Here is a 72,089-nt window from a genome sequence, read left to right on the forward strand (position 1 = left end):
CCAGAATGCCAGCGCAGAGCTCGAATAAATGGTTACTGTTGAAGTCACTAGCTTTCGGGGTGCTTTTTAATACCGAATTGATAATTGATGTATCTGTTGATGAGCTTTTGGATTATTTATAATTTTTATTTATTATAGACTATGTTTTGCTGAAAAACATGTGCCTAGGTCTTCACATACTTATCAGAGAATTTCCTTAGTCTGATGGCCTAGGCACGAGATTGCTGACTCAGAGAGAATATTCCCCCCAAGTTATAACACTCAGAGCTAAATTGCTCCCTGGGAAGTAGGATTAATTTATGCTTTAATCATCCCGTAAAGGGTGTCCATCCTAATTGGGCCAGAGGGACTATTTGACAGGGTAGTCAGGGAAGACTTTTCTGGAGAGGTGACATTTGAGCCAGAGACCCGGGAGTGACCAAATGAGCCATGTCCGAGGAAAGCGTGGTCCAAGCAAGAAAAACGCAAATGCGAAGAGGCTCAGACGGGCGGGTGGAGGTGTCGGTTAGTGCCGCAGCAGCTGGGAAAAGGGGGCCCGCAAGCTGGGCTGCAGATCGGGGGGCCAGGTCAGCCTCGCAGGCGAGTCTGACGGGGCCCTGTGGGAAGAGTCTGAGCAGGGGAGTGGCGTCATGTCATTAACATGTGCCAGATGTTGTTCTCTGCGTGTTTGATGTATTCATTCACTTAACCCCCTCATGCAAGAATTATATAGACGCTGTTGCTGTCATCCCGATTTTACGAACGACATAACCGAAGCACCAAAGGATTCGATGAGTTGTTCAAGTTCACATTGGTGAGAGCTGGAAGCGGAACTGGGATTCGAGCCCAGGCAATCAGCCTCCAGATCCTAGAATGATAAGATATGTGCTTTTAAATGACGCCTTTCATAAGAACGGTATACAGAGGGCAGGGGTGGGGTCCGCACCTTGGGAGTCTCGGGAGCCTTGAGGAGAGAGGTGTTGGACTTGCTGGTGGCCACGAAAGGTGGTGAGAAGTGATAGTTTCTCTACAATCCTCTAATTATTTTTTTAAAAACCACAGATAATCTCATTGGTAAAAATAATAATAATAATAATAATGTCTCTCTGGTGTTTTATTTGCATGTCTTTAATTAATAATGAGGCGTAATATTTTTCTTAATTATGTTGCCTATTTGTATTTTTCTGTTAATTGCTTGTCCATATTCTTTTCTTCGCTACATATTCTTCATACATTTTTAAATTGGGGAGTTGACCTCTTATTGATTTCTGAGAGCTCTCTGTATATTAGGTATATTAACTCAAACATAATTTATTTATGCAAATGTAATTTGCTGACGGAAATGTAGAGTCCTACATCTTTCCCAGTTTGTCGTCTTTAGTATTTCGACTTTCTTGGTTTCTTCTCTGCACAATCACAATTCATCTTATTTTTGTCCAGCAAAAGTGCACTATTGTATTTCACGGTTTCCAAATTTTCTGTGATGGTCAGAACAGTTCTGTCCATCATAAGATTATCAAAGTATTCATCCATATTTTCTCGATGCTTTGATGTTCTCATTTTTTTACTTGAATACTTTATTCATTTAAAATTTATATTCGGATCAGGAGTGAGTTGGGGTGCAGCTTGATTTAATTAATAAATTACTAATGGATTGTTTTCCGACATAATTTTAAGCAGGCACCATATTTTCTGCTTTGATTTCAAACCCCACCTTTGACATACACTAAATTTACATATATTCTTGGTACTATTTTTATACTGAGTTCCATTCCTGCCCTCAGATTAAACTGTCTTAGTGATACTCATTTTATAGTTAATTTTCAATTTTCCCAATTATTCTTCCTTTTCAGAAGTTTCCTGGCTATTTCTGCTTGTTCATTATTTCAGCTAAATTTTCGAACCATTTTTTCAAGTGATAAGCGTTTTGTTGAGATTTTGATTGGGATGGTAGAATTCTATAAAGTTTCTGTAGATTAATTTAGAGAGAATTGATGTCTTTAAAAATTGAAGTTGTAACTGAAAGGTATGATTAGTCTATTGATAATACAGTTATTGTAACTACTAGTATGTTGCATTTGGGGGGAATTCTTTATTATTAGCTTGTCTTCTCTTCACCCCCTGCTTCCTCCCCCCAGCCCCCCAGCAGACATAGAGATCGTAGAGCACTTTAAAATAGGGCATTTTCAGTACATTCTCTTGAACTTGAGCTTTCTCTTTTATTAGCTCTGCTTCACCTGCCCCCAGAGCCCGGAAGGTGTCATTACTTAGCTCCAAATCATAGTTCTCAGAAGGGTCCCGTGTGTCAAATGCCAGACTGGCCCTCAGCATCTGTGACTAACTTTCCAGCCGGTCCTGTGACTATTCCATGAGTGAGCTACTGAGCGTTTTTGTTTTTTGTTGTTTTTTCTTTTTGTTGTTTTTCGTTTTTTGTTTTTTTTCCCCGACGATGAAACTTATTTCGTGTTAGACACTTTTGTTTTACAATACCGTCTCCAAGTTTACGACTTTCTTGCTCGAGCCGCTCGTTCCAATAGCATCTACTATTTCATCAAATACGGTAAAGAAACCATGACAATGAATCGATCGATGTTCCTTATGAGCCGCTGGAGCAGACACCGCCGGATTGCTGCAAAATGGTTTTCCTTTTGAGCCCTCCTGAATCGTAATATGTTTCTGAGGCCGAATTCTTCGGGGAAACATTATGACTGTTTAAGGTCTCCAAACTTTATGCTTCGGCACAAAAGGCCTGAGGGTGAGGATTTTAAATGGATGAAGTGGAGAAATTTGCACTTCCTTAAGCAAACATATAGCATTTCCTTCCATGTGTCAGAAATGAAAACAAAAAATACAAACTAATTTGTCATGAAATTTTCCCTTTTATAATTCCCTCTTTGGTGCTTTTTCAACCTAACAAGTCATATATTCTCTTCTTTCGTGTCAGGTTTATAGCTTTGCTGGTCACAGTTTCAATAACCATGATGGACGATCTTCTGTTCTATATATCATGTACAAGTATTCCGCTTAAAAGTATCTTTGTGTTCACAGCTTGCTTTCTGTCACCTCCCAGAGTCCTCCTCCCCACTGCACATGCACATGGCGTTACATTATATGCGCGGAGAGCTTTGGGAAAAGCTCATTTTTAGGAACATTAAATAAGCAGAGGATGGCTGCTTATTTGGGCCGAGCCTGACCTCACTATGAAATGAGGCAAATTGTCATATTTATGACTCAGGATAAGTCAGTAATATATTGGCATTCGCATGTGGAAACGCATTTACTCCCTGACATGTGGTCTCTACTTTGTTCTTCTCTCAAGCAGTGGTTTTCACCGAAGTGTGAGTCTTTTCGTCTTTCTTTTTTTTCCTTTTCCTTCTTTCCTGTGTTCTTCGTCCTTTCTCCCTCCCTCTCTCTCCTTCCTTCCTCCCTCTCCTTCCTCCCTTCCTTCTCCCTTCCTTCCTTCCTTCCTTCTTCCTTCAGCTATCCTCCTCCCTCCTCCTCCTCCCTCCCTCTCTTCTTCCTTCCTTCCTTCCTTCACTCCTCCCTCCTCCTCCTCCCTCCCTCCTCCTCTCTCTCCTCCTCCTCCCGTCCTCCCCTCCCGTCCTCCTCCTTCCTCCTTCCTTCCTTCCTTCCTTCCTTCCTTCCTTCCTTCCTTCCTTCCTTCCTTCCTTCCTTCCTTCACAGCTATATGTGCTTTCTCCCCTTTCCTCCTCCCTACATAAACTTGGCGGGATTTGTAGGATGTGTGTGCACCATAAAAAGGCTTCTCTTAAATAAGTAAAATTATTATTCCCTTTACTTTCCTACTTCCACCCTCTGTTTGCTAGATCCGAACTTTTACACACACACACACACACTCTCTCTCTCTCTCTCTCTCTCTCTCTCTCTCTCTCCCGCACCGTGGCTGGATAAATGCTATTCACAACTACTGCCTGGAAACCCGATCCTGTTGGGTCCTTTGGATTCTAAGTCAGCGTCATTTGTTTTTCTTGCCACACTGCTTGTCTGTAAATTATGGCAGGAGGAAGGAAGGTCATCTGGTTTCTGATTTACGGTAAAGAATATTGAGATGGAAAAAAAAAATCAGAGTAGTCATCGCTAATCAAAAAACATAGAAAAATCTCACTGCGAGTCTTTATTATTTCTAAATTTGGTCAGCTATACCTTCCTGTCCCCCAACAGCAAGGCCCCCATTATCCTGAAGTCTATTTTGATAACAATTCCATTTTGCAAGTGGGATTTAGGTTGGGAGGGCATGTTGAAAGTGCCTACATCTCTTCTCTCCCCAACGTGTTCTTAAAATTAGTTTTTCCTCTCCCTGCTTGTTCTAGTTTGTGCAGATTTGTGCGGACATTGAGCAACCCTTTCTGCCCTGTCTTTCTCCTCTTCTTTGCATTTGGGTCACCATTTGGGTCCCATGGGCTGCTTTGTGGGGGACCACCCTCGCCCCATATTGATCTGGACACACAGATGGTCGATGTATTCATATCAGGAGAAAGTCCCGCTCTGTGAAAGGCCTCAGAAACGCCGGGATGGTCTTCTCTAGCTGCTGCCATTTTTGATTTTCCTCATCATGCCGATAGCAGTTGAAAGGGGTCGGAACAGCGGAGCAGACTTAGTGTGGGGGCTGAAAGTCACAAACACAATCAACCACCAAGCGAAACCAAGAGTTTCTTATTTACATTGCTTTATGCAACTCTAGGTGACTGGTTGGGATGAATGTTCCACTTTTTAGTCCTTAGATTCAGGAGGATGAAGTTATTAAAGCACAGAACTGGGCACCAGGCGATTAGATCACAAACTCTTCCGTGTTGTCGCTTTCCTGGTCCCAGGCCAGTGTCGATTACTTTCCCTCAGCCCAGCCTGTGATTTGAGAGGATCCGTTGTTTCTCTCTGACGTCTTCCTGAAATAACGTTTGATGCCCCTGTGTGTTGTTGTTGTTTTGCATAAGAAGGAAATTGGGTGGGATTTTTTCACTACCACATTTTCGGCTTCTTCTATGACTGGGGCAAAGAACAGAACTGTTTTCTCTCCATCTCCATGGGCAGAATAATACTCGTGAGTGATCTACTTCTCACAAACGCTGAAAAGATGAGGGGTTAGGGGACTAAGGCTGTCTCCACACAGCATAAAACGAAGCCAGATTTGGCAGCTCTCCCGTTTGTTTGATTTGAGTTAAGCACGGGGGAATAATTTACGTCTAATTTTTGGCTTGATGCTAGTGATAGAGTTTTTAGGACAATTGATATCGCTGCAATTACTGACCGTTTTAAAGACGACTTATTGTATTGTATCATATAGCTTAAGAAGGGGGTGTCACTCTCAAGAATGCCAGTTGTGTGACTAATATCTACTTTAAAAACTGCTATGTGTACGGGAAGGTATTGGACCACGAAGTATGCATTTTTAAGGGATTTTGTTCATTTGCATGAAATGAATAATTAGGTTACAGAAGCGGGACTCGCGCTTAGTTCAGAGACTTAATTTACCTGTTTGCTCCCACATTCAAAATTTACACTCCGTGGCGGTAGGATCTAGTGTCACACCTTCGTCAATCAGCGGAAGAGAGAACTGACAGGAACTCCCCACTCTAGACATTTCCTCAAGCAGATAAATTTTTTTAAAAAAATCTGGAAGTCAAGGATCAGAAAACGTATTCTCTTAATTTTACTCACGTCGTTTGTCCCTTGGAAAGCGTGTCTGTCCAGGGGTACGCACGCTCCAGCTTGCTTGTCTGTGCCCTCGCCGCTCAGCTTAACGCACACTGGTGTTTACGGTGATGTCACGGTCATAAATTCCTTACTTTCATGATGCTATTTCTCAGGAACCGGTTAGTCCCATGGGTTACAGATTGCATAGCTCTGCGGACAGACTCCTCATTCATTATCTTTTTCATTTGGGCGGTCAGCAAAGGCGCGATAAGCACCTATCATTTGCAAGTCGTTTGGCTCAGCTGCAGATAAAGATCACATAAAACAAGGAGCTCGGATTTTGCAGAAATGAGAAGGCTCGTACACGACTAACTACAGCACGAGTTAGAAAGTGGTGAGTTGTGGGTGTGAGGCGTTTAGAGGAGGGAACGATTCACTGCGACTTGAGGAACCAGGTCCCAAGAACGAAAATGCGACCCGAAGGACCCGTGGGCACGATCTTCCTATGTAAAAGACAGCTCTTTGTTTACGATTTGTAATTCACGTGCTCATGCTCGTACTTACATATTTGAGTGTGTGTATTTAAAACCTTTAAGATGAATGAACCTATTTCCTGGCTATGGAGTTGATCGAATCATGCTTTATTTTACTTTCTGTTGAGAACAGGCATATAGCATCATAATCTGTCAGTTTCACGTTTACTGGGAGAACGTTTTTCAGACAAATCTTTCCGTACTGACTTGAGAACACATTTTCTTTTATTTTGTGAACTCTACTTCAACCAAAAAAGTCTCTGATGCTGACTCAGCGCACAAAGCTCCACTTTATACCTGTCAGGCCGCGTCTAGATTTTTATAAGGTGAACGTGGTTGTATTTAAGTACTGATGCAGTAATCACAAAGTCTTCTGGCAGTATCCTTTGGAAACTGAAGCCATAAATTTTATTAGTATTAAATGTTTCTAATGGGAGTTGACAAATAGTTGAATGAGATAGCTTTTTCTCTGGCAAAGAGGGAGGGAAGAAAAAGTCCCTATTACACAATGAGAAATGCATTAATGCTCGAGCCCATTCATCTCAATTTTGCACAAATATAATTTAAGACCTTTTACAACTGTTGGTGAAATTACAATGTGCTGTAGGGAAGTTGCAAAAATTTTATAGGTCTAATAAAATTGTCATTGTAATACCATTATAGGGTGCCGGGGCAATATAGATATTTGTAATGCTCATTCCGCCATGACAGACTGAGAAGGGAGATAGTACGTTTGATTGGAGACCAGTGCTGAGCAGGGCTAAAGTCCAAGTTCATCTGATAATGAGTACCTCCTCCCGGAGTTCCTGAGCCAATGAAATCGGATGGCTCATTAGGTGTTTTAATTGGTTGGCTTTATGGTGAAGCAGATCGACATTATCGAGCACAGTCTACAAAATAAGTTATTGTTGAAATAATCATGTATTATCTTCAAACAAATTTCAAAATCATTTCCAGTTGTGTATTTTCTGCTTTTTCACTTACGTTCGGCTTCAGTAATATACCCACTGGCTTTTCTCTGCCGTCACTTTTAGCGTACGGCCCCGAATCTCTTGATGGTCTTTAGTCAGACTAAAAGCTTTTGAAAATATCTTTGAAGAAGTTCAGCCCCTTCGAAGCACGAGGTCAGAATAAAGAGCCCTGTTTGCTCTCAACACCTCCGGCGATGTCAGTTGGAAGGGAATACTATAAAAACAGCTCCACCCTGAAACCTGGAGGGCTGAAAACGGCATTTGCAGCCTGTGCCCCAAATGGAGCTGTGGCCTTCCCTACGCAGCAGTATCCTGCCCCGCACCCCCGATTCGTGTCTGAGATCCACTCACAGGATCGAATGGATCCAGCACTTGGTTTCTCCAAGGCGGATGGTAAGATTCAGAAAATAGGGTTTCTTTCTTGCTCGCCCTGGCCATGGCTCCTGGAAACGCTACGGACTTCTCACTACAGCTGAGGTCTGGCTTCACAGGGAGAGACAGCTGTTCTAGGAGAGACGCTGAAGGCCCGAGACAGAGCCCTACTACCCACTACCTGGGACCGCCTTCCCTCTGGCCGGCCAGAGTCTGAGCCAGGGACGAAGTAGCGGAGCCGCGCCACCTGCCATCATGTAACTTCTGGAAAACTCTCACTCTCTTTAAGGCTTGGTCTCCCCATCCGAGAAACAGGGATAATAGAAGTACCTAGCTTATAAGGCTATGCGGGCCCAAAGTGAATTAATATGTGTAAAGTGCTTACAGTAGTGGCTAGTACAGGGTGAACACGAAATAAATGCTGGCTAGTCTTATTATTTTTTGTTATGTGAAAAATAGGCTTGCTTATTTTTAAGCCATTTTGAATCAGGATTTAAACCATGTTGAATCAGGATTTTCTGTTATTTTTAAATAGAAATACTTGGCAATATGAAATACTTCATTGATGATCGGCTTTGCTCAAAGGCCATCTTTTAAAAGAAGACCGTTGATAAATCTATTTAAAGCTACAGCACCTCAGTGCCGTCAGCCTCCACCCCGACATACTCTTCAACAAAGGACTTACCACCATCGGATCTGTATTTACTTATTTATTTGTTCACATACTATCTCCCCCCATGGAGTGCAAGCTTCATGAGGGCAAGGATTTTTTTGTCATTTTTAAACATATATATATTTCAATGACATAAGGGAGCGAGGAGCTTTTGCCTTTTTTACGGCTATATTCCAAAGTGCCTAGAGGAGCGAGTGACACCCAGTAGGCCCTCGATACACATTTGTTGACTGAATAAATGTGGTATCACGTGCTGCCTGGTGACTCTGTGCCACTTGCAGGGCGGGTGAACCTTGGGCCACAAGGGTGACAACAGGCAGCGGAGACGCTGCTACTTCCTCCGATGAGTCGGTGAAACAATGAGGTTGCGTCTGAAGTTATTGTCCATCACAGCCTCTTACACTTTGGGTGGCGCCTCTAATCTGATACAATGGTTATCAGCACTTTTAAAGGTGGACGGATGCTGAATCGGACACGGCAGGTGGCGAGGCTGAAATCCACAGACTGGAAGCTGAACTGGCTGCCCAACTTTTAAAGCAGAATTTCTTCCCCAAGAAACCTCCGTTTTTGCCCTTGAAGCCTGTAAAATGATTTAATGAGGCTCGCCGACATTACTGAGGGTAATCTCCTTTACTTAAAGTCAATTTATGGTAGATGTTAACCACGCTGCAAAATGTCTTCTCAGCAACACCTAGATTAGACTTCAATTAAATAACTGAGCCATTCTCCAGCCAAGTGGATGCAAAAAATTAACCATCACAGATGTGATAGCAAGAGTACAATACATCAGTATTCTGCAGCTGATTTAAGAAAAGATTCTTTGAATACTCTTTATTGGTATTAAACAGGAAATGGTACAAATAACCCCGAATTCATGTAACGTTTCTCTATACAGCACACATTACAGTGGTCGATCAACCCGATTGTCATTGCACGACGGTGGCTTTCTCATGGCGGTTTTCTAGTTGGGTCTCCAACCATGACTTACAAATTCAGCACAAAAATATTTTGAGCCCCAGAAGTCACTCATTCTCACTAGGATTGTCTGGAGAGTAAATGCATGAATGAGCATTCTCGTAGAGTGGTCTTTTTATCTCTCTAAACGTTTTGTTTTGAGATGCCTGTTTTAGGGGCTAATTGTGAATACACACACTGACAAAGATAAATTATAAGAATTATTATTTTAGTTGGAATGTATTGAGGCGTAGGTAATGTTAAGCACCTTACACAACTGTCTCGTTGGGTCCTCACTGCAACCCCACGAGGTAGGAGATATCCTTGCCCTCATTTTACACTTTAGTTCCTTGGACTACAAATTCCTTAAGACCACGAAGCATCTCCAGCGCTTCCAGTGTCTCACGTCACATGCTCAAGTTCAAAGCTTTATTCGGGATGGGCTCTAAAGCGGAGTTGATCATTAGACTGGCTGAACTCCCTAAAAGCTTTGCTTTTTAAAAAGGCCTCAGAGGGCTCACTTTAGCTCTCTGAGGAATAATAAACCGGTGTCTTTTCAACTGAACCCTCTACTGTGATGGTGCCAAAACCCGAACACCTTGGGGTAGAAGTCTGAAATGGAATACTTTCTGTCTTGTGCCTCAGAAGTTTTGAATTTAGGGTTCATTTCAATGTTTCTTTCAATCTGGAAAAGTATAATTTCGTTTTAAGGAGAAAGAAAACAATCGCTTTCATAAAAATCTTTATGAACAAGGTTCAGAGGGCTTCTTGGACAACAAATGACTCTTACGAAACAACATTGTGGTGAGTTAAGTGTAAATGGCTCAGAAACATGCAGATTAAATTTCCCTGGAAACACTCAAGGGCTCCCAGAATTAATGGGGGAAAATACTTGGATGAAGTATATTTCAGACGTTGTGTTTTTTTTTTTTTCATTCTGCTGATTTTATTTTCTTCTACAAAACACTTCCTAGAGTGACTTCATCCCTTGTGGTCAGGATGCTGTCAGGCCAAGTCATTATTAATCCTGGTGCATTCTGGGTGGCCCAACCTGGCAATCAGCTGTGTTCCTTCTCTTACATAGTTAGCTTTTCTCTTGGCTATTTGTCTTTCGATAATAATAATAAAAAAGGTATAAAAATAAAAACACAATTTAGAGTCAGTGCCAAGCTTTTGGGCCTTGTAAAAGTTCACCACTGTAGCACTCGAAGATAAATATGTGAGGTTCTTGTATGTTGAAAACTGATAAATCTTCGGTCTTTTAACTCAGAAAATACCACTGTGGATATGGATGTGGTAGGGGCATCCATAAATCAAGATTTGAAGATTCTTACGAGAGGCTTTCTAGAGGCCCTCTAACCCATTCTCGAGCCTCAGACATATCTCAATATAAAACATGACAGAAACAGAATCATAGTCCCATTTCTTGACTGTTGCCTTCAATAAATTTTCTTCAGCAGGCTTAAGAAAAATATTCCTATGTTTTCTGCTTCACAGAAGTTCCCACAAAGCTAACAAAATTCCATTTTATGGGAATTTAAGTTTCTTTTTCTTTTTTTTCTGTCTTCGAAGGAGGCTAACTCTGGAGCACTGAGTACCGCTAGCCATGACTTTTCTTGCCCAGGTCTGGCCCGAGCTTAGTCAGTGAAGCTTGTCAGACGTTTCTCTCTTCCCGAAGAGAACGATGCTGATGATGCTTATTTTGCAATTTTCCTACCATATCTCCAAGCAACACATTCTCCAATGTTACTAACATGTATTAAATCCTTTCCGTCTCAGGAAATTATGTGATAGGGAAAAGCAATTTATGTTATTTAATAAGTGCAAAAGCAGTGCAAAATATGGTACCTCCTAGAACTTGGAGTTTAGTCGGGTTATAGAATTCATATATATGGTGGCGTGAAGAATTCAGCAAATCGTCTCCCCAAAGGCCACTATAAAGCTGGACAAAACTGATAAAAGCAACTCTGTCTGGAACTCAACCCAAAGCATGTGACAATCAGCAAATCCTCCATGCTCGAAACACTGCCGAACTTCCAAGTTAAAACAGTGGGAATCGGCGACATTCTTGCCCAAGCTTACTCAGTCCATGCCACCCGACCCCCAGCTCAGTCTGCATGCAGCACCAGGCAGAGTTAGGTGGGCCAAGAAAACGCCTATTTTTTTTTTTTTTTTTTTCCACGGTTGAATGGGTATTACTCAGTTTGGAGAGGTGGGCAAATACTCTAAGCATAGTGGAAGTGGTGTTATTGGCAGAGAGAGGGCCTATGTCTCTATCAGTTTTACTAAGCAATGAAGTGGGACGCTCTACGGTTAGAATTTGAGCATATTCAAGTGCAGTACACAGGACCACGACAGCACAAATAACAGAGAAGGAATGTGACTATGTTAAAGTTTCCATACTTTACCAGAATTGTTAGTATTAATTTATAAAGTATATTGTGATAAATTAAGATGCGTATCGCAATCTTTAAAATAGTCACTAATAGTATTGGAATAAAAAAATCAATAGAGGAATTAAAATTCTACTCTACAAATATCTTATACACGAAAGAAGTGAATAAAAGAGGAACAAAGGCCCAAAAATATAAGAAACATAGAAAACAAATAGCAAAGTGAAAAGTATAAATCTAGTTATATTAATAATTGCATTAAATGTGAAAAGTCTAAATGTCCTGATCAAAAGGAAGAGATTGTCAGAATGGATCAAAAGCAAAATCCAACTATATGCTTACTACGAGGAATACGCTTCAGATGCAAAACAGAAGTAGGTTGGAAGTAAAGGAGGGAAACGAGACACCACACAAATGGCAGCCATAAAATAGCTGGGATGATCGTATTAACATCACACAGAAACTGAGTGCAAGTTGGCATCTATCACTAGGGACAAAGAGGGACATTTTACAATGGCAGAATGTCAGTGCCTCAGAAATGTATAACAATTATAAATATATATGCACCTAACAACAGAACCTCAAAATAGATGAGGAAGAACCAGCCAGAATTGAAAGAATTGATAATTCAGTAATACTTGGAGATTTAAATATCCAGCTCTTAAAAACTGAGGCTGCTTTCAACAGATCAATGAAACAGAACGGAGAATCCAGAACTAATCCATTTCATTAAAAATTGACTATTAGACACTAAATCATCACACACAGAAGACTTGGACTACACTGTCGATCGACTCAACTTCTGTTTTAAAAGAACACTCTATCTGACGTGTTGCAAAACACACATCTTTCCCAGCAGATGATACGATGTGAATGCAGAAAATCTGAAGGAATCCTCAAAAATACTAAAATTATTATATAAGTTATATTTATATATACAAAAATCAGTGTTTCCATATGTTAGCAGTAAACAGTCTGAAATAAAATTAACAAAACAATTTGATTTCTAGTAACATCAAAAAATTAAATTTGGTTAAGATGGTAATTCACCCCAAATTGGTATATAAAAGTAACGCAATCTCTACCAAAAAACAAGCAGGTATTTTTGTAAACATTGACAAAATTTCCCTAAAATTTACACGCGAATACAAAAGACCTAGATAGCCAAACAAGCTTGAGGAAAAAAACAAAAAATCTTGGAGGCATTACTTTACCTGATTTCAAAACTTACTGTAATACCATGGTGAAAAACGCAGTGTGCTATCGGTGCAAGGCTGCATTCAATAGATCAATGAAACAGAATGGAGAATCCAGAACTAATCCATTTCATTAAAAGATAATTGATTTTCAACAAAGATGCCAAGATAATCGACGAGGAGAGAATAATCTTTTTAACAATTGTGCTGGCGTAATTAGATTTCTCATGCAAAACAACTGAACTTAGAGCCTTACTTTACACCATACACAAAAATCGACTCAAAATGTAATATAGACCAAAATGTAAGACTCTGAAGAGAATAATGGAGAAAAATATTTGTTTCCCTGAGTAGGGAAAGAATTCTTAATAATGACTCCAGAAGCATGTTCCATAAAAAACCGATAAACTCTACCAAAATTTAAAATATTTATATTATGAAAGTCACCATTAAGCTAATGGAAAGATATGCCACGCCCAGGGAGAAAACATATGCAAGTCACATGTTTGGTAAAGGACCAGTATCTAAAATATATAAAGAACTCATAACTCAATAACAAGGAGAAGAACAATCCAATATAAAAATGAGTGCAAGATTTGAATAGACATTTTATCAAAAAAAAAATTCAAATTGTTAATAGTTATTGTAAATAAAAAATGTTCAACAACATTATTTTTAAGAAATATGCAAATTAAAACTAGAACGTTATACTTCTACATGCCTACGAGCATGGCTATCAGTGAAAAGACAGATGCGTGCCAAGTGTCGTTGAGGAGGCAGAGACTCCGCAGCTGTCATGCACTGTTGCTGGGGTATAACATAGTAGGGCCACTTGGAAAACAATTGGTAGTTTCTTAAAAAGCTAAACAATAGCTTATAGGACTCCAATTTCACCACTAAGAATTTACCCAAGAAAATAAAAAAAAAAACACGTCCACACAAAGGTATGAGCATCCACAGCAAAAATGGAAATAACCCATTTTTGCGGATTTTAAAAATGGCATAAGAAGAGAGAACTATTCAAAACCAAAAAATTAAAACCCTACTGACTCATGCTACAACATGGATGAACCTCCAAAACATGATAACTGAAAAAAAAAAAAAGATATAAAATAACTACCTATTATATGATTCTATATATGAAATCTCCAGAAAAGTCAAATTTAGAGAGACAGGTAGCAGGTCACTGATTGCCTGGGGCTGAGGGTGGTGGGAAGATTGAACTACAGATGGGTGCGAGTGCCCTTTTGAAGTTTCGGAAATGTTCTAAACTTGGATTGTGGTGTTGATTGCACAATTCTATAAATCCGATTTTAAAAATCGTTGAATTGTACTTTTATAACAAGCGAATGTGGTACATAAAATATATTTCAATCAAGCTGTTAAAATAAAAAAAGAAAGAGTCTTATTGTATATATACCACTTAATCAGACACAGCACCAGGTGGGCACTGGCAATGGGGGGAGACTAAGTTAGATGAAACACCTGCCCCAATGGGCTTACGATACCGAGCATCTACAAGGATTTCGAGCAGGCTGGCATTGCCTGCTTTTAGAGTTTCAAAAACAAACGAGTCCTGTTAAGTAAACTATATTTTCCCAAAGCTCCTGCTTCCATGGAACTTGCATGCGATCGTAGGGAATTTGGGGAAGATGGAAAATAAGGACATTACACATACACGTACGGCATTTTGGAAGGTGATAGGGGCCGTTAACAAAAATAAATCAAAGGAGAAATAAAAAACACCGAAGAGGAGAAGGTGTCATTGTACACAGGATGGTCATGGAAGCCCTCTTCGATAAGGTGATGTTTGACTAGAGACCCGGGAGAAAGGAAGGGAGAGCCACTCAGGTGGAGATGTGCTGTGACCTTTTTGAGGACTGGCGAGGAGGCCAGTGCAGCTGGACCAGACTGAGTGAGCAGAGAACATAGCCATGAAGTTCGAGGGTGCCGGGATCAGATCGTTTAGGGCCAGAAACACATACCGGGACTTTAGATTTTACTCTGAGTGAGCTTAGAAGCCACGAGAAACTTCTGAGCTGAGAAGTGAAATGGTCTAACGCGTTCTGATGGTTCGTTCTGGTGGCTGGTAGAGAACAGATTGTAGGCAGCCGGAAGCAAGGAGCACAGTTAGAAAGAGAGAGAGATGCCGGTGGCTTAAATCGGGGCAGTGGCAGTGTACCCGGGGGAACTGGTCCTGCCATAGTGTGACTATAGAGCCAGTCGGATTTGCTGATGGATTGGGTGACAGGCACGGGGGAAAGACAAGAGTCAAGGATGACTCCGAGGATGGAGAAACTGGACTAGGTTAAGAAACAAATGTCCTGAAGAAGGGGACACCTTGGCCAAAGGGTGCGGGTGGGATTATATAAAATTAATTGCTGTGATCCTGATAAAACAGAGTAGCAGTTGGGGATGAGTGAGTTCTCTTTACGCGGTGGTTAAGTCAGACTCTGCAAGTGTTAGGCTTTGCTCCCGACGCCACAGTTTCAAAGGATTTCCACCCCTGTTATTCGGGAAACAGTGACGCACACCCTCAAGTTCCTGACATCTTAAAGATGGAGGCAGCCATCTTCATTCTGTGGCCTCTCAAGCACCTTCTCCACCAGATGGCAGCACCGAAGTTTCGAGGCCTTCGGCTCCGAGCCGCCTTTCCTAATGAATATAAATGAAAAGCTTTAGGCCCCCGTTTCAGACAAGTCAGACTTTCAGTCTCCCTGATATCTCCCCTCCCCCACCAAGGGCAGCCCTTTCCACCGAGCAGCCTTCTAGACTATAATAGAAGCTTTTAACGTTATAATCTCTTGTCACATTACTCAGCAGTCCCATCTAGGCCCCGGAAACCACTTCCTGGAGGCCTCTTTTTTATTTGTGTTCATTAGCTCCACTAATATATTCTCTTGGAAACCACAGTTTAATAAATTTCATAGCCCATGACCAGCAGACTTAATGAATATTAGTCACTCGGAGCAATTTTTGTTTATTCAGCTTCTTTTGCGTCTCCTCCCTTCCCTTACCCCAGCCCTCATTCTGTGGAATGATAATACACAGAGAGCTGGCTGGCCACGGCAGACTGAAAACAAGGAGTAAAAGGATCTTTCTGAGCTCACACCTGTTTTAAGATTTGTTATCCTTAAAACCCAAAGCTGTAGGGATTCACTGGACTCCTTCCTTGTAGCTCCCAGTGGACCTCGCTATTAAACCACAGGGAGGAGCCCAGCCTTCAGAGCACTTAAAAGTACTTATGTCCAATCCATCCCATTCTTCCGGTCTCGGTTCCTCAGGCCAGCCACCATTCCCAGGGGCTGGAGCACATTACGAGGCATTCACTTCATATGAATGGGCACAGACTTTTTCACCATTTAAATATGTCGACATTTGCAGGCACATCCTGTAGGCTGCCTGAAACAGCCTTAATTTCAATTTACTGTCTCCCCAAGGATCTTGCCATTCTCCCGAAAGTGAAAAACTCAGAGAGTGTTCTCCCCCCGACCTCTCACCCCAGCCTCTCTCGGCCCTCCTCCTCTTTCAAGGAAAACGCCGTACTGGGAGGAACATTTTGCTCAAGATGAATAGAATGACGTTTTGATGCTTCTAACAGTCGCATGCGATCTTTTCTTTTTTTAAACAGTAATGAGCAAGTCGCACCAGATTATCGCATTTGGAAAGGGTTCAAAGTCGCCCCGGAGCCCGGGCGGGCCGTCTCGGGGCCCCCTGGACCGCGGCTGTACAAGTGAGCATCACATCGAAGTCTCGCAACTTTACACCGTCGTTTTCTGTTCGGTGGGGGCTACCTGTATTTAGCTTTTAATTATGGAAATTTGCAGATGGAGCCAATAGAATAACGAACCTCCACGTAACTGCTCTAACTTCACGATACCCAGCATTTGACCGATCTTGTATTATCTAATCCGCCGCCCACACAGACACATGTTTTTTTACTTGCAGATGTCAACATAAATCACGGCTGTTGCATCTTTTCCTCTGGAAACTCTCCTGTATATGTATCGCTAAGTGACAAGGACTTTCCAGTCTTCTCATAATCACCGTGTCACTATTGCACCTAACAAAGTTGATGATAATTCCTTAAAATCATCTAATACCCAATCCATATTTAATTTCCCAGATTCTCTCAATATGTCTTTTGGTAGTTCAGAATCCAAGCAGGGGCCACTCATTATTTTGTCCTTAAATCTATTTGTTCTGCGATGGTTCCTCCCCTGCTTCTTTTTAAATTTTACGCCATACGTTTGTTGACGATACCCAGATTTTGTTCTGTGGCAATGTCCCACACTACCGATTTGACCGATCGCTTTCTCGTAGTTTCATTTAATTTATTCTTGTACTGTTAAGGCCATTTCTGGAAAGAAAAAAAACACTGGCTGAGTTCTTCACTCTTAAAGGGAACAAGAAATATACTTAGGTAGCTAAATGGATTAGAAAATCCATTTAGGGGCACTAATCATTTTGCTTTGCCATCTGGAGCCGGAGCAACTGTTAATTCATTCAATGTATATTAAATTGTTCTCATGCTGTAGCAGATACCGTGCCTGGGCTTTGGGAATGCGGAATGACTAAGGGGGGTCAAAATGTGAGATGACGAAAACATGGACCTCATCCTCGTAAAACTGAGGGGTCGTAGGTTTTAAAGCGCCACTTAAAAAGACACCTGTGTTGGGTTCTCATTCGCCCCTCATCAAGCCCATCAAATTATCAAGGCCTCTCAAATTTACTGAAGAACGCTGAGGATGAAGTGACAAGAACTATCGACAGGAGCGACACCAGGAACCGGTCCTGGAGGCATCGGACCCAATCCTCCTCGGCCTCTGGATTCTGGTTCCTGGAGCTCCGGCTCCATCACAGCTGGATCCGGACCACTGAAAAGGCTGCTTCTGAACCAAGTCAACATAAGTGTACCATCTTGTCTTGGCCTGAGGAACAAAAGAAGTTCCTAAAGAGTCCCTTGATTTCGACACTCATCTCTAAGTAGCCACCAATGAGTGAAGTAAGAACTACATGTCGATGCGGTACGCGCAGATTAAACACAACTGTAATGAAAGTTGCACAAAACTAACTTACCTTCTCTTACCCACGAGTGTGTAATAAACTCTGATATTTCAGAATCTATTCGGTTTTACTTTTATTCCATTTTACTTTTTAAACATGCTGGTTGCAACGCAGTAAATGAAGTTTTTGACCCACCAGTAAGTGTGGACCTGCTGACTGAACCGCCGATTTGGGGAATGACGTGGCTTTTGGATAAGATGGAGTCGTGGACCATCTGCTTTAGCTACACAGCGGACGCATTCTTTCTCGAAAGCCTGGCTGTTGTGCTTCGAATTCACAACTGAGGAAGGAACCGAGGTGGAGGTGAAGAACACAGGAGCCCTCCTCCGACGTATTGTCTTCCAGGCGGAAGAGTTGGGACAAAGTAAGAGCCTCGGGATTTCAGATGTCTTATTTATAAGAAAGAGGACTAAAAGTTAGGTGGCTCCTACATGATAGACGTTTCTTCGTTTTATTTTATGTACCCCTCATAATGATGTGCCAGAGTAGCATTTATGACCTACAAGTCATTTATGAGAAAGCTTGGGCTCCCAAACGTTAGGTCCCTTGGTTGGGCCGACAGAGTTGGTAAGAGGCACAGACCACTAACCAACTAATAGAGGCCATGGCTCCTAGTGACTGGGGACCCACAGAGGTTGGAGCCACTGTTCACTTTGAGTCCTTGTCGTGTTACTTACTGACTCTGTCAATTCGTAAATGAAGAATGAGTAGATAAAATGACAAATATTTGGCATCTAGTAGGCAAAGATTATATACACATATATAAGATATATATAAGATATATATACAGATATATGAGTTATATATTAAAATATACATAAGACATAAATACATATATACGATATACATCTATATATGTATATATAGATACGTACGTTAAAATTTCGTTTCTCAAATCATCCCTTGGAATAACACAATGCCAACGGTACTGATATTGTCTACATTTGTAAACTGGCGGTCTGTTAACATCGCTGATTGTCGTGTTTCTTTAGTCAGTAAACACTGAATGCAGTCAGCATCCCGCATGGACCAGGCACTATAGCACAACATGACAAGCAAACAAACAAACATGCAAATTCAGCCACAGATGTTAATCTTCAGTGGAGAAATCTGACAGGATGAACCATAATTTTGAGCAGTCACCCATGTCTCGTCGTCTTAGATAACTTTTTTAGAACCCAGAGATCTTGTTGCTGCTACTGGTGTTGGTCTGAGAATGTTTCGCATGTCATATCAAGAGGCCATGATGTATGGTGTTTAAGAGCACAGCCCTCAGGGCAAGCGAGACCGTGCCCGAATCCTGGTTCTGCTGCTTTCCTGTTATGTGGTCTTGGACAAAACGCGTAAACTTTTTCCCTTTATCCTCACTCATGAGATAAGGTTGCTGACGTTGACCATGGCGATGATAGAGAAGCACCCACCATGTAGGCTGTCATAAGGATCAAATGCTTTAGCATTCGGCAGCTTTCTGAAATGAATCAGATCAGAACTGGACATCCACTCATTCCGTGGGACTTTGTTAGTCCTGTGTGACAGTTAAGATCCAGTGCTAGCATGTGACAGGATCAGAGGTGAGGGAAGACCGTTTCCTTCCGTAAGAAATTTACCGTCTAATTGAGAAAGAAGTACTATCTGCCATTAGTGGGCTTTGAGACCTCACTCAAAACGCTGTCCCTCTCTAAAAATAGGGTCTCGACTATTCCACAGTCAGTGATGAATGAGTTTGAACTTATCAGGCCTTAACGCCTCCAGTCACAAAGGCAAGAATCTCTTTCTAAAAATTATGAAGAAAACCATGAACTCATAGGAATATTTTAAATAAGATGGGGGCTCAAAAACGAGGAACATTATTCATTCAGCGACATCCTCCAGATGAAGAGTGTGAAGAAGTTTATGATTAAACATTTTTATTCGGAGTTCATTTTTCTTTTTCTCCTCTTCCTTCCTCTCCCTCCTTCTTTTCTTCCTGCTGATAATATTTCAGTTCGTCCTTCCTTCTCTTTCTTGGCTCCTCCTGGTCAGACCTTTATAAAGACTTGTCCGAGAAACCTTGAGCCTACCAACCTGAGCAAGACAGCTTCAGTCTTTCCTTTTAGAAATAGTGATTGGAGGAGCTTTGCTCACATTCTCTCTGCCTCTCCCATAAGGTAAGTAACTCCGGAATCTCTGGAGAGTCTTAGCCGTGATAACTAAGAGGACTTTTGATAGAGGGGGAAATATTCCAAGCGACCAATTCTGAACCCATGATTTCAGTCCTCGCAGAGATGAACGTTCCTCAAAATTGCTATTAATTAAAAACTAAAGGCATGTTTATTTGGGATGTTAATAAAATTCCCGAAGGGGAACCAGATCCCCAGATGTCTTCATCCTTTTTTAATTGACCATCTGTCTTCCTCTGAAGATGCGTATCTTCTGCCATAGCAAGTAGAGTTATTTATCTTGAATGAGCTGCCCTACTTTAGCCATATAACAAGTCTTTGACTTACTGAAGTGTTGGGGACCTCGGTAATGCATCACACGTCTCATTAGCAATGTCAGAAGCTGTTCCTGGGAGAAGTATGAACTGCCGTGAAAATGAGCAGCCGTCTGCCACACAGGAACGCGCTGCAGGCCTCGGCTCCCTCTGTCACATCAGGGAAGGTTTCCTTCAGTATGCGATGCAAGCGACACGTGGATTTATTTTCCTGTTTGATTCCTCAGCGTGAGTGGGATGCGGGCAGCCTTCGAAATAGGTTATGCGTAAAGGGTTATGTTATAAGCCTATTGCTTGCCAATGACGAGGCATCTTCCCATAGTGACAGTGCTGCAAGTCCCCAAGTCACCCGTGAAAGTCTAGCACTCAGAGCAAAGCTGACATTTTATAATTTACAGTTACTACATCCAAGCAACCCTCTGTCCCAGCACTAAGTCCCGGAGGCCGCCAAGGTTTGAGTTACTGCTGAGGGAGAGGAGAAGGGGGCTCCGTGACCCCTCCAGTGTTCCGGGGGTCACCCGTCAGTCGAGGGGTCTGGGGTCTGCGGACCTTGCGCTTCCCAGGACACAGCTCTCTCTCTCTCAGCTGCCTCTGTGAAGATCTTAGGTGCTCGTAACCGAGAAATGTCATCTTTGAAAATGTTAAGAATTGACGGCCACATCCAGAGCCTCCGAGGACGTGACCGTATCGGTATACCCGTTGGGGGTAATGCGCCATGCAGATTGCTTGGCACCATGGGCGGGCTGGTATTTGGAGAGTGGTTTGATCTTGTGGCTTGTTGGCATTTGTTTGATCCTCACCGAATTCCAGCTCTTCGTGAGGATTCTAGAGATCGGAATTATGGCTTTGTAGAACCGAATCGCAAGCACTACCCTGGAACGTCATTCCTCACCCTGCACTGCCTCAGGGGACGGAAGCGTCAACCACATTTGTGTCTGCTGGGGGCGGGGTGCAGTCTGCACTTCAGCGCTGACGCGTACTCGCAGGTGCCGCCTCTTCCAGGCTATGGCAGCGATTTTCCAAGGCTAGTGCCACTAACAGCGGGTGCTCTTAGGGTAAGTGGACTGAGGGCCGATCGAATGAGTAGAAAGTGACTCTAGATGTGTGCAAACCTCCTCATCACTGTCCTAGAACTGAGTGCATATACCTTCTATTATCCATCAAGATGTTTGATTATACATAATTGTGTAACATCTATATACTGAGAGGCATTGGCGTCTCATGAATAGCATCTCCGCTCGTAGGGAATGAATAGTCTAGCCACGCAGACACATGGACCCATATTTACCATGCAGTGGCATATATGCTGTAACGGAAATAAGTCCCAGAGGAGGGAGAAATGAATTTAACTTTGCAGAAGGTGGGGAAGACGTCGTGGAGGATGTGCTGTCTGATTTGGACCTTGAGAAAGATGGTAAAGGAAGTGGGGGACGTATCGGCTAAGAGAAGCATACGAGCCAGTATCCAGAGGTACTTCCTAGCCTGCTTGGGGAAAAGCAAGGATCCCTGCTGTGGCATGAATTTTACGACCATGAGGCTGGAAAGGTAAACAGAGGCCAAAGTATAACGATCCTTCTCTATACTCCGTGCTCGAAAACCTGGCCGTTAGCCCACAAGCAATGAGAGTCATGAAACCGAGATACTGGCCAAAGCGCCTGCTAGAAATTGTAATAGACTAGACTATTAAGGAAAGCACAAGACCCCACAGGACTGGCACTTTCTGGACTTGGAGCCCCTTGGGAGAATGGCTGCATTCTCCCTTCGGGTCTTTCTAGGAAGCAAAGAAGCCTGGTCCTTGCAACCGAACTCCAGGGTCACCAATGGCTGTCAAGTCATGTCCATCAATGGAACAGAGACTCCTCTCCTTGGGATGCACCGAGGGTCCCTGTGAAATGGTCCAGGTTTTCTACATCTGCCTCTTAGCAAACTTCTTTGACTTTCCAATAAAATTCTTCACGTCCAATAATGTCAGTCTCCCTCCCTCTCCTCTCCTGTCCCCCCTCATCCTCTCTCTCTCTTTTACCTCTGGCAACTCTGATTAACCAGAGAGACGCGCGGGCTTCCTAGAAGCTCATCGAGTAATTTTTCATCGAACAAACTTTTGTTTAACATCTGCATATCAGGCTCTGAGCGCGAAACGCGTGACTCGCCGGCGAAGTTGGGGGAGCGTGATTGACTCATGACTCACGCGTTTTGCTGTTATTTCTCTTGTACCCCACATTTGCCTCGATCGAGGTCATTCATGATATCTTATAATTCTGAGCGTTCCCTATCGTGTCCAGTCAAGGTTTATACTGGGTCTTCTTCCCTTAATTCAGCCTTTCTCGTGCTTTCTCTGTGCCCCAAAGTCCCTTTTCTTTGCTGATCCAAATTCCAGTCACCATTCAAGCGAATCACATCTGTGGTGGCATCTTTCCGAAGGCTGGCATCCTCGCTGATTTCTTGGGGATGGCATTATTTTTAACATAGTTCTTCACGTCTTTTTGTATGACTCAATTATTTCACTAAAGAAAAGGAATAAGTCATTTCGAACGAGTACCTCTTACAAATTATTTAACCTCTTTATGTAGCAGTACCCCATCTGTAAAATGGAAATGACAATCACACCCACTTTATGGAGGGTTGCAAAGGTGAATAATGCCTGTCAGGTATTTACAAAGTGCTCGTCACATAGTAAGCAATCAGTAACTGTTAGTAATTATCTTCATCTCTCTCGTAAACTCCCTACAGTATTCTTGCTGTAAGTTATACAATTCGACATTTAATTAGAGCCCGGCCGTTTCTGTAACTTCTGCTGTTTCTTCCATGGTGCTATGCTTTTCTCTCAGTGATGCTGTAAGCACGTCAAGAGCGGGCACTGTGCGCTATTTTTTGTTCGTCATGTGCTTCGTGGCAGCCCAGGCAGGTTTCATCGACTGGGAAATTTTTATGGGTTGATTGACTGGAGTGGTCTTTTCAAGAATTAACTATATGTGGTTTTTCACTCAGCTATGTCTGCATATGGAAAGGAAACCTGTGCCCCTCTGTACCTTTCCTCCTGTGGTGTCACTGATGAGGAGGGCACCTTGGGACACAGTGAAACACCTGGGTTGGCAGAGGACACGCTCGTTCGCAGGCTTCTCGAAGTCCACCCACCACTTCCTTCTGCCATGTGGTACCCGAACACCGCCCACAGTTCAAGAAGCATACACAACTCCCCCTTCTCAGGACAGTATTTCTGAAGGTTATAATCCCCTGATTCACACTTTAAGAAAACTCTGAGCTAACCAGTTGCCCCACAGCCAAGGTTAATGGTGATGATGATTGTCTCGCTTTGGTGAGTGTGTTTTAGGGGCTGCCTGAAGCCGCTGTACGGTTCCAGAGTCTAGAGCAGAGCTCAAATCTCACAAGGAGCTGGCCGCAGGGCACTCATTGACCCAGCAAGAACCCAGGCTGTCGCCTGCCTCTGGGCTGGAGCCGATCCAACCCAAATGAAGGGGCCCAGCAGACTGGCACGAAGCCCTAACGTGAGCTTGCCCATGTCCGAGACGTCTCCGTTCATCACGGGCTCCAAAGACCCTCAGAGGCTAAGCGTTCTTGACTCGCCGAGCAGAAAACCTAGGAGCCCGTGGCCTCTCTCTCCAGGCCTGGTAGCGAGCGTCTGGTGCCACCTAATCCCGGTTCGGTTCCTCTGATTTCGAGGAAGCTGTTTCTCTGGCAGCAGAGGGGAGAGTGGCAAAAGGTAGAGTCGAAACAGTGACGAGAAACAATCGCGAGAAGCAGCCCCGCTCGGTGCGCTAATCGAGTCTCTGAATCGCGTCTCTGAACGGATTATAAATTCCGCTGCAAGATTAAGATCTCAAGAGGCTCACACAGGACGTCACACCCACTGTCGTTTAGTGAAGCTCTTGCCTACAGGTAGAAGCGGCGTTTAAGATAGAAACGGGAGGGGTAAATAAACGTCGTGTGTCACTTAGGTTCTAAATGCCTCGTGTCTTCCAACCCGGTAACCCTGAAAACATGCATCGCCGCCACCAACAGCCTCGGACCTCTCCGGCCTGGGAACCGCCACGCAGCCAGGCCTGACTTCTGTCTGTTACCCCAGATGCCGAACTAATTGGCCCGATGCTCAGATGAAAGGGTCCCCGTCAGGAAGGCAGCATAAGCCCCCTTCTGGGACCAAAGCCGTTAAAGCTCAATTAGGACCCAGACCGGGTGGGTGCAGAGGAGCCCGGGGTCGTTACCGGCTTCGCCTGCCGGCTGGGTTGCTGCAGCCGGGGCGGGAGCGGGCGGCTGGAAACCCGATCGCCGGACAGCTGCGGACGGCGCGGGCTGATGGCACCTGCCAGCCGGGCCCCCGCCACGGCAGCCTCCATCGTGCGTGGCCCCTCACAGCGCCTCGCTGCCTGGCAAGCTGGCCCCACCTGTTTCAGAGGTGGCCGGGCACACAGAGAGCCACCCAGGGGCAAACCCTCGTAGACGCCGGCCCAGGGGACAGCCCTTAGGTGGGGGTGGCAGCAGGGGTGCTTCTGGTTACATGTTAGACCCATTTCTACAGAACCCCTTCTATCCCAGCTTCCGGGGACGTAGAAACTCACCAGAGGTGCCACTGTCCCACCCTAGCACGTGCGGGGACACGATGACCAGCTGTTCCAGGCTATTTTCTAAAGGCTCCTGAGGCTGGAATTATTTCTGCTTCCCACAGTGAAATGTTGGAAAGCGGCTGAACTGTGTCCCATCCCCCCAAATTCATATGTGAAGTCCCAATGCCCAGCGCCTCGAATGTAACTGTTTTGGGAGGTACGGTTTGAAGAGCTTAGGTTAGAATGAGGCCATTAAGGTGGGACCTTAATTCAATATGACTGTTGACCTTTGAGAAGAGGCCGTTAGGACACGGATTGAGAGATACTGGGGGTGCGTGCGAACAGAGGGGAGACGTGTGAAAAGTCACCCAGAGAGCGGCCATCTGCAAGCCAAGGAGAGGGGCCTCCGGGCACCAGCCCTGCCAACACCTTGGCCTTGGACTTCGGCTTCCTAAACCATAAGAAAACGTGTCTGTTGTTTAAGCTGCCCAGGGTGTGGTATTGTAGTGGCCCCTGGCAGACTAATGCACGCCATTTATCGATTCATGCAACAACTATTAGTTGAACATCTACTATGTGCCAGATGCTGTTTAGATGTCAGCAGTACAAAGCCAAAAAGGACAATCTGGATCCCTGCTGTCACAGAGCTTACACTTCAGGAGGAGAGAAAGGGCACTAAATGCACGAACGAATGAACAAGTTAATTTCAGAGGGGGAAAGGGTCATGAAAGAGGCAGAGCAAGCTTCACGTTGGGTGGCGAACACGCAGCGCAACACACATGTGACGTATTATTGAACTGTACCCTTGAAACCCATGTAATTTTGTTAGCCACCGTCATCCCAATAAATCTAACTTAAAAATTTTTAAAAGGAGAGACAGAACAAGATCGTGTAATAGAGACGATGTGGGGGACAGCTTTGCGTCGGGTGCTCGGGAGAAGGCCCTTCCGGAGGGTGATATTAGAGCCGAGACCTGAAAGCAAGAAGCTACGAGCCATGCGAAGATCTGGGGGAGGAGCATGTGCAAAGGTCCTGGGACAGAAACAGACTGAAGTCTTTTGGGAACAGAAAGAAGCCCAGCTCGAGTGAGGGAAAAGCGGTCAAGGTGGATTCATGTCACTCTGAAGGGAGGACTAGAGTGGCCTGGCCAACCTCTGCACACGGCCCTGCCCTCCCCAGAGGTGGCCATGGCTGCAGGTCGTTCTCTGAAGGAGACGTGGGCGGAGCTGGAAGACGGTGCAGAGTCCTGGAGATGGAATCTGAGCTCCAGGTGCAGGGCCGGCCTCGACCAGTGGCTCTCAACCTCACCAGAATCGGCGCTGCTTCTTGTAGCAAATATTCTGCGGATCGTCCTGAAATCACCATAAATAATGTGACCTGTCTGAACACATAATTTTTTAAAAAATCAGTACGATACCCAAACTATAGTAAAAGGGAACCATTTCTAATAAAACGATTTTAATACATAATATGCAGGCGAAGCAGCCGGCTTCTGAGACCGAGTCCGGTGGATCCCAACTTATTTTTAACCATTAATAGTTTCGAGAATTTTCCTCCAGCCTTACAACTTGTTGTGGCAACATCATGTAAATTTTAGGATTATGGGGGCCTTTCTAGCAAGCCACTTTTCTTTATGAGCTTTACGGTTTCTCGGTATTTCAAGTTTTCTGGTGCGATGACAGTTCGCAACGCTCTTCCCACTGGCGACACTCATCAAGCATGTCGCACCCAAGCATGCTGGGCACCGTAGGACGCACGCGTACCCCGAGGGGACTTTTGGCTTCGAGTCTACATCACAGTGTCAGGCGATGAGGAGCAGGAGAAATTTTCTGGAAGCCGATCCTACCCAGGACTTAACTTTGTAACTGTGACTTAACTATCCACGGAGGTGTCTACAAATCACGTAAACATACTCTACTATACCTCGCCCTTAGCTAACGTCCCTTGAGCCGGATGACAAAAATGCCCGTGATCTGGCTGACAAAGGGTCACACGAATCAGCGTGACGGACCTGAAGCTGGAGTGGTAAAAGTGGGTGGCCCAAAACAATGCAATAGTTCACTTTTGCAAATGTAAGAAACCACACGATGACGTGAGCCCTCGGCCGGCTTCTCGGCCATGCAGACCGGAGGGTCCAGAGCTTAAATGTCAGCAGCTCCACTATTAACGTGTCTCCCTCCACCTCCGTTGTGGTTCCTCATCCTTCTGACCAGAAACTCAGCAGAACCCCAACTCCGAGTCCAGACTTCTGCTTCCTCCATTGGTGTCCTGCTGAGCACTGCTGGAGAGAAGTCACACTACCAAGCACGACGCCTCCACCCCCAAACCCGGCGCTCCGAGCCTCACGTGGGAGCCAAACCGTGCCCAGTGGTTCTTCAAGCCTCCCCACTTCCCTAACGGGCGGTTCTAAACACGCCTCGCTGCTCTGAAATACTTGTCCTAGGCTGCTTTATCTCCCCCGTGTTTTAACGATCCTATAAAATTAGATATATTGTATATCTATGTACGTGTACATACATACATACATACATACATAATTATATCTACCTATCCTTACCTTGTACCTCTTTTTAAAGATCTACTCTCTTAGCAACTTTCGACCATAATTAACTGCAGTCACCAGGCTGTCCTCACATGACGTCCTCATGACTTATTTGTCTCATCACTGGACGTTTCATCTTTTGACCCCCTTCGCCCATCTCCCGCTTCCTCCACCCATGCCTCCCGCAACCTCCAAACCTCTCTCTGTGTGTGAACTTGGTATGTTTGTTTGTATGTTTTAATTCCACGTAGAAGTGAGATCATATGGTATTTGTCTTGTTCTGCCTGACTTTCTCCATTTAGCATAATGCCCTCAAGGTCCATCCATGTTGTTACAAAGGGCATGATTTCGCTCTTTTTTTACGGATAACTAATATTCCATTATACGTATCACATTTTCTTTATCCATTTATTCATCAGTGGACACCTAGGATGTTTTCCATATATTGGCTGTTGTAAACAATGCTGCAATGAACTTGGGGGTGCATATATATTTTCGAATTAGTGGTTTTTGTTTTCTTCGGTTAAATACACAGGAGTAGACTTGCTGGATCATAGGGTAGTTCTATTTTTAATTTTTTGAGGAAACTCCCTACTGTTTTTCATAGTGGCTGCACCAATTTACATTCCCACCAACAGGACACGAGGACTCCCTCTTCTCCAGGTTCTCACCAATACTTGTTATTTCTTGTTTTTTTTTTTGTTTTTTGTTTTTTTTTTTCTTTCAATAATAGCCATTCTAACAGGTGTGGGGTGATAACTCATTGTGGTTTTGATTTGCGTTTTCCTGATGATTAGTGACGTTGAGCATCTTTTCATGTACCTGTTGGCCATCTTTATATCTTCTTTGGAAAAATGTCTGTTCAGATCTTCCGCCCATTTTTCAATTGAATTGTTGTTTTGTTTTGTTTTGTTTTACTACTGAGTTGTATGAGTTTATATATTTTGAATATTAACTCCTTGTCCGATGTATGGTTTGCAAATCTTTTCTCCCATTCGGTAAGCTGCCTTTTCATTTTGTTGATAGTTTCCCTTGCTGCAAAGAAGCATTTTAGTTTGATATAGTCCCACTTGTTTGATTTTGCTTTTGGTATCAGATTCAATAGATCATGGCCAAGATCTGCGTCAAGTTGCTTACAGCTTAGGTTTCCTTCTAGGAGTTTTATGTTTTCAGGTCTGACATTCGAGTCTTTAATCAATTTCGAGTTATTTTTTGTGTATGGTATAAGATAATGGACCAGTTTCATCCTTTTGAAAGCGGCTGTCCAGTTTTCCCAGTACAATTTATTGAAGAGACTGTCCTCTCTCCATTGTATATTCTTGGCTTCTTTTCAAATATACCAATATATCGATTGGTATATTTGTGTGTGGGTTTATTTCTGGGCTCTCTGTTCTGTTCCATTGATCATTGTGTCAATTTTTGTGCCAATATCATCCTATTTTAATTCCTATAGTTTTGTAATCTAGTTTGAAATCAGGGAGTGTGGTGCCTTCAGCTTTGTTCTCAATATTGCTTTGGCTTTTCCGGTCATTTGTGATTTCATACAAATTGTAAGACGGTTCGCTCTATTTCTGTGAAAAATGCCGTGGGAATTTTGATAGCAATTGCGTTGAATCTGTAGATTGCTTAGGGTAGTATAGACAAGTTAACAATGTTAATTCTTCCCTTTTATTTGTTTCTTGTACAATTGCTTTCATTAATGTCTTATAGTTTTCAGTGAATAGACCTTTCACCTTGGTTAAATTTATTACTAGGTATTTTATTCTTTTTTGATGCAGTTGTATATAGGATTGTTTTCTTAATTCCTTTATTTATTTATTTTTTTGGTACATGTTTAGTTTACAAAAACACAACAGATTTTGTACATCGATTTTGTATCCTGCATCTTTACGGAATTTTTAAATTATTTCTAACAGTTTTGGGTGGAGGCTTTAGGGTTTTCTATATGTAATATTTTGTCATCTACAAATAGTGATAGTTTTACTTCTCTTTTTTCAATTTGGATGCCTTTTTAAATTTTTCTTTCCAAATTGCTCTAGCTTGGACTTCTAATACTATATTGAGTAAAAGTGGCAAGAGTGAGTATCCTTGTATTGTTTCTGACCTTTCAATTTTTCACCATTGAGTATGATGTTGGCTGTGGGCTTGTCACACTTGTCATTTATTATTAAGGAACGTTTTCTCTATGCCCACTTTGTTGAGAGCTTTTAAAATCATAAGTGGATGTTGAATTTTGTTAAATGCTTTTTCTACATCTATTGATATGATCATGTGATTTTTATCCTTCGTTTTGTTCATGTGGTGTATCACATTGTTTGATTTGTAAATGTTGAACCATCCCGGCATCTCCAGAATAAATCTCACTTGATCATTGGTGTATAATCCTTTAAATGTATCATTGAATTCAGTTTGTTACTATTTTGTTAAAGATTTTTGTATCAGTGTTCATCAGGGTTATTGGTTTATAATTTTCTTTTCTGGCGTCATCTTTATTTGTTTTGGTATCAGGGTAATGCTGGCCTTATAAAATGAGTTTAGAAGCATTCCCTCTTCTTTTATGTTTTGGAAGAGTTTGAGAAGGATTAGTGTTAATTCTCTGAATATTCAATAGAATTTGCCAGTGAAGCTGCCTGGTCCGGAACTTTCGTTTGTCGGGAGGTTTTTGATTACTGATTCAATCTCCTACTAGTAATTGGTCTGTTCAGATTTTTTATTTCTTCATGACTCAGTAGAGAAAGCTTGCGTGTTTCTAGGAATTGATCCATGTCTTCTAGGTTGTCCAGTCTGTTGGCGTATGATTCTTCATAGTAATCTTTTATGATCCTTAACATTTCTGTTGTATCAGTTATAATGTCTCCTCTTTCATTTCTGATTTTATTCGTCCAAGTTCTCTCTCTCCTTGCATATTTATACTAATGGAAGGGTGTCATCTTTCCTTTCTACCTGTGCTCTGTGTCTTGCCCTGGGGACATAAATTCTTCAATTATTTTTCTTTTTCTATCTTAACTATTCCTAGTCAATTGGTTGTTACCCTTAGCCTATGAATAATCTCAAATCTCTCTAAACTTAAAGCAAAATTCTTCCTTGATTTTACATCTACCTCTAGTCACTGCCCTATGTCATTTGCCTTTTTATAGCCGAGATTCTTTAAAAAAAAGATTGACACTCACCATGTCCATTTCCTGAACAAAAATTGCCTCCTCTCACAGTCAAACATTCATCCTCATGACTGTGTTGAAACTCCTTCCTTGAAACTAAGGTTTCGGTTGCCAAAAGATCTAGTTTTCAAAGTCAAGGTGCACTTTACTTTTTAACTTACTTGATCTTCTTGTGCATTTCACTCTATTGGCCAGTCCCTTATTTTTAAAGAATATTTATTGGTTTATGGATCTATTATCTGTATTGCTCTAGAAATAATTTAAAGTGTCCTGTCTAAGTATGGATAATTAGAAAAGATAAAGTAAAAAATTTTAAAGTGTCTTAGAGGTTCTGTAGGCATTTAACATATGTACTTAACAAATGGTTAAAGCTAATATTATTACTTCATCAGATAATACAAAGGCCCTAGAATACTTTAATCAGTCTCTTCAAATTTATATGCATTTTTTGGTCCTTTATTTCAATTCAATCTCCTTTTTCACCCTATAAATAGGTATTAGTGTTGTTTTTAAAGAATAATGATTTATGTCTACCCGCATAACTATCAATTTCTTTGTACATTTTTTTTTTTATATCTCATGCTTTTCATCTGGAATCTTTTCTTCTCCTTTATGAAGCACATACTCTAGAAGTTTCTTAAGTACAGTCCTGTGGATGGCAAACTCTTACTTTGCTTATCTGAAAATTTTGTATTTTGTCCTCATCCTTGAAAGAAAATAAATGCATTGCTTTGTTTCCTCAATGCATTGAGTATCGTATTTTATTGTCTATTTTTGCTGAGAAATCAGATGCTGGTCTCACTCTTTTCTTATGTATTCTTTTCTCTCTGTCTACTTTTAGGATGTTCTCCTTGTCTTTGGTATACTGCGCATCTGCTGTATCTGGAAACACGTCCTGCTTGGAATTCGTAGGTTGCCTGAAGTTAATGACTGGTTCCTTTCATCGATTCTGTAAAATTTAATCTAATATTTTCAAATATTGCTTCTCTTTCAATTTTTTACTTGCATCCTTTCATAGCTTAAATTAGTAATATTTTGAACTTTTAAATCCATTTTTAACACCCTCTTTTATTTCTTTTAATATTAAAAATAATTTTCTTGTTGTTCTTTGCTTGATAATGCTGGAATCTGCAACCTTTGTTGACGTGATTGAGATCTCTGCTGTATTTCTGTTGATTATGGTTTGGGTGCAATGTTTACTTTGTGTTTTAGTATTTTTTTAACATGATTTTATATTCAAACCATATAAGTTTTAGTTGGTGCTTCCAAATTTTAATAGAAACTTTTTTGTAAAGGCGAGTTCTCCTCCCGCCCCTGCCCTCGACCCCCACCAGCTTCTAACTGGAGAGAAGCAGGTCAAAGTAAGCAAGGTTCTTGGTTCTTCTCCTATGCTCGATTTATTGATTTATTTTTCACTTTCATACTAGAATCCTCGCATTTTACAGCATCTCCTGTTCAACTCTTTACCTTATTGTCTTCTACTTTCTGTACCCTGCACGGCTGTCAAAATGCCAGCTCGAGGTCTCTGGAATTCAATATTTATTGATTGATTGATTGATTGATTGAGAAAGTGGGCCTCAGTGCCAGCTTGCCTCTCTGGATCCATGCTTTTATTAGGATTTTTTGCTCCTGAGTATTCCTTACTTCACTTACCAGTTCAGTAATTCATTTAAAAATATGTTGAAATTTTATCCACCATTTATTTTTCAGAAGAGGGATTGTTCGGGAGATGTTGTCTGTCAAATTGCCGGGACTGTGAGACTCTCCTGATTTCTTACTGTTTTTTCTGCCTTGGCTTGGGATCTCCCCTTTTTTCTCTCCCACTCCAGCCATCTTTCTTAGCCTTCTTTATTGGATCCTTGTTTTCTGTTCACCTCCTCAAGGTCAATGTCTAACAGCGTTCCAATCCCTTACCCTCTCCTAATTGGCTTAGAAAACACATCCTGCTCATGCCTTCGGCTACCAACTATACACTGGTGCCTCCCACATTATGTAGTGTCTAGCCAAATCAATCTTTGAGCTCCGGATCCTTTATCAAAAGGCCTGCTCTATTTGGCTGTACCCATGGTATCACAAGTGTGATGTGTCCAAAGTTGACTTAATCACCCTTCTCCCTTCCCCACCTTCTTCTCTTATTTTTTTTATATAGGGAAACTACCAACATCCATCCCATTAACAAACATAGAAATGTGGGAAACATCACAGACTCCTCGGTCTCCCACATCCTCTGCGTGCACTTGATTACTGAGCTTGTTGATTCTACCAGCTACAAACCTCTCAAGAGTGCCCCTCCTTTCCATCGCAACTCCCCCTACCTAATTAATTAAAAGCTTCATCATTTCTCTCCTGGATTGATGTAATAGCCTCCTAAATGTCTGCCATCAATCCGCAGTCCTCGCTGGAGTCGAAGTAATCTCTCTAAAACACATTCGTGACCATCTCAAAACCTGCCCCTGCCCCTACCGAAAATTCATCAATGACTTTCTCTCGGGCTCAAGATAAAACCCACATTCCAAGCTCATCTCTTCCATTCCCCCTTCACTCAGACTGGAGATGAATTGAAATATCTGTTTATCCCCCAACCATGTCCCGCTTTCTACCGCTTTGTAACTTTGTACACACTGTTTCCTGGGCTTAGAATTTTCTTTCTCTTCTTTGTCTGGCTTCTATAGTCTTATTTAATACACACAACGTATGAGTTGCTTCCCCAGAAATCCTCCACGTCTTCCGTCTACCCGATTCTGTCCAGTATCCTTTCTCTGCACCCTTGATTCATTCATTCAATAAATATGTATCGAGTCTGTCTATCTATCTGTCTATCTATCTGTCTATCTGTCTGTCTATCTATCTATCTATCTATCTATCTATCTATCTATCTATCTATCTATCTATCTATTACCATGACACTACTCTGAGTATTAGGAAAGGAACATAAAAAAGTAAGAAACAATCCTTATTATATCACAGTGTAATAAATACAAAGATAAGAAAACGCACAGTGGGGAGAACCGGAACCGGACTTGAATGAGCAGAGAGGGCTTTCTGAGGAGGGTGTGCGTGAGCTGATGCACAAGCCTGATTTTATCTGCCCCTAGCAGTCAACAATTTGTATATGAAATAAATTAGCATGGGGTTGGCTATGGAATTTTTTATTCTCATAAGTTTCTATCATTTAAATCAGCCTCTGCCCATTATCGACATACTCGATGTCATAATGCTCTGAGTAATTGTGTCATACGTTCAAGTGAAGCTTATCCAACCCTGGGAAAATAATGGCGTCTGCTCCAACAGGACGAGCAAAACCGAACCCAAGAAAAGAGATAAACGTGTGTCGAAACTATATTTTTAGATTTTTAAAATACACTCATTCTTGTTTTATTCCAAAAAGGAGTATGGAAATGTGTAAAAATATACACTGTTCAGTGGGATAAAATATATTATCAAGGAATGAGAGTAAAGGAGAAATAAGAAAAAGGCTATCATAAATCTAGAGTAAGGTTAGAACATGAAAGCACTAGAGAAAAAGCAACAAATTTGACTGTAAGCTTCTTAACAGCCAAAACAAAGGAGGCTCATAATTAGTCACAGTTCTCCATAAGAAAAATAAAACAAACCACTTGTCCAGAAGGGACACAGTTTTATTGAAAACTGATTCCCATGGAATTTCTCCCATGAATGCAGAAACTGCTGTGTGATGTGGCAGACAGCAGCCCTAACATGATTTTTTCGATTGTCCCAATCACAGATGTGATGAGTCTGTCTCATAATATCCTTTCTTGTGCATAGTTGGCATAATGCCAAAGAACAAGTCAGTAAAAGCTGTTCTACAAGGAGTAAATTTCAGTGAAGCTCATGGAAAATTCCAAGACTTTAGAATCAAACAGCTGAGGATTGAATCCTGGTTCATTTAAACACAAAATGTGTGGACGTGACTTTCTCTTCATTAGTTTGCTCATTTGTGAAAACTGGGATGTTAATACTCACATTTTGGTTCTACGAGTCAGTTAAACTTCAGAATATTTAATAACAATAATCAACATCCATTAAACCCTTCCCCTGCCCAGGCACTGTTCAAAGTCTTTTGCGTGGATTATCTGACGTAATCCTCAAAGCAAGCCATTATGTGTGTACCGTTATTCCCACTTACAAACTTGGACACTAAGAACTCAGAGGTCAAGTAATTTGTCCAAAACCACAGAGTTAGGCAGAAGGGAGCTGAGGTATCAGCCCAGGGAGACAGATTGTGGAGTTCACGATGCTCTTAAAACATTCTGTTCTATTGTATTATTCAATTTTTAGGCATCTCTGGATAAAAATGATTTGTCACAATAGAGTTTTGATGGCAGATTCATGTTAGCATGATCTCGCGCTAACCTGGAAAACAGGCTTTCTCCATGGCGATTGAGGTGGAATCCCTTTGCTTTGCCAAAGGAGGTTTGGTCAGATTTCTCTAATGAAATCAAAGAGTCTGACCAAAGAGATAGAATAAACAGCAGTTTCCCCAAAGAGCTCTAAGACTGAAAAAGTTAATCCTTGTGTTCTGCTTACTGTCTGTGGCAAAGCCAGCTCCTTGCTGTCCACTCACCTCGTTTATTCAGTTGACAGACAGCTGCTGGCTAATTGGTTGCCTCTCTGGCTGGTCGGTGTTGCAAGCCAAGTCTGGCAGGAGTCCCTAAACAAAGCTCACCCAGCATGACTTCAACTGAGTCGAACTCTAAAAATAGAAAGCTCGATTTCTGCAGAGCTGAGTTGACTGTCCAGCCAGTGGATAGCTAGGAGATAGGTCAGCCATCTCTAGGGTGGCTTGTGTTTCTTATTAAACTGGAGTTGGAATGACAAGGGGCAAACTTTAGAGCCCTCAAGTCTGAACAGAATGGCACATGACTGCTATGTGCAGGGCTGAATGCTGGCTATAAATCATAGCGACAATAGTCTGAAACTGAGCTCTTACAGACCCTTAAATCTCCAAAGTTTGGCCTGGATAAGCCATTAGGAGAAGTCTGACTTCTTAGATACAAGAATTCCATGCCTCAACACATAAGGCATACCTTCCTATAACCTATTCTTTTGTCTCATCCAAATTTTTTTTCTGGAATTTTCCTCCAAGCTCCTTGACCTGGTCAAGGGTTAAAAGAGGATTGCATGTCCCCCATGCCATTAGAGAGAAGTGGCAGCATGTCGGAGAGAGGTAGCATGGACCTGTGTTAAGTCAGCCTGTCCAGACCCACAACCTGGCTTCATTCTTTACTCGGTGTGTCACCTTGAACAGGTGTGTAACCTTCACTGGTTTCATTATCTCCCTTAGACTTAGCCTCGTTATTTGTAGAACATGGGTAATAAAAGTACCAGCTTCACAGAGTGGTTTTGAGACTAAAGTGAGATCATTGAAATAAAGCACTTAACATAGGTTCTAGAGAAAATGTTCAATAAAAGTTATTTTCTTCGTGATGATTAATATCATGTATCACCTGGGGAAGTCCACGTAGACCCATACCGGGAGATAAGCGAGACAGAGCTTGAGTTAGCTTTAGAAATCCAAAACGAAGCAGAGGGCGACAAAAGGAAATTCAATTATATTTAGGAGTGAAATACACTCTACAAAAAGGCTTTTTCATTTTGGAAATTGGAGGTGTCCCGCTCCCTGTTCACGTACCGAATGGGAAGTTTCAAGAAACATGTCATTTTTCTGTTCTTTAAACTCTTTCAGAACACAGAAAAATATGAAACATTTTCCAACTCAGTTTTCAAGAGCAGCATAATTCTGACACTATAATTGAACAAGAAGAGTATCAAAAAGCTTTAGATAAATCTTGCTCATGGCCATAGATGTAAAAATCATAAATACATGCAAGTAAAATCAGGCAGCTTTTAAAAAATGTAATACATGGTGCAAGAATAGTTCAAGGCAGGAAATTTATTCATGCAACGTTTTACATTTCCAGATTAAAAAGAGACAAAACTACAAGATTATCTTAATAGAAACCCCAATGCCTACCAAGACAAGAATAGAAAGAAATCAACTCTAGTTCGATAAATGATATTTACCAGGAAACTACTGCAAACATCAAAACACATAGTGAAACTTCAGAAGCTTTCGCATTGGCAGTAAGGACAGGAAAATGTGCGAGAGATCACCAAAATGACATTCGTTAAGAGACAACTTGATTAGAGAAAGAAAAAGCATCGAGTCTGCCAACATTTCCACAAAGCCTGCATATTCCACGCATAACTTCCAAATGAGGCTTGCGCATACTTTTTAACCAAAGTAATCACCTGTTTTTTCGTGACATTGTTAAAAATCCTCCCTTCTGAGGAGGGAAAACTATTCTTAGTCAATTCTTTTTTTTTCCTTATAATTGTAATTTGCCCGACACATTCCTATGGAGCATAGCTCACAGGACAGGAGTGAGTTGAGTGAATACATTAATAGTTGGCTTTATGTTATTGTCTTATTGCAGGAAAACACTTCACTATATTATCAGATGTTTCTGTGGGCTCTTACACTCTATGGAAGGCATGCACTTGACACTGACCGTCGGGCCCAGAGTCAAAACACTCTTGAGAAAATTCAAAAAAATGTCTCTAGGAGGAAGTTTTGGGAACCAGCACAAGCTTTTAGAAACCTAAGAATCTTTTGTCTTATAACTGAAGCAGTCTTAAATGACTTCCACTTAACTGAGTCATGGGATTAACTGATGCCCTAGCATCTTTATAAAACCTAACTTCTGCCGCGCAAGGCATGCTGGACGTCCAGGCAGTAGGTCACTCTGTGGGATGCTCTCTCACTGACACTCACCAACATCAGTGCCCCCCAAGGGGTGGTCATATTTATTCCCGTACATATTCAAGTCCATTGTAATTGTCACTGAAAGTAGGTAATTCAATTAAATAGTGTGTAAACCAATAAACAGTAACGTAAAATAGAATTATTGTGTCTGTGAAAACTAAGTTCGAAGTTTGGAAAGAATTAATGTAGGTAGCTACTTTGTACCTGGCACTTTCTAGATAGTAGTATCTTGTCATTTTGTGACCCTACAAATAACTTCTGCCAATCTGTCATGATGTCTGATTACTTTATCCGTGCTATTTTTTGTCGGGCAAAAATCAACCTTTGCTGTGGAATTTGAACTTTTTATAGGAAGTCCTTCCCCTGGGTCACAGAATGTAGTCCTATGTAGGACTGTCTACATAAATCGCTAGCCCAGTGCAAAATGAAAATATGGGACCCCTTGCTCAAAAATTATTAAGCATTTCAAGATGGCAACTGTAGAGCATTCAGCCAAGCACTAGAACCTTCTGAGTGCTGGCCCACACCCATGAAGCCAGCTGTGTCCTATATCACCTGTGAATAGAACCGGTTTTCTTTTCACGTTTAAGGTTTTAATCTTCCTAGAGTGTACATTTGTACAAAATGTTAAATAGGGGTTTAATGTCTTTCTCATTCATATAGCGAGTCAGTTTTCCCCAAATCATTTACTAAGCGGCCTGTTCTTTCCTTATTGTTTTATGGTGCCACCGTTATCCCATATTAAATTTTACGCGGACCAATCTGAGCTTTCTGTTTAGTTTTCTTGAACTGTGGTTTGTCCCGTTTTGTTTTTGTTTTTAATTACTTTGGCAAGTTCTCACTTTTGTCTCATCTAATTTGCTTTTGCTATTTATGGACGTTTATTTTTCACATACTATTTTAGAATAAGTTTATTAAGTGCCTTTAAAAACACTCCGGCAAGGATCATAATGAAGACTGTGCTCAATTTGCAGATTAATTAGAGGGAGAATTGATACCTTTATAATATTCGTTTGTTCACCCAAGAATTTAATCTGTTTATATAATCACATTTTCTTTTAGATCCTTTATTAGGGTGTTGAAATTTAATTTAGAAGCCTCGTGTAATTTAAGTTAGATCTTGAAACTTTATTCATTTTTGTAAATAATATATTTTTATAAAATATAAACATTTTATATTTTCTAATTGATTATTGATAGTTTGGAGAAATTATATAGATTGATTATTGATAGTTTGGAGAAATTATAGAGATTTTTAAAAAATGATCCTGTATCCCAATTTCTTTTATTACTACAAGAGTTTGGCCTTTTTTTCTCCCTATGTAAATGATCATGCCCTCTGCAAATAAAGCTAGCTATATAACTTGCAGTGTCCAGCACGAGATGGAAATTCAGGGCCCTTTGTTTAAAATGTAGGAAAGAAGGGGGTGCTGTTGCTAAAGTTACTAAAATATAGAATTTTTGCAGCCATCTCTCTCTTGGCTGGTCATGGTTTTTCATTTCCACCATCGAATTTTATTCTATACAAAGCGAATTTCAGTTTCTTAATCATCAGCATGAACGCACCATTCATCTTTATACTGCGCAATGCCCGTGCTAAATGCAAACATGAGAGCGTTTGCTTTGTATTCGGAATCACGCAATTCAAATTTCCTAGCTCAGACACGCACGTATCACCAGCACGGTGGAAACGATGCACGAAACAAACTCAACTACATATCTGCATTTTGCTTCCTGATTTGTGCTGAGCATTCTGCCAACACTCTCTGCCCTCCACTCACTGCTGAGGAAGGAAATGGAAGGAAAAGAAACTAGGGGTTGCCCTATCTTTCCCTTTTCTTCTGTGTCATCGTCTTCAGCATAAGTGGTTTGTGAATACAGGGAAGGAGCATGAGGAAGGAAGGCCGATAGGTTTCCTTGGCCATACGTGTTTTCTAGAACGCTGTGACCTTCTTTCCGAGTTTGCGCATTTCCCTCTGATCACACGCGTGTTCCCTCGTCCGTCAGATTTCACTTACGATGAAAGCTCAACAATTAAATTAAGAATTCTAGCATGAGCAGAGCATGAGACCAAGCACGGGGCCTTCTGGGCTCAGAGCCTCGTGCCACTGCGGAGGTGGCAGGCTCAGGAAGGCGACCCGTCTGCAAGTAACAGCTGCTACATTTTCTCCCTTCTTGTCCTCATACCTCTTATTTCCTTCGTAATTTCATTATAGAATTTGCCCGTGATGTCGGTTACAGGTGTCCGATGATAGTAGCCATGATATTTGACATTCGATTCTTCCTACTGATCAAAAAGTGTCTGAAATTTCTGTCTAAAATAACGTGTATAATATACGGTGATGTAAATATATATTTAAATGTATTATACGCAATAGTAATAATAGTTCAAACCTGTTCGTCTCGTTCCTCATCTCTTCCGTGCATCCTCTTCTTTTTCGTCTGCTTGAATGGTCAGTGTCTGAGCGATACATAGCAGAGTCTCCAATTTCAGTTTGGGTGATTGATTTTCAGCAGTCGCTACTGCTGAAAACTTGGCATCGTAGCAGCCGATGTACGCAGATCGATATGAGTTGCATCATCTTGCTCTATTATTTCTTTTCTGAGTAGAACATTCTTCTTCGTACCTCATGATACTGTTGTCTTTTATTTAATCAAATACGACATTTGTCACTCCACTTTTTTTTCTTTTGGTTTATTTGTGGCTGGTATTTATTTTTCCATGATTTTCACTATTTTTATTTCCTTTGTTTGAATTATGTCTCTTTTAGTCACAAATTGATAGATCATGCTTAGTTTTAGCCAATAGGACCATTTCCTTTTCTTAGTTATTTTAATTATTTTTAAGGCAAATAAAGCATATTTCTGCCATTGGATTTGATATTTTCAATTTATTGTACTTTCTTCTTTTTTTAAAAAAAAAAAGTTATTTCCTGCTTTTCATTAGGTCTATTAAATTTTATCCTTCTGGTTTAAAAGTTATAAATTCTTTTTTTTTCTTAAGTGGTTATTTTTAACCACTTAAGATCCATGTTTATTTTCTCTGTAGATTTCTTAAACTCGCCGATATCTATATCTAAATCTAAAAATGCAAATATCTCGGCATATCTTATCGGCCTGCAGGAAACGTCTTACCCATCCCGCTCGATTATGTTGATTTGTCTAAAATTTTAGTTCTAATTGCTACAGGTATAATATCTTTCTCTTTCCCTCCGCTCTTTATAAATTTTCTCAGATAAATTCCTCGATCATCTCTAATTCCTGTATCTATTGCAGCGTTCTTCTGATTTATTCTTTTAGTTTATTTGCATATTTTCTTCAGTAATTTTTTTCAGTGAAATTAATATGAAAATATCTTGTGAAGCCCGTATGCTGGAGAATATGTTTTCATTATATTCTCGTATTTAAGTGACAATACCTCTGAATAAAGATATTTAGAATCTAAGTTGTTTTACTTTGAAAAAATTACTTTTCTTCTTGCATCCAAGTTGCTGCCAAATGAAATAATATAAATTTGATTCTTTTTTGTGTGGAAGATTTTTTTCCCTTCTTTTGGGAAGCATTTTGAATTTAAAGATAATTGTTTTTATCTTTGAGATGCTTAGATGTCATTAGAATGCATTCAGGCATGCTACGAGCCTTTTAAATTTAAATTATTTCATTTTTTGTTAATTCTGAAAAGTTTATCAAGATTTTTGTAATGTTTTTTCCATCTATTCATTTCTTTTATTTTGGCAGCCTCGTTATCTGTGTATGAGACTTCCACTTACACCCTCTATACCTCTTCTTTCCTTTTATATTTTGTATAAAAGAAAGGATTCTTTTCTTATTGTCTTCTGGTTGCTCAAATGTCTAATTAATCCCAAAGCTTTAACAATTCTATTATTGATTCCATCTATTAGGTCCCTCATTTCAGCTATTATATGTTTATACTTAGTATTTTGATTTGGTTCTTGTGATGATCTCTTATTCCTGATTTATGTTATTAATATCTTCATCTCTCGAGTATTTCATTTTGTTCTTTGTGCACGCTCAGTCTGTCCATCTCAATTCTGTGTCAGGAGTTACATATTCTTTGGTTGGTTGTTTTTCGTTTGTAGCAGATACATTCCTCAGACAAATAAATACATCAGACTACGAGCTCATGTTTCCCAGGGCATGTCATCTTCCTGCAGTCGGGTGGCATTTTTCAGAGGTAGGCCAAAGGTTAAGTCTTGGTATGTCTCTCCCTGTAATCTAAAAGGAAGGGAAGATGATGAGATCCAGTTTGGAGAAAGCTCGGCGCTGTGAAAACATTATCAACGACTTCCATTTGCTTCCATGCCACAAAGCAAACCTTCTGTTTCTGGACTTATTTTTAATGATCCATCAAGTGACTTTATAATTTCCCAAGGTTTGAGGAGGCGGTCAGGAGGTGTAGGGAGGAGGTGTAGCAGTGAATGGGTGCTAGTTAGACATCTCGTTCCTCAGCAGCCTATCGCTCTACAGGAATTTTGTACTCCTGATAGTATCTTGACAAGTGGTGAGGGCTATTATTGCTAATTTTTATGGCCACTAGTCACCCAATGACTGAAAATTAGCCTCTCGCAGTCAGCCATCTTGCCTTCTAGTCTTTCTTCCCTGGTATGTAGATACGTTGACCTCTGAAGTCAATGGACCGGCACATTTGACATTCAGAGCTAATGTAGACCTAACTGGTTCCCAGTGACGTTTTAATTTGGTCAGAAGCAAGGAAAGAATTCTGGAAAAGGGACAAGGACAAACAATTTCAGGAACAGAAGGAAAAGCCCAACCAACACAGCCAGACAATTAAAACTGAGACTGGGCAAGTGACAGGAGCATGGCATCTGGCCAGGCTTAAAACGTGACTTAAATTCTTCCTTAAGACTGTCTAACCTTAGAAGATTTAGCTGAGTTTGGTGACAACTGGTACAATACGGGGAAGAGCCCTTCTCAACTTAGGAAGCGCCTCACACAAACATGATCTCGTTCGATCTTTACATCGATCCTATGCGGTGGGCCAGGCTGGCGGGAGGCCCGTGTCATGGATAAGCAGGTGAGGCTCCCTGGCTTCCCCTCACCACGTGGTGGCCTTGAGCAGAAATAGTACGTGAGCACTTCTGCTGCTTCACAGATACCCACGCACTTTCTTTGAGAGAAAACATGACGTCCCTTATCAGCAAATAAACAAACGCGAAATCTGTAAGGGCTTGCTGACTCACGGGGACTGAGGGCAGTGCCCAGAGTGTGGAGCTACCCTATAAAAACTCCGTGCCCGGATGAGGGCCAGCCGGGAACCCAGCCTTCACATGCAGAGAGGTGTGGGGGACTCGGGGGGTGGACCGCAGGGAGGAGACAGGAGAGAGAGCACGATGAGGAAGGGCGGGCTCAGCTAGTACTGTTTAGGGGGTGTCCTTCCCTGTGAGCTGTACCCCATAAGATTACGAAAGCTCACTCAGTGTGTCTAGCACATTGGAGCGCCGAAGTTATGTTTCTTGGAGCAAAACCCTAAGAGATCTCTGGTCTTTCCCACGAGGTTTGTTTACTGGGTTATGCAGGTTTAATCTTATCAGTGCTGCTGGGCAAGATGCTCTGAGCCATCTTCCTAAAGCTCCTCTCTCAGCAGGCAATTCCCAGCTCTCAGCAGGCAATTCCCAGCGCCCTGCTACCTCGTTAATGGCAGAAAGCCTGAGATGAGGTGTTTGCCAAATTCCCTCTCTCAGGAGAGAGAGGGGGGGTGGGGGGGTGCCCTCCTCGTTTCTTAATAGATACACACATATAGCATATTTGTTCTCTTTTCTCTCTAATTGCTTCGATATAGGGAGGAACGATGTCCTTCGAATAGAAGCATAAATCATTATCCTGAGGAAAACAAAAACAATGCAGAAAAAAACAAAAAAAAAAAGCCTTGGACATATGGTTAGAAATGAAAGACAGGTCCCGGGCAGTCTTGACCTCCTGGGACTGAGGATGTGTCTTAGTGTGCGGCGGGGAGCAGGCCTTGCTGGGAGGGGCGGGGTGCAGCCGAGAGGGAGGAGGATGGGGAGAGGAAAGGAGGAAGGAAAAGCTTGTGGATCTCTGTCTCCAGTGATGTCCTTTGGATGGCGAAGCCACTAAACCACAAAAGGATTAAAATGACGTGAGAAGGGGCGTCCAGGTAACCGAGCCCCGTGACCACCACCTTCCCAGTCCCCACGCGTCCCCCCATGAGGAGGATGGTAGTGACTAGTACTCTGAAATGCCAGCATGGATGCAGCGTCAGGGTGAATCCTGGATAAATCAGAGAAAAACCGAGCAAGCTCGCTTCTCTGTAATAGCCACGAGCACCAACTGTATAGCTCTTACGATGAACCGGCTGTTCCCTTAAGGTTCTAAGCACTTTACATATATAAATTTATTAATTTCCAGTAATAATTAAAGCCCCATTTTATAGATGGGAAACCCGAGGGGCAGAGAAGTTATGTAATCTGCCCAAAGACGCACAGCTGGGATTCAGACTCGGGCAATGGGCTCCGGAGTGTGTGGTGTTAACACTACATTTTTCCACCTGTCTGCGAGACACAAGGACGTTCACGCCTGTGTCGGTTACAGGGGCGAAAAGTAAAGAATAAACTTTCGGCAAAACGGAATGGTTAAATAGATTAACTTATAATCTAAGTTTTAGAAACATGAACATTTGTTTTAAAATCATGTTTAATAGCACAGGAAAGTCTTCGTGAGATGGTATCAAAAGAAAGAGCATGATATAAAATGACGTAGTGTGACCCCGACTTTAACAACAAAGTCGCCTCTCTCTGAATGGAGAAGCAGAGAAAACAAATCACAAAAAGACGTACACCACAAAACGGTTACAGTGTTTTTTTCAAGAGAGTAGGATGAATGGCCACTTTTATTTTCTTCTTTATATTTTTAGATATTTGCTGCTTTTTAAGTACCAATCTGCACGTAATATATTTATAATAAAGAAAAACATTTACTGCGTAGGTAAACGATGGGGTCAAATCTGATTTCTTCTTTCCTGTTAAGTGCAGTGCATCCTGCTGGCTGCTCCTCACATTGGGACGGGGGGTTCTCCTTGCACTCCCCACCCCCACGCACCCCTGCACCCCCTGCCTCTCCTCCTGTCCCGCAGCCATGCTCTCTATAAACTTACTTCGTTCCACTGAAATAACCTTGTGATGACCTCTGAGATGCTGCAGACTTCTTTGCAGTAAGATTCATCGCCCCCTAAATTAGGAAGCTTTGAAGTTTTGGTTTTGTGTATCGGATTTCTCACCAGGTAGAGGTGTTACCTGGGGCTGAATTAAAATATGCATGACGATTTGATTGAAGGATTTACTGTACATGGTAACAGGTGGAGAATACATTTATATGCGAGCCAGGAAAAGAAAAAGGAATAGGAAGTCTGTAAATAGAGAAACGTTCATGGACACTTGTTCATTTATAGTCGAAGGGATGGACTGTGGCTGAAATACATCTTTGGGTCTTTCGCACGCCGATTATCATACAGCTGTGAATATGGACTGATTCTCTGGCCTCAGGTTTCCTAAGAGAACATCCAACGTCCTGCCACTCACCTTTCGTCGAATGTTACTTTCTTAAAGACCGATGGAGGTTATTTTACTCTCCTTGCCATTCGGGGAATTTTCTCCTGAGTGTTACGTAACCCACGTCCTTCCTTCCGTGACTTAAACATGTTTTTCTCTTTTTCTTATATTCAGTACAAGCGTCCCCAGAGGGCAGCTGGCCTTTGGCTCTCTGAGGTGAACTTAGACTTTAATTAATGGATCTGTTCCAAGACTCTTTGAATGAGAAATTCAAATACATAAACCTTTAGGATCAAAGAGGACCCAGACGGATTCTGGGATTCCCCAGCCACCCGCGAGGTACTCTGCTGATCGTTGGTGTGACTGCCACCATTTCCCAGGTGACGAAGCGGAGGTCCAGGTGAGAGAGAGGAGGAGCTCGAGGAGGACAGACCCCGGTCTGGCTGCAAGTTCCCCGCAAACTGGCGTCACACCTGTGAACGCCAGAGTCCAGTTCTTTGCTTGGATCCTGCACCAAAGGAACGGGCATCCTAGGATAGGAAAAAAAAAAAAGACGCGTTCCTGCAGAGACTGTCACTGGTCTGCAGAATCGTTTTCCACTGCCTGGTAGGTCAGCAAGGGTTCCACGCAACCCCAGTGACGGATGGCAGCCTTGACCAGATGTGGGACCCGCACCCCCTGCCTCTGGGCGGCCCATGAACCAAAGTCCTCGGTGCCTCGCGGGCCCAAAGGCATAAATCATGGATTTTCTGTGAATTAGGGATTACTGCTAAATCGTGTGCTTTCTATTAATAGAGCTTCGTAAATGCTGCAGGTGCGGCTGGAGCTCGTCTTTGAAGTACCGCACAATCGTCCCCTTTCCGAATCCTCATAATCCAGGCCTCGTAAAAACCCCAGGGATTATTGATCGACAGCGCCTTGGGGACCCTAAAGGCGCTGCAGCTCAGACATCGGCCTGCCCCCAAGGTGCGGCTGCAGGCGGGGGACCGGTGCCAGGTGTGGCGGTCCTGCAGCCAGGCGGGAGGTGGGGACAAGCCCCGCCCAGGCAGCTCCGGGGGTGGGGCCGCAGGGAGGAGAAACCTGGACTGGGTCCGCCAGCATCCGCCCCATCGGTTCATCCCTAAGGAGCATGGGTTCCCCCGCTAATTAAATGTCTTCTTGCTGAAATCAATATTCTTGGGAGCTCTAAATTGAGGCTACTTTTCTAGCTCTCATGAACTAATTGATTGACTTGTATTAAATGACACTTTGTTTAAATTTGGTACTTTGTTTAAATCATCTTATTAATTTAATCGAATTGAAATTCATTCATAGAATTAATTTCTTTACCTTAATTATATTTCTGCCTTGATCTTCCGTGCAGCCCCTCCAGGTTCTGTCCCAGCAGCCACCCTGTCCCAGTCAGGCGATAAAGGGCCGCCGTCCATAAGACTCCGACGTGTTCACGAGGTCCCGCACGCGGCCCGTCTTTCCCTCCCCTCTCTACTTCGTGAAACCCGCTGACTCACGTCACCATCCTCATGGAGCCTCCTGAGTTCCTAGGCAGAACGAGTCGTGTTTTCCTTTCGTTTTCATAAGATTTTATTCATTGCCTCTGTTGAGAGCGATTCGTATTTGAGTCTCTCATCAGTGGGGTTGTTCGTGTATTCAGCACATCCATTGTCTCCTGGGTACCAGGCCCTGGGCTGGATGCTGAAGGCACAGAGTCGGATGAGACAGGTGTCTAATGCTGAGGACATCACAGGGTCACCAAAGAAAGATATGAATATAACTGGGCGAGTGGAACATGCTACTTCTTACAGCAAAAAGCACTCTGCGGTCTCGGGGAGGGAGCTGCTAGTCCCCTCTGGCCTGTGGAACTTGAGGACTGCTTTATGGGGAACCCCCAGCAGGGCTCCCTGCTCTTACCAAGCGCGCGATAAACCTTAACGGAATTATTGGAGCCGTCGAGAGACGCCCGGATCTGGACCCAGCTTAGAGTCCCAAGTCGTGTCTGTCGGAAGATGGGTAACCGAAGGCGGATCACGTGAGCGTCCTGTCCTCCTTTCTCATTCATGACACGGGTTTGATGATGCCGACCTTCTGCTGGCACTGTTCTCGGAAGCAAACGAGGAAGCGTCAGCGAAAGCGATTGGAGCCCCCTGGGGGGCTGAGCAGAGGTGACGCCCGTCGTGAAGGCTGTCATCCCGGTGACACAGAGCAGTTCCTTCTGCCGAGGGCGCCTCTGTGCACGGAGTCCCAGGGCTTAACGACACGACGTGGAAAACTGAAACCATGCTGGGTGTTAGGACAGGGGAGGAGGGACAGGAAGCCCCGTTCTGTCACTCCGAGTGCCAGTCCACGTGTAGGTGTTTGCCCGGGACCGCTGAGTTCAGAGATTTGAGATAACTATGAAATATCTTTAAGGTGCAGTCAGTTAATTCTATTCTACTTAGAACAGAGTCAGCGCACAAACATATCCATACCTCCCAGAAAGGATTCTCCCTCTAGCTTGCCATGATCTCATGGAAATAACTCTGACTGGTCCCAGAATCAACCAGACACGTGTATCTATTACAGGTGAGCTTCGAGAATTGCTGTCGTGTTTGGGTTTCTTCTCATGGCCTTGGTACCTGTGGTCAGGAATGACCACTAGCCTGTCGGTGTGAGTTTGAGGGTCGACGGATCCATCATTGGTTTAAGCAGCTGTGTACTGCACCACGGGGCTAAAACCACAGAATTAATCGGCTGGTAGAAAGACAGCCTCGGAGGTAAACGCGTGGAGGAAGCTGTGGACGGGGGTCTATGTATCATCGCCCCTCGTAAGAGTGTGTGATGGGGAGGAGCATGCCAGGCAGAGAGGCAGAGCGTCCGGGGAGAGGAACGGAGCTTTGCTTCTGACGGTAAGATCCGCTCAGACAAAGACGTACTTGGCCACATTTCACTCCCCTTCCCACGTGGCGCGGTGTCTCTCCGACGAGGTAATAGCCATGAGGAATAAAGTCTGCAAAGAAAGACGGCCTGCGCACAGCGGGGGAAAAACACGCCATTCGACGTGTTCAGCCGTCCTCAGCGTGTGATTCAGTCGGAGCTGGGTTTAGCCCGCTTAGCTCATCAGCCCCCGGACAGGCCTGCCGAGTGGAGGGGAAGCCGGGCAGCCGGGCGCGGTGGGGGACCCCGGTGCGGTGGGCGACCCCCTGCGTGGTGCCGGGCCTGGTGGGGCCGCACAGCCTGGGTCGTACCATCAAACGCCGCGATTCCGTGCACGTCGCTCTGCCTAACGAGCAGGAGCATCCTTTCGTGGGGCGCCATGTCCCCCAGCCCTTGCTACTGTGGAGCAAAGATGCAGAAAGAATGGCCTCGACTCCCTTTGCTGCTGAGTCTACAAGCTGAGCTGACCTCATCCCGGCAGCTAAGAGCGTGGAGGCTCCGTGGGCCAGCGGCCCTCTGCCCTTTAACCCCTTAGTCCCCAGCTAAACTGGCATTTTAGGGGTGGCCACGCCTTGCCCATTTCCTCCATGGCACTGGTATTTTCTCCAGATTCATTTGCCGGCCGCAGGATCATCTGTGGTCCTGAAGTAGACATTTCTGTTATGAAGTTCGTAATGCAATTTGACTTTTGAAAGTTCGTAAGAAATTAAACTGCTGAAACGAAGCTTTAAAAAAGTACCAAACACTCATTTCTATTGTTAATTAAGTCATATATTTTACTCACAGCTTAATGCAGGATATCTTGCTTTTCATGAAAATAGTGATACTCAAGCCTTTCTGTTTTAAGAGATTATTTTTGCTGGGAGGAAAGATTTTGGGGACCGTCTCGGAGGCCCCCACTGAGACTCTTACCGGAATGAATGGGATACCCTATCAATGCAGTCCCGATTAGGGGGTGTTCGTTTTGAACTCAGTAGGATACCCTAAAACTTACAGATTAATACCAACTGGAGGCCAGGCTGTCGATTGCCCGGAGAAGGGCATTCACACCGGTCGTTATCGACATCTTCTAGAGTGTTCTCTGAAGACAGCTGATCCCTAGGGAATCCCTCAGCAATCCCGATTGTAAATCTCTTCTGTAGGAAAAACGTGCATGAAAGATTGAACCATATTTTCCCAGAAAGGCAAATAAAAAAATTGAAACGCTCGATCTCTTCGTGTAGCGCTGCATAGCGGTTCCCAGAGCTGTGCGCATCTTCTCAGTAATAAAGAAATAACCAAAAAGAAAAGTTTGGTACGAATCCACCGCGCTCTCAGCAAACACGTGTGAGTTTTCTCCTTTGAACGGCCTTTGGGGATCTGTTTTCTTTTTTCTTTTTTTTTCTTTTGCTTGGTTTGCCTTGAAAGGTGAGCAGCTAGAAGCACTCACGGCACTTCCTGAGGCCATCGGGCCGGCTGGCGGTGTCTTCCCTAACGCTAATTAAGGACATATCAGAGTCCTCAAGGGGCCGCTCCCTGCACCGTCCAGTCCCAGGCAGCCAGCCAGGAGGGAGGCAGGACTCCCATAAGCCATTCGCCTCAAGTCACGCTCCAAAGGTGGCAAATTCCCAGAGAAAGTATCAGATGAATCTGTTAATGAGCGAGCACTAGGAAGGGGGCGTCTGCTGGTCCAGAGACGGAGGCAGCTGGAGGAAGGGAAGGATGTATTTATCTGGGTCTTAATGAGCTCACGTGAGGAGCGCTCGTCTCGGTGGAAAGCAGTTTCGACCCAAATCTTTTACTGTATTAGAAAATCTCAGATGAACCGAGGGCTTCAGAGTTTGCATTTTGAAAAAAAAAAAGGCAAGGCAATTTGAACCTCGAAAGGAGGAATATTTTTACATAAGGGCTGATTATTATTTGTCTATGTTTAGATTTTTATTTCCTTTACGTAAGAATTTATCCCAAATCGGGCCCTGTGTTAACTGGGAAAAAAAAAACAAAACCAACAACAACAAAAAAATGTAGAGATCGATGTGTTCAAACTCTTATTTCACAAGGGAAATTAAGTGACACGTCCAAGTTCATGCTAACGCATGTAACATCTGGTTAAAAAACGACACGGTCTCCACCTGTCTCATTGTGCCACAGTGATGTCATTTCTGCCACGTTATTCTGTATTTTCTATTTGTCCCATTTTTTTTCTCTCCTATTCCATTTGCTACACCCCACTCCAGTCTGGCTTATTTCGAGCGTGTTGAGACGTCTCTCGCCTGCTACACGTCTACCGTTCCACTCTTCCCCTCTGCTGTTTGGAAAACGTCACCGTCTACTTCGATTCTTTGAATGGTTCCTCTAGAAGTTGTAGCACACACATTTAACTTTAGAATTATAAGATCGGTGTCTTTACCCTCCTTTAAGTATAAGATTGATCGAATGTCTTTACCCTCCTTCTAAGATTTAGGAAATATCTAAATCCAATCACATTTATATTCTGTTGTATTTTGGTTCTATTTTGATTTTTTAAGTTAAGGTAAAATTCAATGAAATGCACAGATTTAAGTAGGCAATTCTATGTGTTTTAATCGAGACACAGACTCAATGTTTCTATCAAGGTAACCCCCACCCCAGTGAAGGTAGAGCACATTTCCATCAAGGTCCCTTATTCCTTCTTCCAGTCAATTTCCACCCTCCATAGGCCACCATTGTCCTGATTTTCTATCACTGTTTATTAGTTCTGCTGAGCCCAAAATGTCACACGAATGGAGTAATACAGTATGTTTTTTTGTGTGCGTTTTCTTTTGCTCAATATATTTTTGAAACTCATCGATAGTTTAGTGATTGCCACGTTGGAGCACTGGAGGGCCCCAAGGCCCTTTCAAGGGCGTCCGTGAGGTCAAAGTGTTTTTGGAATTATGTAAAAGTGCTATGAACCTTTTCCACTCTTATTCTCTCATGAGTTTTAGTGTAGTCTCTCTCTCCTCTCTCTTTCTCTCTCTCTGTCCTATTGACTTTATTTCCGTGGAGGATTCTAATACAGATGCTATACAAACAAATATACATCATTTCCATATACATAAGGTCTCTCCCTTTTCTTCAGAGAGGGCAGAAATACAATGCCTGTCAAGGTTCTGCAGTGGTCATTGACTCACTCACTCACCTGCAGACTAAAATATTTCAGTTAAAGTAGATTAAAAAAACCTGGCTTGACATTTGTTCACTTTTTGAAGGACTTATATAGTTGTGTAACCTAAAAAACAATGGCTTAAGTACAGTCGATGAATAAAAATTGGTTCTTGTTTTTCGAAAGTATATTCATGTAACAACTACTTGCAAATGACTCACCCCCAAACACCAAAAACCCAGAATTATTCATGGGAAGACTTTTTAACACTGTCTCGCTCTTATGCCATCCAAGTCTGCCGCCAGCACTCCCAGAGCTTAGCAGATAAACACTATGACCCTTTGAGGTCCCTTCCAGCTCAATGTTTCTAAATAGTTTTTTTTAAAGAGCACTGAAATGTGAGGTCGGTTTTACACCATCTGCTTCCCTTCTTCCCTGTGAGCAAACATCTCCTGCCTTGTCACCTACGTGACTTGTCGCTCAAGTCCCCCTGGACACAGATCCTCATTTCTCTATTATCCACATGCATCGTCTTAGTCTGGTGACTCTTCCAGGAGATCTTAGAACCTCTACCGTTTTCATTCCTGGGGGTACAGCAGGCACAGGTGTGGAGACACCGAGGCACATCCGCCCGCGTTCCAGCAGGCAAGGTGCTGGCCACGTCCCTCCTTAGCCGCAGTGGGACACAGTCGAGGGGCATGTCCAGGCTGCAGAGGACAGCTCGCCCGCTCAAGGGACAGGTCGCTCCTCGAGCCAAAGTTCTCCGAGGGTCACGGCTCCCCTTGGATTCTCAGCTTTCCATTTTATATATTTTTTTAATGACCAACTGTTCATTTTTACAAAGCCTTCTTCCCATCTGCTCCTAGACAAGGTGTCTGACTAAATTACATTCTGTGACGCATGCTGACTGCAAACTAATAAAAGAATAACCAGATAAGTAGTAAGTAGGTTTTTAATCAGACGACTATATTGAACTGGAGATAGTAAAAGCCGACATAACTACCTGCAGATGCTAAAAATCTATAAAGGTGGAGTCTGGGTCACTGTGGTTTTCCTCCCTAATATGTTAGCCTTTGTTTCGCACATAGCTTTATTATTGAACTTAATAAACTATCAGTTTTATTATGTACAGTACATAACTCCTGGAGTTTTACTGTAGTAACTATAATCCCAGCACAGTTGAGAGAGACCAAAGAGATCATTTCGTGGGGGCATATTCTGAAATACAAAGAACTAAAGACACATTTGTCGAAGACATTTATTTTCACTAAACAGTCTGACTTTTGAAAAAAAAAAAATGGAAAGCATCACCACTGAAAATAATATCTCACTTTCCAGTTCTTTATGGTGGTGTCTTATATGATATAGATCTAAACGGGTCCTTGAAACGTTGAAGCGTTTTACCAGTAACATCGTCTAATTCTACCAGAATCGGTATGAAATAAAACCAAAGAAAAAGATGGGCTGTAAGGAAAAGTGACACTCTTTACACGACCCCAAACTTCTTGTAGAAACACTGGCTAAAAATGTCAGGAAGGAGAGAAACTATCTTGGGATCTTGATGAATTTTGCAGACTTTCCTATATTCAATGGTATATTTAAGCTTGTGATGTTGGCGTTGAGTGTCTGATGCGGTTTAGAAGAAAAAGATAGTTTGTTGTCATTTTGCTTGGTGTTACTCTTGAGAATACTCAGTTAAAACTAGGTTAACTTGATTTGAAATCTAACTTGACTAGTATGCTGCAAGGAGAAGTTTGCTTTCGGTTTAACTCGAGACTTGGGTTGACCAGATGGAAATAACATGCTTGAAACGGAATCCATTTTTCTGAGAGATGAAGAAATGATAAACATTACCCACATTAACCCAAGAAGCAGAGACTTAAATTAAGATTTAAAAGATCACATTTGCTTTGCCTGTCCATTTCCATTTGGGAACCACAGAGCTGACATTCCAAAATTTTGAAAATAAATTTTTTTTTTTTTCAGATTGTTGAGCAAACTGAAAATTCGAGGGTCTGTTTTTGTTTTAGACCTGTCCTCGCCACCCAAGCACAGACTCTGAGATGAGGATCTTGGCTTCCGTTTGCTTTGTCCCCTCCTCCCGTCTCTCAGCAACCACCTTACATAAGAGACGGTTCTATGGCAGTGACATAGCTCATTGGATTTACCTGGAACAGGACAGGGCACTTCGAGGGGATGACCTTATCCTTATCAACATCCTCTCATAGGGTTGGCATCCATAGGAGGTGGGTGACAAGGGTGCGGTGACTGACTAAATAATTACTGAGCATTTGACTAAGCCACTAGGTCACCTGTACTTTATGTTTCTCTTTTCTAGAGACGAGTTGAGACAGGTCGGACGTTACCTCTGGAAACTGACTTCCAATTTTGTAGCAAGGTTCTTCCCTGTCCTCGTAATTCCATCTCTGGGTATTATTTTAGAGGAATTTTAACATTTTGAGAAATACGATTTCTTGTGAAGAAAAGATCCAGAGGTTCATTTGAATGTTGGATTCATGATTTTTCATCCTGGGGGGAAAGAGAAATGGTCACATTTTCTACATCCATAAACCTGGAACAGGATATTTTTCTCGTTTGTTCCTATAAGAACTTGTGACTCTCCATGACCGCGGGACCTTGATGAGTGGAGGGTAGAGGGTGGAGCTTGTGCACAGAAGACACCAGAAAATTAGTGACTCTCCTTACACCTGACACTTGGAGTTATTTTCTTAAATAATTTAACAACTGTTAGTAATGGGTAGAAGGAATATCAGAGAAAGAGATGGAAAGTGAAGCTTTCAGACAAATAATCCGATTTCCTAGTGTGACACGGTAGGTCCCATGTTGTGTATACACTCCAGGTTGTAATAAGTACTTTGTCAACAGTGCACTCAGCACCCAGACCCACACAAATACTTGTGAATGAACAGTGTCGTACACTAGATTGTCCAAAGAGGACATAGATATATTCTGATAAACAAAAATGAAAGTTCAAATGTCAAACCACTTCTTTTTCTGTGCTGTGGCTATGAATGACCCATTTTTAGTAGGATATATGCTTTGAGTTGTTTCTCCTTTGCTGATAAAGGGTCCCACACATCTTACAAACTATTTTTGTTGTCCTTTACGACTTGTGACAAATAGCACAGGACGGTGATTCTGCTGACTAAGATCAAGATTGAGGTGGCCATAAAATCATTTTCTCCAGGGAAATGCCAAGACGTTCATGATCAGCAATAGGAGCAGGCAGAAATGTGGCCACGGGCCCTGGGAAAACTAAGGCAAACTCAGTTCTCGTTAGCACAGAGATGGGAAGCTTTTAGGAAAAGATGTTATCTCAGAGCACAAAAGGAAAAGACAGGCTTCGCCTCCTGGGAAAGACAAAATATGATGGGGGGTTAAGTATATAGGGAAGGTGAACATGAATAACTTCTGTTACATTCCAGGGATAGAATTAAGAGGCATTCACTAAATGTTAAGGGAGTTAATAACTACCATAAGTATACTTTACAATTACTAAATATTTTTACGTATTATCTCACTTATGGGTTGTTTTTTTTTTTTTAGTACAGAAAGCACAATTAACTCTTTAAATTAAAATTATACCCTCAATAAGTTTGATATAAATGGTATTACTATTTTACTAAGTGTGTTCTGAAAGTATTAGTCTGGTGTTATGAAAACGAAACAAAACTAAAAAGAACAGTTTCCATGGTCCTACAAAGTTAAAAAGTGTCTCATATCTATCAGACCCTCGGATAGTTCCAGTACATTACAGTATTAAAGGCTCCGACATATCTCATAGAAAAGAAACTTGTTTAACTGTTTAACTCTACGTTTTCTACATGTATTTTATCAAAGAATGCCTTTTGCCCAAGCTCTTACTAACATCCTGCAGAAGGTTAACCTTACCTTGAAAAAAAGCTGACCCATATTTATTAGTGAAGAATGGATTTATAATGGGTACCAGGGGAAATAAGATTTTGCTGTGTTATATTTGGTGTGTTATATTAAACTGTAAGGTTATATCCAGAAGGATGACTTACTGGGTTTGTTCTTTTGTGTCTAAGATCGGGTGCACCAGAGTCTGACTTTTTGAGGGGAAATCATTTACTTTATGAATATCATAGTGAATGTTTGTTGAGACTTAGCATCTTCTGGAGACCGTTCTAAGACTTTTATGTGAATGTAAAATATGATGATGATATTTTATATGACAAAAATATGATTGTATTTAATCTTTAAAACAAAACTCCAGGAGAAGCGCACTATTATAATCTCTGTTTGACAGGTCGAAAGTGAAGATGCAGAAGTCGAGTAACTTGTCCGAGATGACCCGGTAAGTGTCAGAGCCCGGACTTGAACCGAGGCTCTGTGACTCTGGCCTTGAGACTTGCAACCACCACCTCGCCCAGCCATCCTCCTGTGAGCGCTCAGCAGCACCTGGGGAGAAACCAAACAGGTAAGTGACCATCGCCGCAGGCACCAGAGGCCATAGAAGTGTGATCATTCAGTCGGTGTCTGTATGAACACTATGAGGAAAAGACAAGGCATACATCTGGTAAGAATTAGCCAAATGGCAAACCTTGACCATGAGCTGAATGTCTTTAAACGTAAGAAAGGCAGAGAGCGTGGGGGAACCCAGACTGCAGGGCATGGGAGGAGCGATTTCTGGCGGCTTGGGGCATCACTGTTTGTTTCCTCTGTTGTTTTGCTACCTCCAAGGTTTGGGCCACGGTCCGGGCGGGACCGCGTCTCACCGCATCTCACCCGCCCCCGTGGTGCTTCTCTTCCACGCTCTCTCCCTCTCTGTGATCTGTCATCGCACAGCAGCCAGAGGAAAATGTCACAGCCGAGATAAGATTGGGGGATGGATGGTCCTGTTCGGGATCCGTCTCTGGTCCCATCTCGGACTGAATGGAAAGTTCTGAAAATGTCCTAGAAAGGTCTGCGCGGCTCCCTCTTCGCCCTCACCGCCTGCCACTGTCCTGCGTCGGCACTGACCCCTGCCTACGCGGGGCACACGTCCAGGAGCTCCCTCTTGCTTCATGTATTCAGGTTGCTCTGCCCCTTCTCCAGCGGGGTCCCTGCCCCAGGAGGACCCCCGGGAGGTGGCCGTCACGGCCACCACGCAGCGGCCCCCTTCCCGTTCCGTGCTGTCTCCGCGGCCTCCTTCACTGTCACTTCGGTGACTGCGGCGTGGCGGTGCCCGACGTCAGTACGCGCGGGTCCCCGCGTGAGCCCCGGGACGTGGCTGCGTTGACAGTTTGGTCCGGATGTCGAGACGGGTCCGTGGCGCACGGCGGGTCCCCAAGACGCGTTCGTGGCGCATCTTCTCAATGTGTCCTCAGGCCGGGGCAGGGCGCTGGGCGGAACCGCGGCTCCGGGACGAATCCGGCTTCTGCGCCGCTTCGGCTTTTCAGGGCTGGGGGTTGGGGGCCTCGCCTGCAAAGGGGGCTCTGACATCCAGTCTCCCCCACCCCCCACTCCTCCCGGACTGACTTTTGCCGGGAAAGCGGCTATTTGCGGTCGGGGAGGTCTGTGAGGTTTTCGGCAGGGAAAGATCGGGGTCCAGAGCGCAGCGGGTGCAACTCACTGCAGGACCGACACCCCGACCCTCCTCCGGACCTCTCGGCCAGGTGGAAGCGGCCTTCGATGGGGTGGGGGTGGGGGGCCAGGTTCAAGGGGATAATTGGGCAGAGTTTTGTGCAAGTTTGTTGATGTAAATGCGCCACGGATTAGCCCCGGCCCCTCTCCTGGCTGGTGATGGCCGGTGGGGACAGGTGGGAGCCTGATGCGCGCGTGAAATTAATACTTCGTTTCCTGGCCCCGCCTTTGTTGTTTTGGCCGAGAGGATTTCTTCCGACTCTTCAAACGCCTCGCGAGCACCTTTCCCTTCCCAGTGTTATTTAGTTTAGTCTAAAACCTCTGGCCCGAAGGGATCTGAGCCAGCCAGGTTTTCAAAAGGAGTTCCCTTACTTTCGTAGGAAATGACCTAGCAGTAAACATCTGGAAAATGGAACAATTAAAAACAACAGGAGGTAAAACAGGAGACTTTCAAACTAGCTATTAAACCCCAACCGCGGCACCAGCTCAGACTCCAAATGTCAGCTCCGCCTCCGCGCAAACAGTTTGTCCATGCTTGAGAAATATTCCAGGCGGTGACCGGACAGCGACTCGTGTGTCCCTAATGGCAGAGCTCCTCGCATGGTGAGTGATGGTTTTCAGAAGGTTTATGTCCCCCGGAGGGTACTAAACCCTGGAGCTTCCTTCTTGGTATCAGTTGTCAGTCTACAAAAATATAACAAAACAACAAACAAACGTATCCCTTTCTTATCAAAGTAATTTCCTTCCCGCATCTTCGGACTCAGTAAAAATGTTTTAGAATTATTTTAGAAGGATCTAGAGATCCTGAGTCTTTAGGGAAGATCCTCCACAATGAAAACATTTGTCGCCTGCTGTGTGCGTGTGCGTGCGTGTGCGTGTGTGTGTGCGTGTGCATGTGTCAGGCCAATTTCTCTTTTCCTCCATGAAGTTTCCCCTTATTGTGTTCGCTTTAATCATTTCTCTCTATCTTCAACCTGTGCCACCTCATGATTTTCTACCTAATGACACGGTGACTTAAGTCGCTCTGCTTTTTTTGCGTGTGATGTATCTTCAGGTGGGAAGGGACATGATATAGTTTAAAAATATGGGCCTAAGAGCCATGGCAGCAAGGTGGCAGACTAGAAAGCTCGGGGGCCCTGTCTCCCCCATAGAAACGCCAAGTAAATGGCAACATCCAGACCGAAGTAGCTTTGTAGAAACGCCAGGACCCAGTTAAAAATCTGCAGCAACCAGGCAGATGCAATACCCCGACCCCTATCCTCACCCCCACCCCATTATGGGAGTCCCAGAGAAAGAAAAGAGAGAAGGGTCGAGAGGTTATTTGAAGGACTAATGGCTAAAAACTCCCCAAATCTGAGGAGAGATGTGAATGATAATACAGAAAGTTCAACAACACACACACTGAATCACGAATCACGCGGATTCAGCATCCTTTAAAAAAAAAAGGTCTGAGACGTCTCTATTCTTGCTCATCCAGCCTTCTCTGCCAGCTATGGGGGACGACTCCAGATGAGGATGTAGGGAGAGAGGGGTCTGAGGATGTAGGGAGAGAGGGGTCTGTTCTTGTTTGGTTTGGGTTTTCCCTGCAACTCGAGCCTGTCTTATCAGAATCCCTCCCGGGGAACCCCAGCCCTGGTCGCAGCCTTCACGTGACGAGTAGCTTCTTGGTGACTAGCTTAAGTTTCAAAACCTTTGTTTATATGGATTTATTTGGAAAAATAAAGCCTTAAAATAGAAGTCCAGGCTTATCACGCGAAGGCCTTTTCCTATCAACTTATAAGCAACAAACTGTCTGGTTTATTTTTTCCTTTTCTTTGAGATAGAGTACATTCTGAGAGGAAGTTGATGTCAAGTATTTGGACAAACAGCTAAGATTTGAGGACCAGCTTTGCTGGGATGGGGGAGGGTTTCTCTAACACTTTGTCACACTTGCGGGCTACAGGTTTATAGCAATTATTTTGAAAATGAGAGGGAGGGAGGGAGGGAGAGATAGAAAGCAAGGAAGGAAGGAAGAAAAAGAAAGAAAGAAAGAAAAGAGGCATTTTCATCCATCAAGGAAAAACACCTCTTTAATAGACTAAAGGGACTCCAAGCTCTCTGATGTCACCCCCAGCTTCTGGGGCACCCCTTGTGCCCTAGGAAGCCACTTGGGTGCCCGTTGGGCAGTCCTCCCAGGGGAAAATGAACTAGCGTGTCGGCAGACAGGAGCCAAGCCACTCCTGAGCCAAGTAGGGAAGCAGGTGACTGCACAGGGAGCAGTGACTAAATACAGACGCTTTTCTGCCGGGAAGCAGCCCATACCTGTGGAAACGGAGGAGCTACTGTCCACATCTAGTGACACAGACCACCGACCTGCATGACAAAGAGAACTTTGGCGGAAGACTGCGTGTGCGTTTGGGGCCTCAGCGAGGGCTTTGCGGGTTCTTACTCAGACGGCCAGGGCCCAATACATGGTGGCCACAGATAGGAGAAAGCCTTCGACCTCGGATTCAGGGTACCTGTGGGTTGCAGAGAGAGAGGGTCCGACAAACCCGCCCGGGGGAGGAGCCAGTCTGTCCTGCCGTGAAGGCTGGAAAACTAAAGCCCCCTTCCTGCGAGCGGGGGAGGGGGACACGCAAAGTCAACAGCAGAGGATCAAAGCCACCGCATTTTTGTGGTGAGGTGGGGACTGGCAATGAGCTAGAGAGGCTGAAAGCCTCCGGTAGCAGGATTGACGCAGCTCCTCCCTATTTCGGCCATGGGGACCTTCTCTGACAAGCTGCCCAGAGAGGATAAATCAGCCCGGGGCCTAAGGGTTAGGGCTTTGCAAAACAGCAACAATACAAAGAACAACGCCATAAACCCCTGAGTCCACAGCGGTCCCAGGAGACTGGCTGTTCCAGCTGCATTTTCTTTCCCAGGAGGACCAGAGGGTCTCTGAGAGACCCCAGGCTCTAGGGACCGGGCACCTTACTTGTCGTTTGGGGTGGGCTAGAGAGAAAAACAGAGATTGCTCCTCTGCGGGCTGAAACCTGAGAGGATGTGGCAGGAATAATTGTCCTGTCGCTCCCACGGGATGAATTCTGGGTCATTTCATGACTTGTCTTCTCTAGAGGAGCTTCAGAAGCAACCGAGACAGTGGGACTTGGAAGCTGCTTTGGGCTGGGGAGCAGGGACATCAGTAAACAAGGCCACCGCTCCAGCCACTGATTAACCATACGGACAAACGACTGAACGCCTGAGGTCTCACTTCTTCCTTTCCAAATCTAAAACTCACTGGTCATTTTCCTTCATATTTACTCATCTCGACTTTCCTCCCGTATGGCACTCCATTTTTTTTTTCCTGTTGTTGGGATCCAGGAAAAAGCTAAGACCTGGTCCCTGCCACGGTCAGCGCTGGAAAACTGGAGGCCGTATGCGGGTGTCAGGGCCACCCGGTTCAGAAACGTCTTTGACACTGTCTCTTGGTGGCTGTTCGACGTACAGAATGAATTTGAAGCTTATTTCAAGTTCTGAAAAAAAAAAAAAAAACCCCACGAGTTTTTCTTTAAGTTTTCTTCGTATTCAAAATCAAGATTGCTTCTCACAGATGACACAGCCCCTATATGTCATACAGTATCCATTTCTAGAAGCATCCTTCAATCACCAAGAGATCCAGAAGTGGTTATTTTAGAGAACGGTCCTCAGTTTCTCTTTCTGCTACAGAGACCTACCTGCTATCAACTGCTCTGCGGCGCTTCAAGAAAATGATTTAGAAGCACAGTCTATGCGCTTCTTAGGACCGTTGTTATAGGTGAAAATGATCCCTTTCCTTTGTGATTATGTATTTCTTCTGCCAGGACCGTCTTACTTCTACGGAGACTGTTTAGTCTTTTGCAGAACTCTGGGTTACATTTGAAAGGAGCGCTGGGCTTCGTATTAATGCCGCAGCGGTTAATGACTCCACCAGCTGCCTTTGGTCGTCTTTGAGAGTGACCTCTTTTTAGGAATAACTGCCACCTAATACCTCCCTCTCAAGTACTAGGTCAACAGAGAGTCATTTGACTGATTTTTCCATCAACAAGCTAGGGGGCTGGGGGTTCGCACCAACTGGTTATATACATTTTTTTCTCTAGCCTCTTCCTATGCCTATGTCTTAGTATTTCTCCAACGAACACTAGCTGCCTCCGGTCACAATTTAATGATGGAGCTATGTAAACCCTGCCCTACCAAGGAAATGCACTGACCTCCGGCCCCTCCCACCCGCCCGCCCCCGCCAAATATACACACAAAACACGTTCTGATGGCATCTTCGTTATAACTATAGGCCCTGGATATTTAAATATTTGTGTTTAGCTTCCATTTTCATTGATCACTCTTTTGTCTTTGCCCGATTATGCAATGCCTCGAATTTCAGTCAATAACAAAGCCTCCAGCCTCTTCGGAGGGCCGTTAGTGAGGTCAAGGCCTGGGAGTAGATAGTGGCTGTTGTGGCATCTGGGACCAGCGTCACCAGAGTGTGAGCCCATTGCTCAGAGGAAGTAACCCCAAGCCAGGAGATGTCCCTCTAGAAGAAATGACTAACTCAGAATGAAGTGCGTGGCTTCGAACTGTTTTTGCCCTATTGGAATTACTGCCTTTTAATCACCTAGCCCGGTGGTCCCTAACCTTTGTGGCACCAGGGACCGTGCTCCTATGAGCATCTAATGCCTGAGGATCTGAGGCGGAGCTGAGGCGGTGATGCTGGCACTGGGGAGCGGCTGCAGATACAGACGAAGCTTCGCTTGCTGGCCTACCACTCACCTCCTGCGGTGCAACCCGGTTCCTAACAGGCTACAACCAGCCAGGGGGTCGGGGACCCCTGGTCTAGGGAAAAGACATAAGCAAAAGTCCAAACTGAAATCGGGAGTGGTTATTTAACCATCTAAGCTTTAGAGAAGATGCTGAGTGACCACTAAGAAAACAGGACCTTTTAGTTTGTGCGTAAGTTCCCTGTTTGCCCCCATGAGACCATTCCGAAACTTAGAACTCAATAGGCAAGAGGGAAAAAATATTGCTTTGATATAGTCCTTCTGAGGAGAGAGGGAAAAGGCAGTTTTTTGTTTTTTGTTTTTTTTTGAAGGACGGGAGAAGCAAAGAGAACTTGTGTATTTTAAGTTGATCACGTGCACGTGTGTACACCCAGGCACCTACGTACATGTTCCCCATGGGGAAATAGTTCTTCTTGATGATTTAGGGCTGCTCGCAATGAATATTTACAATTAGAACCCCCCCTTTTTTTGTTTTTTTTGCTATGTTCGAACTTTCCAAAATCCATATGTTGTAACTGATACGGGGCACCAACTGCTTCGCTGCACATGTGAATTTAATAGAGGCAAATTTAGATGAAATCGTTCAGTCCTGCCAGTGGATTTTCATGAGTGGCAGCATCGCAAAGTTGATTCTTTTTCCAAGCTGGCGAAGTTAGGCTTCTCGAAACGGATGCCTCATGGCGCTGGCCACAGCCAGGCGTGATGAGCCCAGGTGCTGGCCTGGAGGTCGGCCCCTCTGAAGCAGTTGTAGTCTGAGGGTGGAGAACCATTAAGGACCAGTAATCGTAACGAGAAGCCTTCTGTGTACCAGGAGCTCGGCCAAGACGTGACATCTGCATAGAGCAGGACACTGGCTTGTCCCAGGGTGAGAGGACAATGGATCCCGTACGCTCAATGCAGTAAAACAGACACATCCTTTTCAAAGTGTTCTTCTGAATCATATCACCTTTGACTTGTTTGGGCGGAAAGTCCCCAAACACTCGTTGACTCCCTCGTATCTTTGTCCATTCTTGATGTTCTTTCTAAATTCTCAAGTCTTTCTGATCTCGAAGTGACAAAACTTCTAGTGGATTCCAGGATTCCTTCGAAGTCAGTTTTCTCAATGTTCTTGGTGAAACAGCATCGGGGTTAAGGCTACCTCTTATTCTTCCCTAAGGGGGACATCTTATTGTCCCCTGACTCTCTCTCTTTCTCAGGACCAGATTCTGGCTAATCTTTGTCAATTTTCATTACCTTCTTATTGCAAAATGTTAACTCATAATGCAGCTCGTATATCTTGAAAACCACATCTCAAATTTCGCTGGCAATTCTCTGACCCCAAAGCCGAATGGATTCTTCAGAATTAGAGGCGAGTCGATGTCTAAACTGAAAGCCAAGGAAATATAGGTATGTGGGACCACTTTTCACTTCAACATGGATTTTTATTGTGACCACGTGGCTCCTTTGTTTCTTGCTGACCATTGGAGCAGTGGTTGGGGCCGAGCCCTTTGGGCTGTAGTGTAAGGAAAAAACGGGATAAGCCTCGTGATCACTGAGCTTTGAGACAGAGCTATGGAGGACAGGTGCCAGACCCTGACAAGAGGCTAAGGAAGTTGAGGTGACTGTGGACTCGAACGGGCCCTATGGTTCTGGAGACCCCCAGGGAGTTCTGACTCGCCCAGGAAGGCTCTCATTTTAGGCTTCTCAAGGTTTAGAAAAAAACAAAATACCCCATGCCCTGAGTATTTTGGGATTCCTGAGTATTCCCTTCAGAATCCCCCAACATGAAGGACTGAATGAAACAGACCCACGCTTGCTGGAAGTCCAGTTTTAAACTAAAACCAAAGGAGTTTGGAAGCTGGTTTCCGAGGCGGTGGAATTCAGGATGGGCTTCCTCATGACCAGTTACGCCAGGATGAAAAGAATGTAAAGGTGGGGTAAATGGAGATGGTGAACAGAGACAGGGGGATGTATGTACCGTGGGGTGAGGTGTCATTATAATAAGATGTGATTAGTATTTTCCTAAGTGTGTCAGGCACAAAGAAAAAAGAAATCACACTTCTTATTAGTACTTACTTCTTCTGTGTCCGGCATGATAACTCAGTTCTGCCGGCTGTGAGGCGGATTTAGACCGCCATGTTGGTTCGTATTTGTCTCATTTGATCAAGAAGCATATGGTGTGAATTATATGCAAATGAATTGGCTACGAGGCAGACTCCTAATGCCGGTTTCCTATGCTTCGTTCCCATCGGTGCCAGCGAATGACCTGGCAGCGTTTCAGGGGCTGCTTTTCCTGACCTGCAAAATGGTGATAATTGCTATGTCCTCAGTTGAGAGAGAAATGCGGTATTTTGGAAAGAACGTGGCTTTGGCGTTCAGGAGATCTTGGCTGGAGTAAACAACGCCACATTTCTTCACTGTGCACCTTCGTCCTAGTCACTTCATCTCCCGGAGCCTTAATTTCCTCCCCTCTTCCAGGGGAGTCATAATGCCTGCCTCGCAGGATCGTTTAGTTATGAAGCAACGTAAAGACCATAAAAGTGCTTTGCAGATTTAAACAAACATTCGAGCTCAAGTCGATGTTGGTGCCAGGAACTGCGCTAGGGGTTGAAGATAAATTGGTAGCGATCACACTCTCTGCCCTCAAGAAATGAGAGCTTTGGTGGGAGGACAGAGATGTGAGTAAATGATTATGAGGACTCTAACCCCGCAAGGTTAGTTATTACTCAAATTGTACTCACATAATGTAATGTGGACGGTTGGATCATTCTAGTGAACAAGAGGTATACAATAGAGAAATTGACCATGTTCCTTTGAAAATTTTAACATAAAGATTATTTAAAAATAAAAACCTAATGCTACATACGTTAAAACTTTTGTTCAACAGAAGCATTTTAGAGCGGGACTGAAATTAGGATGATACAATGTGATCGTATCTCGTAAATAACATTGATGCAAAGGTAAGAGCGGGCTCCAGTTGATGTTCACAATGATCATATTGATAACAGACGTTTGAGATCTACCTAGATATCTGCTCATTCACGCGGTAATCACGATTAGGGTGTCTGTATTAACCTTCTGAGCTGTGGAGACAGTTCTCACTGTGTCCGTGCAGGAGATTGCCCTGGAGCCATATTCCTAATCCCCTGCCATGCTGAGCAGGTCCTAGTGAACCCAGGATCTTTGCAAGGGTTCCCCTTTCTCTCTTTGAACCACCTGCACGTGCTGCATGCAGTAATGAGGCACAGCCCAGCTTCAACTGTGCACAAAAAGAAAATCCAGACTTTCCGTCCAGCTGGCTTTGTCAGGGCACAGGCAAACTTCAGTGAAGTCCAGCTTCAACTGAATATATAGGTTTAAAAGACTCCATTTAGAATCTTGTCCACGGAGGAAGAATAGCACGATCTCCTACAGCCTAGCTGGGAAGCGCGGTGTGGGTTTGCGGGGGTCGGCTGTGGTCACCTGTGACCCCCCACGGGGATGGCGGAACCTGTAGGGGACAGAAAGACACCAAATGAGATTCCTCCATGTTTATTGTCTGACTCGCCACTTCTTCCTAATCAACAGCCAGTCATCATTAACATTAGGGAAACTTTAGCATTCAAAGGTGCCACACTAGCCGGCTGATTGGCAAGGTGACAAAAGAGGGAAATAAGCATTTTCTTGCAGATTCATCCATGTCATCGCCAAGTGCCATTGGCCGCCTATGTATGCCCGTGCCTGCGTGACAGTGTACAAGGAGCCGAGCCTACGAACTGTGTAACAAGCGGTCTTTTATTCTCGTATGTCGTCTGATTCAGTGATAAAGTTCAATATAGCATCAGGCCAGAGATAGGACATCGGATGGGAGCTTCAAATAACACTGGAAGAGAAGCTGATTTAAGAAGACTTCCATGAACTAGGCAGGATGCTTTGGAGGTGGTGGCTGACGGAACGCATCAGCCGTAAAGATGGTTACCCAGCCACCAAAAACAGATCGGAGAGGACTTAAAATTAGATTGATTGGGACGATTCACAGGTGGCATCAGCAGAACCTGGCGGCATGGCTCGTTAAACACACAGGTCCCGTGTCCAGAGAACTTCCTCAAAGGACCGTGACAGCTGATTTCTAAATCCTCCGCATTCAGCAAATTGGGGGCACAGCCCTGCCAAAGGAGGCGTGGGGCTTCCGTCCACCCTATCAGGAGTTAACCCTGAACCTCCTTTCCCGTGGCCTCATTCTCTCCGACTTCCTAGTTTCAGGGAGAGCAGCGAACAGGGTAATCAATAGAAGGGGATGACTTTACTTGACCTCCTCTACCAGAAAAGAATCCAACAGGGGTCAAAACCAGCACTGAAGATCTCAACAGATGCCCTTGAAAAAGATGTGTTTTTCTTTTATTACAGACCCTTTTCTATACTCTCTTTATGAATTTATATATATTTTTATAGACATCGTAAATGGTTGCCTTATAATGATATGATCAGGGTCGACCTATGCAAAATTCTTTAAAAAAGTGAATATTTCCCCTATGTCCCGCATGCAGCCCTGCGGAAGTTGGAAACCTGGTTGCTTGCGGGTACGTTTGAGCAGAAGGCGACCGGGGAAGGTTTGCTTATGGTAACCGAGGCCGCATCGGTAGGCAAATGTTTGCTAAATGGGGAACGGGAAGGCAAAAGTACAGGTGAGGATGGACATGGGGAACGTTCGTGACTTCGTTTATTTACGCAGCGTTCGATGATGCTCTTCCAATCTCCGTTCCTTTGCTAAAACCGTCACTGTAGAACGTGGAACAGTGCCACAGCCAGAGCGCCAAACACCCTGCTCACGCATCTGCTGCTATGAACTCCCAGGACAAAGCCGTTTCTGTGGGAAAACTGGGGACTAAAATCGGGAGCTCAGAAGCAGAACACTGACACCAGAATCTGCTGGCCACTAGGTGCTCACTGTCACATGCCCCAGGGTGACCGTCGAAAGAACCTCAGCAGTTTCAGAGTGCACAGCCCAGGTGAAGGGGGTGGGCATGAGATCGGCCACAGGAAAGTGGACAACAGGTCCTTCTAGAGAGTGATCCGTATTGGGAAGGAAACAACCAATGTGACGCAACAGAGGTGGCCGTGTTGAGCTGAGACCTCAATATGGAGAGGAAGCCCCCCCGCCCTGCAAAGAGCAATGGAGAAGAGCGTTGCGGGCAGAGGGAACAGGAAATGCGAGGCCCCCCCGAGGCGGGAAGGCGCTGGGCTAATCCAGAAGCAAAATAGGAATCAGTGTGGCTGGAGTCTAGTCAGTGAGACCAGGAATGGTCCAGGTTCTGACTAGAGAAATTGGCAGAGGCAGGCAGTGAATGTAGATGTGTTTGGTGCCCGAGGTTTATAAAATTGGGGGAATACTTTTAGAACAAAGAAAGCAGAAATACAAATACAAAATTAAGTCGGAAAGTGGAAATTTATTTCTGGCTTTATTGAGGTATAGTTGACACGGACCATTTTTTGAGTTTAAGATGTAAAATGATACGTGTACCCGTGGAAAATGATCACTGTGATAAGGTTAGTTAACACATCCCTTGCCTCACACAAGTACAGACATTTTTTGTGGTGAAAACATTTAAGATCTAATCTCTTAGCAACCTTCAAGTACATAATAAAATACTATTAATGGTAGCCGTCATGCTGAATATTATTCATCTTATGAGTAAAAGTTAGTACCCTTTGACTAACATCTCCCCACTCCCTTATTCCAGCCCTGGGAACCACCATTCTACTCCCAGTTTCTATGAGTTTGGCTTTTTTTTTTTTTTTTATGTTACACATAAAAGTAACATCATACCGTATTTGTCTTCCTCTGTCTGGCTTACTTTGCTTATTATAATGCCCTCGAATTCACCCAAGTTGTCACAAATGGCAGGATTTCCTTTTTTGGCTAAATAACATCCCTCTGCGTGTATAGACACACATGCATGTGCATCGTGACTTCTTCATCCATTCATCTATCGATGGACACACTGAAGTTGCTTGTGTGTCCTGCAGTAAACACGGGAGCGTAGATGTTTCATTGAGATCCTGACTTCATTCCCTTCGCATGTACTCCCAGAAGCGGGATTGCTGGATTATATGGTAGCTCTATTTTTAATTTTCTGAGAAACGTCATATTGTTTTTCACAGTGGCTCCACCGTTTAAATTTCTCCCAGCAGTGCACAAGGGTTTCCTTTTCTTCCAACCTCGCCAACACTTATTATCTCTTGTCTTTTCGATGACAGCCATTCTAACAGGTGTGAGGTGATATCTTATCGTGCTTTCGATTTGCATTTCCCTGATGACGAGTGATGCCGAGCATCTTCTCAGGTGCCTGCCGGCCATCCGTGTGTCATTTCGGAAAGTTACCTTTGACGTGTTTTATACGACTGCTATATGCAGATAGCTAATAGAAACTAGGAATTCAAGATGGAAGCTCAGAGGGGCGGCCTGGACTAGAGATAGAAATTTGATATGAACACGGGTGGGGCTAGAAGCCGTGGGACTGAAGGAGATGATCCTGGGAGACATGAGCTAAAGAAGAAACAGGGCCATGGACCAGTTCTGGAGCACGCCCCATTAAGAGCCTGAGGGAAAAGGAAGGACCGTTCACAAGGACCATTCCCTGGTCGTTGGCGGGGGACCAACAAAGGCGGGAGAGCTTTGTTTCGAAGCTGCCTGCAAATCCCTGCGCTTACCCTCAAACTCTTGGATGCAAATGTGTGTATTTACTTGAGGACCACAAAGGAGTCAGGGAGGGGCCAGGACAGGTCTCCAGAGATTTATTATTTAAGTCTCTAAAGTTTCTATGATTGACAAATTGGGGTTAAAACACCATATTCGAATGATTTAAGTGTAAATGAGCTGAAACATATGGATTATATTTCTTTCCCATTGCACATGAGTTTAACAATTAAGCACAAAGGGGTGCTTGGAGCGAAAGGCTTACTGGGGCTTTATAAAATCCGAAATATGGAGGCAGTGGTTAGAGCGTCAGCAAGTTAGCCTGACGGCTCAGGTTGCCACGAGAAATTGAATCTGCGTGGTACTGTCTCTCTTCCTCCATCTCTCCAGGTCTCTCTCTGTCTCTAGCTCTCCCTCCATACCGTGTCTGTCTGTCTGTCTCTGCTGGTCGGCCTCCCCATCTATCTCTGTGTTCCGGCCACCATCTGGATGCTCAAGGACAGACGGACTGCACATTTGCCAGCTGCCGAAAAGCAATTCTTCTGTTTGGAGAATGACAGCAATGATTTCCAGTTTGAGGGGAGAAAAAAATCAGTAGCAGGTGTTACTTCTCTTCAGGGACAGTGTTGTTTATTGTGGTTATTCTCTAAAGAAATGTTAGGACTCGTGCTACGGTGGATAATAGATCGCATCATATACCTTTGCATTATAACCTTTCCTTTGCTTCTTCTCCCAGGCTTTCTTCTCTTACCTTGGCCCCCAAATTGCTCTTTGCTAGACAAACTCGATGCAAAAAAAAGCCGAAAGCCATTTCCATTCGTCATTAAGTATGGCCGAGGAATATGTTTATAACTTAAACATTGTCTGATGACAGAAATTCTATAATGGTTACGGATTTGAGAGTGGGCTGTGGAAAAGTGGTCTCCCGTGTTTTAAGGATCTTTTGAAGAAGCAGTAGTGGGCTCTGTGTCGAGAGGGTAAACTGTAGCAGAGGCCCAGACCAGAGCTAAGTGGGTTAATTTTTTGATTACTATCTTCGTTTGAAAATAGAAGGCTTTTACTTTCAAAAGAAATACAATAGTTTTATAGTATTTCAGAAAATACGGTAAGCAATTAGGGAAAACCACGCAGGCTGGAAAGTTGGAGCAGAGCAAAGGGACAAACCCAAACATTGTCCCTGCCCCAACTCTACGGGAATGGTAACAGTAAACTTCTGGGGTTCGGGATTCTTGACATGACACAGGAGACGATGAGTGATCTCGTTTGCTTGTTTGTTTGTTAAAAAGCATCCACTTTAATGAATTTTGGTAGTTTTATGCAATTCCATAACTATCGCTACCACCAATCATATAGGGCAGGTCCTTCAGATCAAAATGTTTCTTCCAGCCACATTCAAACGCACCGATTCCCAGACCCAAACAGCCACTGGCCTGCCTTTTATCGCTGGGTGGGCCTGTTTTCAGAATTACATGTAAACGGAACCATAGAGTATATATTATTATTTTGTCTGGATTTCTCCACTCAGCATAACGATCCTGAGATTCTCCGCGTCGCAGACTGTATCAATATTTTGTTCCTTTTTATTGCCGTGCGGTATTCCACAGAATGAACACATAGCCTTTCACCACTTGATGGATATTCGGGTTGTTTTCATTTGGGGCTGTTACGAATAATACCGTGGTGAACATTCTTTTAAAAGCCTTTGCGTGGACATATGTTTTCATTTCTCTTCAGTAAAAACCAAGGAGGGGTCAACACATGTTTGACTTTGTAAGATATTGTCAAACTGTTTTACAAAACGGTCACACCGTTAACAGTTCCACGGGCGCCACGTCCTTGCCAAAACTCAAGATTTCCAGTCCTATAAATCTTAGCCATTTAATAGATGTGTAAGTGGTAGCTCGCTGTGGTTGTTTTTTTTATTATTATGGTAAAATGTACATAACAGAAAGCTTACCTGCACAGTTCGGCGGCATCACGTTCAGTCACCACGATTCATGTCCAGAACGTTTTTTATTTTTATCAGCTGTGCCCATTAAGAAACAGCTCCTCATCCCTTCCTCCCCCAAACCCTGGTAACCTCCCTTCTACCTCCATCTCTATGAATTTGCCTATTCTCGGCACCTCACGTAGCTGACATCATACAGCATTGGTCCTTTTGTGACTGGCTTATTTCACTCAGCGTAATGTTTTCTAGGTTCATCCATATTACAGCATAAATCAGAATTATTATTTTTTTTAAGGCTGAGACATATTCTGATAGATATATATTTATTTTGTTTACCTACCCATCTCCATGCTCTGCGGCACGTTCGGGTTGTTTGGCAATCATGAACGGAGTTGCTGCGAACGTTGGCAAACGCGTATCCGAGTCTCATTGTCAATGTTATATCATTAAACTTACGGAAATGGAATTGCTGGATAAATAGTGATTCTGTTTAACTTGGGGAGGAACCACTGGCGGCTGCATTGTTTCGCGTTTCCACCAGCGATGCGTGAGGGTTTCAAATTCTCTCCCTCTTCACCAACACGAGTTATTTCCAACCCCTCCCCCCTTTTTTTGATAATAGCCACCCTAACTGGTATGTAGTAGTATCTCATTGTGGTTGTGACTTGCATTTCCCTGATGACGTGGGATGTTGAGCATCTTTTCATGCCCTTATTGACCATGTATATATCTTCTCGGAAAACGTCTATTCAAGTCCTTTGCCTGTTTTTAGGTCGAGCGTGCAGATCCCAGCCGACTTCTGTGGGTTTGGTTCCAAAGGCAAACTTACTTTCAGAACCTTTGCCGTGCTAGTTGGGTCCATTTGGTGTGTCTGGTACAGCTGAGACTTTCATCGTTTGCCGCTCAGAAAACATAAAGATTTTTCCCAGGCTGCATCCAGGTGGAGAAAAGAGTGTCTGGCCCACTGAGAGAAAGAAGATTCTGGTCCTAGCCATCTGTCCAACAGAAGAGCTCTGGTCTGGTCACCCGATGTCTCTGATAGCTTTATGTACGGGAGGGGGAGTCTCAGGCCTCGGGCGACCAAGGGGCTTCCTGGTTTGGCCCTTTCTGTGGCTGAATTCCCTTTGCAGACACCCCTAGCTGCTTCACATCTCTCGGTGAGAAGGAGATGCTCGGGTCCAGCAGAGGAATGGAGTGATTGTCGTGGCAGCACCCCCTTGACCGTCCGCTGGACGCCGGGCCTGATGGGGAAGGCCAGGCTCCCTGTGGCCCCTCGTGGCCGTGGGGCCTCCTCGCCAGTGCTGCTGGGCAGGATTCCCACTCAGTGGGGGAGAGGGCTGAATCTACCTGGGCCACCTTCTGTTGCCAGGTCGGCTGGGGCCCAGGACAGTGGGGTCTGGTTGTCATCTTCTGCTGGTTGGTAGTTTGTAGGAGGCCCCTTCACCACATTGTTCTTCTAGACTTGAGGTCCCTAACCAGTTAGGCTTCCTCTTTCTACCTTCCAGGGTTCTCATTTGGTTGCATCTTGAATTATTTCCAAAATTTATAATTACGCTTAATGGGGAGGAGCAGAGAGAAACATGTCTAGGCCATCTCATCTGGACCAGGAGTCCCTGATTCGTGTTGTAGACAGAAAAGATTATCTGTCAAGCGCATTTTCTCCAGGAGGTGAGTGGTTGTCGGGAGCATAGACATTCACAAGTTACTTATTGAGAATTGTTCATAGCAAACGAGCTGAGGTTTCAGTCATTGGAAAACACACCACTCCCAAACTGCTTTCACACAGGCCTGGATCTGCGGCTGGGGTCGAAGTGACACATCATGAGCGAATGAAATAGTGGATGAAAATTCGAACTTCATTTGATAATTCAGATAGTCCAGTAAGAGCTGGACGCTTTAGGATGCATGCGACTAGGTTTTTGCTGCGTTTACCTAATGATTACCTTTCCTGATTCTGGACATGGAAGAGTCCCCTGTGCGTCTGTAATTAACACAGCAAGAAGAACATCTGAGTGTGACTTCTCGTACTAAGGACCAGGAAGTTCTTGGAAAATGAATGAAAAAGGATAGATCAGGACACACTGGGAGCTCACAACAAAGAGACTGAGGGACATCTGTGCTTTGGCTGATGTCGTTAATTACCAGTAACTTCGAGATGACCCGAATCGGAGATTCCGGCAGTTAGAGCTTGTGACGTTGACGTAACTCAGGAAGGCACAGGCGGTGGCCTTATCTGAC

This window comes from Pteropus medius, unplaced genomic scaffold (assembly GCF_902729225.1).
Source record: "Pteropus medius unplaced genomic scaffold, Ma_sr-lr_union100, whole genome shotgun sequence".
In the NCBI taxonomy this organism is placed as follows: Eukaryota; Metazoa; Chordata; class Mammalia; order Chiroptera; family Pteropodidae; genus Pteropus; species Pteropus medius.